Below are 65277 nucleotides of genomic sequence, written 5' to 3'. Positions count from 1 at the left end.
TTTTGTTTGGGGATGCTACTTCCAGGAGCGCCAGAAGCTCCCTAGAAGTGTGGGGGGAGGGCACTGTGGCCCTGCCCCCACACTCCCTGAGGCCCTGCCCACACTTGGCCTCTTCCCCCAAGGCCCTGCCCTTGCTCCACCTCTTCCCGCCCCACTCCACCTCTTCCCCCGAGGCCCCACCCACTGCTTGTTCCTCTCTGCCTCCTCCGACCCATCACTTGCCCTTAAGGGGAGGGGAGGGGCGGAGCGGGGCCATGGTCTGGGTGCCTGTGGCCACCCCTCTTCTAGGGAGCTTCCAGCACTCCTGCTCCCAAGGGCGCAAAGGCAGAGGGCCAGCGCACCTCCAAAGGGAGGTGACCTGCATCTGACATTTGCCCCCTGCATAGCCAACCTTTTTTATTTTGAGGAGGTTTAGCCTCCTCAAGCCTTTTAGATGCTCCTATCATAGAATCATAGACTTTAAGTTCAGAAAGGACCATTATGATCATCTAGTCTGACCTCCTGCACAATGCAGGCTACAGAATCTCACCCTCCCACTCCTGTATCAAACCTGTGTCTGAGCCATTGAAGTCCTCAAATCATGGTTTAAAGACTTCAAGGTGCAGAGAACCTTCCAGCAAGTGTCCCGTGCCCCACGCTGCAGAGGAAGGCGAAAAAAGCCCAGGGCTTCTGCCAATCTGCCCTGGAGGAAAATTCCGTCCTGACCCCAAATATGGCGATCAGCTAAACCCTGAGCATGTGGGCAAGACTCACCAGCCAGCACCCAGGAAAGAATTCTCTGTAGTACCTCAGATCCCACCCCATCTAGCATCCCATCACAGGCCATTTGGCATATTTACCGCTAATAGTCAAAGACGAATTAATTGCCAAAATTAGGCTATCCCATCATACCATCCCCTCCATAAACTTATCAAGCTTAGTCTTGAAGCCAGATATGTCTTTTGCCCCCAATCCCCTTGGAAGGCTGTTCCAGAACTTCATTCCTCTGATGGTTAGAAACCTTTGTCTAATTTCAAGTCTAAACTTCCTGATAGCCAGGTTATATCCATTTGTTCTTGTGTCCACATTGGTACTGAGCTTAAATAATTCCTCTGCCTCCCTGATATTTATTCCTCTGATATATTTATAGAGAGCAATTATATCGCCCCTCAGCCTTCTTTTGGTTAGGCTAAACAAGCCAATCTCTTTCAGTCTCCTTTCATAAGACAGGTTTTCCATTCCTCAGATCATCCTAGTAGCCCTTCTCTGAACCTGTTCCAGTTTGAATTCATCCTTCTTAAACATGGGAGACCAGAACTGCACACAATATTCCAAATGAGGTCTCACCAGTGCCTTGTATAACGGTACTAACACCTCCTTATCTCTACTGGAAATACCTTGCCTGATGCATCCCAAGACCGCATTTAGCATTTTTCACAGCCACATCACATTGGCAGCTCATAGTCATCCTGTGATCAACCAATACTCCAAGGTCCTTCTCTTCCTCTGTTACTTCCAACTGATGCGTCCCCAATTTATAACTAAAATTCTTGTTATTACTCCCTAAATGCATGAGCTTGCACTTTTCACTATTAAATTTCATCCTATTACTATTACTCCAGTTTACAAAGTCATCCAGATCTTCCTGTATGGTATCCCAGTCCTTCTCTGTGTTAGCAATACCTCCTAGCTTTCCGTCATCCGCAAACTTTATTAGCATATTCCCACTTTTTGTGCCAAGGTCAGTAATAAAAAGATTAAATAAGATTGGTCCCAAAACCAATCCCTGACGAACTCCACTAGTAACCTCCTTCCAGCCTGACAAGTCACCTTTCAGTACAACCCGTTGTAGTCTCCCCTTTAACCAGTTCCTTATCCACCTTTCAATTTTCATATTGATCTCCATCTTTTCCAATTTAGCTAATAATTCCCCATGTGGAACTGTGTCAAATGCTATGCCTCCTCCCATGGTGATCAACAACAGAGGGAGACTATGCAGCCTCACGAAATCCCTGCCCCACCCTGGGAAAAGGTCAAAACAGACCTGTTCACTTTTAATGAAAGGAACTACATGGTCACAGTAGGTCACTGCTCCAACTTTCTATGAGGTGGATTATCTGGACGACATTCAGGCAAGAACTGTGATCAGTTTATATGAGGTAGTTACAGACTCAGGACAGAAGTGGTGATGAAACTGAAGACAACTGTGGAGTAGCGGCAGACATTTGGCACACGCAGACAGATAGGCCCAGGGCCAGGACCTGGAGAACATAGAAAGAGCCTCTGCCATCAGCTGATCTGATTTACGACAGTCAGAAACTAGGTATATGAGCAACACGGGACCAACAGGACAGCACCCAACAGGAAGAGCAGACCAGCAACAGTGTGGAAGTAAGTGTCCTACAAACAGCAATAACACAAATGACAAGTGAGAGGCTGGTTTGAAGACTTGAAGGACTATGAGGCTTAGCAGGTTACAATGGAATGGTGAAGGTCACATACCTAGAGTGTGCTATGTACTAGTAACCGCTGGTCCTAGCAAGTCAGCAAATTCTTGCACATTGCACAAAGACAAAACAATATCAACAATTATTAAAAGGAAAGATATAGCAACCTGTAACAAAGTTGGAGACCGGTTGCAGGAGGGAGCAGAAAGTCATTCTTTGCACATGGCTAGAAAGCTATGTCTTTGCAGCATCTCTGTAAATAGTTCTCTTAAAAAAAAACAAACCCAGTTTAGTTTTGCAATCATGAAGTCCTTTCATGTTGTTACTCAGCCCACAGTACATAATACAGAAGAAACCAAGAGATGGAGAATTCACTGCATTCTTAATAGCGTGGTCAAATGGTTAATTACCCTCACTGGTAAAACACAAAATGTGCTTCATTTCCCGTTTGAATTTGTCTGGCTTCAGCTTCCAGACATTTGTTCTTATTTTATCTTTCTCTGTTAGATTAAAGAGCCCATTAGTACCCTGTTTTTTCTCCCTGTGGCAAGGTGTACCAACCCCCCACTGGGCCACCGGGATTGGACCAATCAGTGTGGACCCAAGAGACCATACCCCCTGAACCCAGCTGCACACGCTCCAGGTAGAAGGGACGGATAAAAGAAGACAACTCAGCTCAGTCTGGGCTGGCTGAGGAGGAGGAAGGACATGTGCTGCGGGCTCCTATAGAGGTGCCTGCAACTCTCCAAGCAGTGGGTCACCGAGCTGCTGCCAGCCGGGGAGATGTCCGAGATGCACCTTGTGGTAAGAAGTGATCGTTGGAATGTAGTAGAAGCTGACATTTAAACCCTTAACAGGGAATTTTCCTGCTTTGTAGGGCCCTGGGTCAGAACCTGGTGGAGAAGGATGGGCCTGGGTTCCCCTACCCCCCACCACTTTGCCACTAGGTGTGGCCACTGTTTGTTTGCTCTGCCCCACCCGGGGGATACAGACAGACTGATTGTTCTGCCCTGTGGGGGCTGAGGACTGATGGTTTGCTTGACCGGGCTGGGGTCCTGAGCCCTACTTCTTGCAATTACCTGATCCCACAGGGACTCCCAACGACTGTGTGCTGGGGTGTACCAACCCCGCACTGGGCCAATGGGGGCAGCCCCACTTCACACGCAGGTTTCCCCAGGACACTCCCCACAGAGGTAGTTATACACTATATACACTATAATCAAATCATCTCCTGATATCCTTTTTGATAAACGAAACAGATTGAGCTTAGATTTAAGTCTTCCCCTCTAAGACATTTTCTCCAGTCCTTGAATCATTTCTGTGGCTCTCTTCTGCACCTTCTCCAATTTTTCAACATGCTTTTAAAATATAGACTCCAGGACTGTATGCTTTATTTCAGTATTGGTCTCACCCATAATGCCAGGTACAGAGGTAAAAATCATCTCCCTACCCCTTCTCCTTCCCCTATGAGACACCCTAAACCAGAGGCCCCTTTTCAAAATGTGGTTCCTGTACACTAAGCCTGGGGTTTTCAGAGTAGTCTCAGTGCCTAGATCGCATAGCATTAGTGGGAGCTGGGTGCTGAGTGCACTTGGGCCCCCTCTGAAAATACCACCTTCCACTTGGAGCTCTGACTTAACCAGTTTAACTCTGCCCCAGCATCCAACACTGCCGTGCTGCCAACTTTCAGCATGTCTGGTGTTTCCTATAAATCCCCAGCTCCTGGAGTCATGGGATTATAGGACAATCTCAGCTTCCAAAACAAACTCTGTTTCTTACTCTTGGGGTGGGGAGAAAAGCTAGCAAACAAGGCCCTCTAAAGGCTCCAACCCCAAAAGACCCCACATGGATTACTGTGTAAAATCTCATGATTTTGAAGCCAGTCTCTGTATGTTGGGGCCTGATCCTAGTGTGGGGCTGGTGACATAACACTGAGCTCTCTCCACACTGACTGTGACTATGAGTTGAGATGCCCTTCCTGTGGGATGGGAAAGGCCTGATGTCGCTCGTATAGATACTGAGCTACTCATACTGCAGTGTTCGACCCCTACTCTGGTTAACGAAGCCGATCCCTGCCAACATTATATCTCAGTGACACCTACGCTAATGGCATGCCCCAGACTGCCAAGTGCCCCGCATCGCACATGGTGCTCTGCCCCCATCTTGTCATGCCTGCTTCATTCTCACCTACCCACTGTGAGCAAGCACCCCCCTGCACTGACTGTCCCAGGCAGTGCTAAAGGGCTACAATAGTAATGAAAGCCTTAATGATCATTCTTCCATCGGGCAGGTAACGGTGGTTGAGGGTTTGCGCAAAGCCAACCCTGGAGACTCCCACTGTAACAACCACCCTATCAGCCCATTATCAAACACACAGCAAAGGGGAAGAAACAGTGATAGCACTGGGAGGGAACGCACTCCCTGTGGCTCCCATTGGAACAATCCCCTTAGCCCTTTCCCATTGGCTGGAGAGGCTTTTCTAGGGGAAGCACCTGCCAGGCAATCTGTTTGGCTGGTATTACCTGTCCATTTGGGAACAGGAGCAGAGATGGGCTGGAGCGGCTGTGGTGGTTGTTGCTGGAGTCTGACCTTGGTCCATTTAAGACAGAATGAAACAAACTGGCCCAGGAGAAGTGAGAGAATTGTGTGTGTGTGACTGACTCTCGCTGGTAGGTCACTGCTGGAAATCCCAGACCCAGCTCATGCTCTGAGCAGCCACAGCCAGGCCTGGCAGACGTGTGCCAGCGTGGGGCTATTTAAGGCCCTGCTTTAGCTGCCTCTCTGCTCACAGTTTCCCAGCCCTGCTGCAAGGGGTCTTGGCAGCTGAGCTGGACACTTATTAGATAGAGACAGAGAGCGAGAGACAGGGCACTACAGAACTACATCTCCCAACACCAAGTCCCCAGCTACCCACTTCCAGCAAGACCTGGCACCCATTCCACAACAACCACATTCTAGCCCCTCAGCCCCCCCCAACTCCTTCCCACCCCCAATACCCATCTACCCGCTTCCTGCCAGACCTGGAACCTATCCTCTAGCAGCCTCCTTCCAGCCCCTGGGCTCCCCAGCACCTGTCCCCCAGCTACTCACTGGCATGCTGCAGTGGACCCTGGGCAGAGCCCCCAAGCAGGGAGGGAGCCCGTTGTAACCCGTTCTCACACACTATACGGGCCCCTGCTTGGCGATTTTATTACAAGTGAAAAAGAGCCACAGATGGGAATTTATTGATGAATAAATCTCTATTTCTGTAATAATGCAATGGCTGCGGTGCACAGAAACTGCTCCAGAGGGATGTGCTCCCCACAGCAATGAGACTTGCCTTTATCAGGGTCGGGGTGTGGTAGCTGGGCGGGAGGGGAATTGGCTTCCATTGCTGAATCAGTGCCTGGGGGAGAACTGGTGCCTGGAGGGGATCAACACGTGGGCGGGGGGAAGTGGCACCAATTGGGGAATCAGCAGCCAGGGTAGATCTGTACCCAGGGGGAGTGGTGTCTGCTGGGGAATCAGTGCCCAGTGGGAACTGGCACCTGTGTGGGATTTGGCAGGAACTGGAGCTCAGTGCTTTGGAACAGATCTTGCCATGGCTGTTATTTTGACAGCCCCTTTCAATGTATTCCTGTCCTGCTGGAGGCACGCTGTAGGGCCTTAGATACTGATCATCCTATAGACAGGCCCCACAGGGGATGGCCTCCACTCCCCCAAAGGAGGTTCTCTAGGACCCCACAGCCTGCTCCTCACCATGCCAGTTCTCCACTCTCCAGGGACAGTCGACGTAGTGCAGGGCCCCGCTGACAGGGCTACGCTGGGCAGGATCCAGGACCAACAGGCTCCGCAGCATGCGAGTGGCTTCAGCCGTCAGGCGCCTCCAATGGCGTGGTAGGTCCTCATCCAGGCCTGACTCCTGCCACAGCATGAAGTCCTCAAAGAAGGGGTCAGCTGGCAGGCTTTGCTCCCAGGGGAAGTAGCCAGTCAGCAGGCAGAAGAGCATCACACCAAAGGCCCAGGCATCCAGGCTGGCGTCGATGGGCAGGCCCTGGGCACTGGTGGTGTTGCTTAGCTCTGGAGCAGTGTAGGGGATCACCCCAGCCACCAGCTTGAGCCGGGTGCCCTTGGGCCGAGTGAGCCCGAAGTCGGTCAGCTTGATGCGCCGGCACTCAGGGTCGAAGAGCAGCACGTTCTCGGGCTTGACGTCTCGATACACCAGCCCCCGGCTGTGGATGAACTCCAGGGCACTCACCAGCTGCTTGGCACACTGCTTGGCAGCTGGCTCGGGGATCCCATCCTGGGCAGTGACAAAGAGAGGAGATGTTGCAACCCACAGCACCATGGCAGCCCCACCAGCCGAACGTGCACCAGCTAGCTTTGCATTCAGGGGAGACTCTGGCACTTCGAATGTTGGAGATGGAGGTTCTCTGGGTACAGTCATTCCCCCCAACCTGGGGCTGGAGAGGAGATGGTGCCCCTAGTGGGGGAATGCCCATTCCCTGAGCAGGGCCCATTCCCTGCCCCCCTCAGCCAGCCAGTCCCACAAGCTGGGGCTGGATCAGAGCTGGTGCCCCCTAATGGGGAAAGCCCCATCCCGACACCCCCGAAGCCAGCTAGTTTCCCACAGATTGGCCAGATGGGTGCTAGTGCCACCTACAGGAGAAGGCCCCATGTCTCATTCCCTTTCCTGGCACTCACCCGTGGTTTGATGATGGAGATGAGGTCTCTGTGCAGCGCTGGCTCGTAGAGAAAGCCGTAGTGCTGGCTGGACTCAATGGCAATGCCAAACATGCCGATAATGGCAGGGTGGGTGGCGAGGGAGAGCGCCACGCAGTACTCATACAGGAAGGTGTGCAGCTTGGTGTGAGCTTTGGGCAGCAGCTTGAGAGCCATGGGAGTCCCTGAGGATGCGGGAGAGAGGTTAGGCTCCCCTTGAAAAGCTGCTCACACCATGGCCAGACAGGCAGGGCATTGGCAGGGGCGGCTCCAGGCCCCAGCACGCCAAGTGCGTGCTTGGGGCGGCAAGCCGCGGGGGGCGCTCTGCCGGCGCCACAAGGGCGGCAGGCAGGCTGCCCTCGGCGGTTTGCCTGCGGAGGGTCCGCTGGTCCCGCAGCTTCGGCGGACCTCCTGCAGGCACGAAGCCGCGGGACCAGCGGACCGTCCGCAGGCATGCCTGCGGGAGGTCCGCCGAAGCCACGGGACCAGTGGACCGTCTGCAGGCACGCCTGCGGGAGGTCCGCCGAAGCCACGGGACCAGCGGACCGTCCGCAGGCAAGCCACGGAAGGCAGCCTGCCTGCCGTGCTTGGGGCAGCAAAATTCCTAGAGCCGCCCCTGGGCATTGGGCAGCCATGGGGCATGGAACCATGGAACTCACTGCCACAGGGGGAGCTCCAGCCAGATCCTGAGGGCAGGTGTTCACTGTAGGAGCTGGTTAAGAGGAATGGCCATTCTGAGAGTGAGCCCAGCCAGCTGCACGCTGGGTGGGTAGGGTCTGACCTGGGGCAGCAGGGGGTGGGTGATACCAGACTAGATGGACCCATTTGGTCTGATCTGGAGCAGTGAGAGGGAGGGATTCCAGGTTAGATGGGACCATTGGCCTGACCCAGGGCAGTAGGAGAAAGGAGCTGAGGGTCAGAGAGAGCAGAGGTGGGGTGGGGTGCAGGTCCAAGGTGAGGGCAGCTCCTTACCTCTCTGCCTGTGTGTCACCAGCACCACATGGCCATACTTGCCCCTGCCCAGCTCCCGGATGACCTGGTAGTGCTCAGCCACCTCGGTGCGCACCAGGCTCTGGGCCGTGATTTCCAGCATCTCATCCAGCACGGCCAATGCTGCTGCTCCTGGGCACTGGGCCATCACTGAGTCCTGCAGAGACACCACAGGCTGAGCCACGGCAGCTCCCACTGGCCAGAGAGAGCCAGACCTGGCACCTTATACACCACTCCATCCCTAGGTGCTCTACTGGAGCCTGGGGCCTGCAGGGAGTGGTGCCTAGCCCGGCACCCAGGTGATGGTGCCCCGGCTGCTCAGCAGCCTTCTGCACTGCAGGCACAAAGTGACAGGCGAGGGGAGAACTGGCTTGGTGACCTGATCCCCCTTTGTTTGTCCTGGGCGAGGGGCTGGTTAGCACTGGGTGGAATGGGCACTGTCCAGAGGGAACCCAGCTGAGACTCCTGTTCATCTCATACAGGCCAAGGAGATGTTGCCTCCGGTGGGAGGAGGGACTGCTGCCAGGAACAGCCCTCCCAAGCCTCCCCAACCCAGCTCTGTGAGTGGAGGGCAGGATCAGCACCGTGTGAGGCTGTGCCATCACCGCTGCACATGGCAAGAAGCTTAAATGTGCCAGCCTCATTCTCCATCCCAGGTGTGGGGTCCCTCTGGCTCAGAATAAGGCTTGGAGCTGAGTTAGAGCCTTTCCAGTAGCCCTTCTAGCTGCTTCTGGAGAGACCAGACCCCACCTAATGGGGGAGTGGACAGATTATCCCATGGACAGGGCGCTCACTGTGTTCGGAACTCACCAAACCCCCACCAGAGCAGCGGTGTGTAGATGTGGCTAGGCCTTGCATGCTGTGTATAGTTATTTGGGGAAAATCCCCCAAACCCTGCCCATGTGGATCCTTCCTATTGCAGATGCTGTGTAAGAGCCAAAAGCACAGCAGCCTTACACAGTGCCTCTCGTGCTGCCAGCCCGTGAGCTGCAGGGATCCTGCCAGAGGCAGAGTAGGTAAAGGGGTGAGGCCTGACTCCTCAGCACACCTGAGAGATCTGTAAAGCCTGGCACTGCACAGCCTCCGGCTGTGAGGAATGGCCACCTGCCCTGACATGGCTCCTGAGGCGTCCACACTTGGATCTAGTGACTGCTCCCTTTCTGCTCAGGACACACTCAGGGGTGCCTGGGACTAGTGCTGGGGGAAGAAGTGATTTTTTTTTGGTTCATTGACAATTTCAAGCTCAAAAATCTAAACATTTAAATTTGTGCAGTTTTTTTTTTTCAAAACAAAACTCTGTGAAACTGACGAAGTCTCAAAATGTTTCAATGTTGCTGAATCTGCATTTTTTGCTGAAAATTTTTTTGTTCTCCTGGGGACTCTAGCTGGGCAGGGCAGCACCAACCATTCCTTGGCAGCCAGCCCCATCTGTGCACTGAACAGAGCACCCTCCTGCCCAGCTGGGAAGGTTGTGGCACCACCCTGACCTGCAGCTCCACACTCGTCCCTCCCTGCCAGCTGTGCCATTCAGGGTCCCTGGTGCCTCCAGACTTGGAGCGGGCAGAGCCCTCTCAGAAGCACTGCACTTTCCTTCCGACTCTGACCCTGGGAACCTGGGCGTCTCAGACCCATTTTACAGGGAGTGGTGAGGATGGGGGGGAGCAATACCCAACTCATGAGACCCTCCCACTCCCAGAGACCAGGAATTGATCCCTTCTGATTGGGGGTGCCCTCACCTGGTACTGGTTAGCCCTGGCCAGGCCTTACTGGGGGGCCCTGGTGGTAACACTGGGCAGCGCAGGTTCCAGAGAGCCATAGAGTCTGTTCATGTCCAGTAGCCTTTTTTCAGTCATGGCAGCTAAGCTCTGGGTCTGCTCTACCCTAGGACCCCTACCGCGTCTATCTGTCCCATGCTGTCACCCTGAGCTTCACTGGTTTCTGCCAGCCTGATGCCAGCAGCCAGGGCAAACCACACTGGGTGGATGGAGTCATTCTGGATTTACAGTGGTGGGAATCAGGGCAGAGCCCAGCCCCTCGAGTCCATTGAACCCAAACTCTCAACTAATTATTTCTGACTTGTGTGATCTGAAGTTTGGATGTCATTGTCTAGTGGTTAGATGCCCTTCACCAATCTATCATCTAATCTATCCAGTGTCAAATGACATCAGAGGGTTAACTGATGCAACTCACTCTCTTGCCAAGTTTTCCAGAGAGCTGGGCACACAGCTGGTTCTGGGCACATTGGGTGTAGAGCTCTGTGCGACTCTACCCCCTTTCTTCCTCCCCCGCTCCAAGTCCTCTCTCAGGAACTGGTGCAGTGCCATGGGGCCCGAGTCTGCCCTATGCTGTTTGTGGCAATTGTCTCTAGGCTCTGCTTTCCTGCCAGGCCCCTGGCTCTGCTCCTGCTCCACCCTGGGATTTCAGTGCTTCTAAGCTGCTCACCATTTACGGTGCTCTGGGGGCAGGATCCAGTTCCTCTGCCCCCCACAACCCGGCCCAGTGCAGCCTCTGGTCTCTATAATGACCCCCCAGTCACAGCACCTCAGTGGGCAAAGATCCTGAGCCAGCAGCACAGACCATCATCTATAGCTCAAGCTAACAAGGTCCCAGCCTTAGGTAGCAGCATTAGTCCCCTGGCTGGACTGTGGTACACACTGGACTGGTAGATCAGAGCACCTTGCCCCAAGTGTCTAAGCCAGACACAAGAGATCAGAGCCCCACGGCCTGCTGGGACCTTTGCCCTGAAAAACTCTGACTCTATTGAGTGAGGGGCAGCATGCTGCTATACAGGCAGGTGCAGCGTTGGGAGAATGAGCAAGAATAACAAGTCTGTAGCCTTTTCTTTTGGGTTTACAGCGTTTAATCTAAATCAGAAGCCAAAGCTTGTGCCTCCTCCATGCTCCCCATACCCTCTGCTGTTGCTAAATTACACCAGAGCTCTGGAATCTAGTGATTTAGCCATGAAATTGCTAGAGCTGGGGAAAGCTCTAAGGGCCAGATTTGCACAAGAGCTCAGGGCCAGATGTGATGGGGCTCAGCATCCCCAGCTGGGGCTAGTTTCTCAGTGAGCACAGCTAAGAGCATCTCTGGAAACCTGCCCCCAGTCAGGGGTGCAAAAAAGTCACACCCTTCCTACCCCCGCCCCATTTACCCAGAATTGAGAGAAGCAGCCAGGACCCCCAGAACCCACCAAACCCTGTCGTATGGGCTGAGGCTCAGCATCGCTTGCTCTCAGGATCAGCTGCAGCCCTTGCCCAGGTGAGGAGTCCTCACTGACAGGTGTGAGCCCATTGGTGAGGATGGGCACAGGGGCTGGGTTCAGAGTGTAGGAATTAAATGATTATAATCATCTCAGGAAAATGGATCCACCAGGGAACATGGCACTGTCACTGGGGAGACTCAAGCCTGTGTGCACGGGAATGTCTTTACCAAAGGAAGTTCAGGTTACACACACACCTTAAGGGTTTGTGGGATTGGGCCCTTACTGCCTCAGAGACAGGGCCTGCAGCATCAGGCCTGTAGCTTGCCCAGCCTCTACCAGAGCAGTTCTCCTCCAGAGTTGCTGGGCCTGCCTCTGGCGGTTCTCCTGTCATCAGCTCTAGAGGGGCAGCACCACTCTTGCCTGGTGTCACAGGGTTAGGGTTTAGCCTAGTGCTCTTTGCCTTGGTGAGGGGTGAGTAGAACCAGAGCCAGGTTGCAGCTGGCGGCCTCCCAACATGGCTCTGTGCACTCTGATGTGGGTCTGTGCCAGGCGCTGAGCAGGTAACACTGTTACCCTCTGTGGCACCTGCCACGCCAGCAAGCACAAGCTGCAATTTGCAGAGCACATGGTGCAACAACTAGAGCTGAGGATGAGGACCCCAGAGCCCCTAGCCAGGGCTTATCTCCCCTCAGCTGAGCTGGAATTGGGGAAAGGCTGGATCTTTTATGAATCCATCCCTTCTCCCCATTCCCCCTCTGGGCTGTATCCCAACCCCCCTGGAGACACTGCTGCCAGTTGTCAGCACAGGAGACCCTCCTCTCCCTGAATATTCTCCAGTTTACAGCAGCACTTGCTGCATGGAGCCCTGAGCTGCTGGGATTGACAATGAGGACCTGACCCTACAGCAGGACCCTACCCATTTGCCTGCTGATCCTTACATGCAGGCCTTTTGTGCGGGGCAGGTGAAAGCTGATTGCTTGGGCAGCATAGTCTGAGCCCGCATCACCGCAGCCACCCCTCAGAGTCCAGCTAACCTTACCCACCCCCTGTGCTGAGGGGAGGAATTCTTCCCCAAACACCATCCTGGAGAAGCACTACGTCACCCATATCCCTGGTGCACCCACCTCCCACACAAGAGATGGCACTGCCCCTCTGCTTCTCCCTGCCCTGTGCATGCCTCTGTCTGCTTTCCCCATAGCCTGGCAGGTCACCTGCCCTTTCCTGCTCATACACTGCATCACTCTCTTTTCAGCTGATCACTAGCGATGCTATTATTATCGATAATACAGCTAATGCTTACATGGAAGGCTGTGTGATTAGAGCACCAGGGCTGGGAGTCAGGGCTCCTATTCCCAGCTTTGGGAGAGGAGTGTGATCTAGTGGGTTAGAACAGGGTGATAGGGAGTCACACTCCTGGGATCTAGCCCACCTCTCTTGCTTGGGCAGGTTAGGGGTTGAGGTAGTACATGAGGATGGGAGATGGTCTGGCTGTGTTGTCCTTGGAACTGTATTAAATGCAATAACTGCATATGCTGAATCACCTGATAGCTGCAATTCAGCTCCTTCCTGAACAAAAAATAGGCGCTGTAGGATGAACGATTATTATTGGTTACTGTTAGTTACTGTAGGTCCTGAGTACATCCCACACTCCATGCACCTACAGATCTGTCCACCTCTGACTTGTTTGGAGAGCAGTACCAGGTCTATGGTGGCACCAATGGCACCGTTGTGCTAGGCCCACATGCTGAAGGGACCCATTATGGTTGCCAGGCAAGAGCACCGGAAGCTCCCTAGAAGTGGGGGGACCACCCCTGCCCAGACTGTGGCCCCATCCCCCTGCTCCACCCCTTTCCCTGTGGCCCTGCCCATGCTCCACCCCCACTTCAGCCTGAGGCCCTGCCCCTGCTTGGCCTCTTCCCCCCAAGGCCCCGCCCACTGCTCTCTCCTCTCCGCCCCCCCGTTGCTCACCCTTACGGCAGGAAAAATGTGGGAGGGCTAAAAGTGAGGGGCCATGGCCCCCTGCCCCACCCCCATTCTAGTGCCCCTGTTATAATAATTGGAGCTATACCAATCTCCTAGAACTGGAAGGGACCAGCCCCCTGCCTTCACTAGCAGGACCAATTTTTGCCCCAGATCCCTAAGTGGCCCCCTCAAGGATTGAACTCATAACCCTGAGTTTAGCAGGCCAATGCTCAAACCACTGAGCTATCCCTGCCTCCCTCCCTGTTACCAAGTGTCTGGTTTTCACCAGGAAAGTCCAGTCAAAAAGCAGACCTGGCAATGTCTGGTCAGTACTGCTGACCAGACACTGAAAATCTGACTACAGGAGTAACTGCATCAGCCTCCCTGCCAGGAGGGCAGGAAGAGCAGTTGCTGTTGCCTGAAGTAGCTGCAGCTCAGCTGGAGAAAGAGAGAACTGGCTCCTGAAGACCCAGTTCCAGCAGAGAGAGGTAGGTACAGGTTCCACACCACCCAAGGGAGGATCCTGTCCACTCCCCTCCTGTTCCATTGTGCTTGCCTCCAGCCCCTGCCTTGCTCTAGGGACCGACCTCCCCTCCTGTCTTTTACAATCGTTCACCAGGGGGGTCCACACATGTTCGGCGCCGAGCCCATCTGGAGAGCACTAGCTGGTGCAGCAGTGGTTGGGAAGAAAAGGGAGGATATAAAATGCAAGCCAAGGTCACTCCAGGAAAATCCCCCATTCTTAGAAAATGCTCCTGAGAATCTGTGCATAGGAGAGAGGCTATGGGGATACAAAGTCTCAGCCAGTACCCTCACCCCACAGTTATCACCAGAGGAATCTACTCCTGGGTAGGTAACATTGTCCTTGTGCTTTTACTAGGCTGATTGGCACATGAGTGTCAAAAAAGGGACACTCCATGCATTCCAGGAGCCAGAGTTAGACAGAGCCATGTAATGATCTCACTGAGACAGAATTATGTAACCATACGTTCATAGAGCCATAGATTTTAAAGCCAGAAGGGTCCATGTAGTCTAACCTCCTATGTATCACAGGCCATAGAATTTCACACTTTCACACAGTTACCTGTGTATCAAGCTCTATAACTTGTCTGGCTAAAACATATCTTCCAGGGAGACAAGGTGAGTGAGGTAATATCTTTTATTGGACCAACTTCCGAGAGACAAGTTTTCAAGGCACAAAAAGATCTTCTTCAGGTCTGGGAAAGGTACTCTGTCTAGATCTACACTTAAAATGCTACAGCTACACAGCTGCAGCACTGCAGCCACACCACTGTAGTGCTTCAGTATAGACGCTACCTATGCCAATGGGAGGGGTTCGCCCAGCAACATAAGTAGTCCACCTCCCCAAGAGGTGGTAGCTAGGTCAAAGGATGAATTTTTCTGTCAGCCTAGTGTGGTCTACAACGAGAGTTAGGTTGGTTTAACTACACCGCCATGGGTTGTGGCTTTTCACCCCATGCAACATAGTTAAGACAACCTAATGTTATGGTGTAGACCAGGCCTCAGAGTGTTACAGCTATATACAAAGTGGAACAAATTGTTTAGCATAGGTAGTTAACACATATTCTAAGGGCCCATTCAAGATGAAGGGGCCCATTAAACACTCCTGCAGTCATATGACAAAAAAGGGGAGGGGCATAAATCCAGTGTTGTAATGAGCCATAAATCCAGTGTCTTTATTAAAACCATGATTTTTAGTGTCTAACAAAGTTATGAATTTAAGTTCCCAGGCTCATCTTGTGAAGGTGTTGTGCAGGTTTCCTTTAAGGACGAGGACCAAGAGTTCAGATATGGAGTGATCCTTTTGTGAAAAGTGTTCACCCACAGGTGATATGGTGTGTTTGCCTTTTATCATCCAGAAATGTGTACAGTCTTAATCTAAAGACTTCAAGAGATGGACAATCCACCACTTCCCTTTTTTTGTTCGGTTCAATAGTGAATCACCCTCACTGTTAAAAATTTGTGTCTTATTTCCAGTTTGAATTTGTCTGGCTTCAGCTTCCAGGAGCTGGTTCTTGTGATGTCTTTCTATGCTAGATTAACAAGTCCTTTAGTATCCTATATTTTTTCTCCATGGAGGTGTTTGTACACTGTAATCAACTCACTTCTTGGTCTTCCTTTTGATAAATTAAACAGATTGTGCTCTTTAAGTCTTTCACTCGAAGGGCTTGTCTACACTTAAAACAGTACAGCAGCACAACTGTGCCACTGCAGCTGCACAGCTGTAGACACTACCAAAGCTGACAGGAGAGGTTCCTCCATTAGCATATATAATCCACCTCCCTGAGAGGCAACAGCTAGGTTGAGAGAAGATTTCTTCCATTGACCTAGCACTGTCTATATAGGGACTTAGGTCAGCTTAACAATGCCACTCAGCGGTTTGGATTTTTCAGACCAACGTAGTTAAACCAATCTAATTTTCTAGTGTAGAGGAGGCCTAAGGCATCTTCTCCAATCCACAGATCATCTTTTGTGGCTCTTTTACCCTCTCCAGTTTTTCAACATGCTAATTAAAATGTTGAAACCAGAACTGGATGCAGTATTCCTGTATTGGTCTCACCAATGCCAGATACAGATCACCTCCCTATTCCTATACCCTACTGCCTTATTTATACATCCAAGAATTTCATTAGCCCTTTCTCCCACAGCATTGCATTGGGAGCTCATGCTAAGTTACTTGTCCATTATGATCCCCTACATTATTTTAAGAGTCACTGCTTTTCAGGATACACTCCCCAATTCTGTAGGCATGGCCTGCATTCCTTGGTCCTAGGGGTATAACTTTGCATTTGGCTGCATTAAAATGGAGCTGAGTGAATAATTGATTTGGGGGTTCAGGAGCCAAACTATAAAAATCTAAAAAATAATTATCTGTTCAGTTTGAACCAAAACTGAGGGGGTTTTGGTTTTTCCCCCATCAAAAAAAAAAAAAAAAAGGGGGGGGGTCAGTTTTGTTTAAACCAAACATTTCTTTTGACTCCAAATTTTTTCTTCCATTTTTTCATTTTGTTATGGATCATTTTTAGATGTGTATCACCCTTTTTGGTGTTTTGTTTTTTAAATAGCTAAATTTAAAACAAAACACTGTTTCAAAATGAATCAAAATGAAACATTTTCTTTTCTGGCCAAAACTACTCACCAACTTCAACCTAAATTCACAAATAGTTTTGATGCCCCCAAAATGCATTTTTTGTGGTGACTGTACCACTCACCAAAATTGTTTTTCCCAACTCTATATTTAAAAACATTTTGTTTGAATTGGCCCAATTTATCAAGTGATCCAAACTGCGCTGTATCGCTGCCCTGTGCTTGTCTTTATTTATCACTCTGCCAATCCTTGTATCACTCACAAATTTTATTAGCACTGATTTTATATTTACCTCCAGACATTGATAAGAATATTGAATAGTGTTGGGCCTAGTACTAATTTCTGTGGAACCCTTCTAGAAACACCCCCATTCCATGATGGTTCCCCACTGATAACTATTCATACAAATTCAACATGACATTGATACAAATTCAATATGGCACACATTAAATGGATTAAAAACTGGCTAACTGATATGTCTCAAAAAGTAATACTAAAGGGGGAGTCGTTATTGAGAGGATCATTTGCAGTGAGATCCTGTAAGGATTAGTTCTTGACCCTACGCTATTTAACATTTTTATCAGTGACCTGCAAGCAAACTTCAAAGTATTACTGATAAAGATTGCAGATGACACAAAGATTGGGGGAGTGGTAAATGGAAAGACAGGTCACTGATACAGAGCTATCTGAATCGCTTGGTAAGCTGGGTACAAGCAAACAGTAAGTGTTTTAATATGGCCAGATGTAAAGTCATACATCTAGGAACGAAGAATGTAGGCTATACTTACAGGATGGGGGACTCTATCCTGGGAAACAGTGACTCTGAAAACAACTTAGGGATCATGGTGGATAATCAACTAAACATGAGCTTCCAGTGCAACACTGTACCCTAAGGGCTAATTCAGTCCTTGGCTGTGTAAACAAGGGAATCTAGAGCAGAGTAGAGAGCTTATATTACTTCTGTGTTTGGCACAGGTCTGACCGCTACTGGGCTACCATTTCCAGTTCTGGTGTCCACAGTTCAAGAAGTATGTTGATATACTGGAGAGGGCTCAGAAAAGTTCGATGATAATAAAAGGATTAGAATACCTGCCTTACAGTGATATACTTAAAGAACTCAGTCTATTTAGTTTATCAAAGAGAAAGTTAGCGGTGACTTGATTATAGGCTGTAAGTACCTACATGGGGAACTATTTGATAATGAGTTCTTCAATTTAGCTGACAAAGGCATAAAACGATCCAATGACTGGAAGCTGAAGCTAGACAAATTCAGATTCAAAATAAGGTGTACTTTTTTTAACAATGAGGGTAGTTAACCACTGTAACAATTTAACAAGGGTCATGGTGGATTCTCCAACACTAGCAATTTTAAAATCAAGATTGAAAGATTTTTTCAAAGATATGCTCTAGTTCAAACAGGAACTAATTCAGGGAAGTTCTAGGGGGAATCAGACTAGATGATCACAGTGGTCTCTTCTGGCCTAATAATCTATCTTCGGCTTTTTAAAATCAGTCAGCGAACCAGTTCTTAATCTCCCTGGACAGAACCATGTAATAATCTCACTGGGACAAAGCTGCGTAACATTTTCACCCAGACCGAGCTGTATAACAATCTCACCGGACAAACCCATCTAACGATCTCTCCAGGATAGAGCTGTGAAACAATTTCACCAGGACAGAGCTGTTAAATTATCTCACCAGGCAGAACTGCATAATGATCTCACCGGATAAAGCCACGTAACAATCTCACCATTGATCAAATGGCACTGGTTGCCAGATGTCTGGAACTGCTGGGCTCCATGTTGCGCAGTGCATTATCCCTGCTTTCTGGCGCTGGTTTTGGGGATACCTAGTCATGCCTCTTTGTGTGCCTATCCTTTGTCTTTGACAGTGACTGGACTGCATGACCCCCACTCCCCCGCCTGCCCCAAGCCTCTCACCTTCTCCAGCAGCACAGTATTGACTGCTGCAGGCTGTCCTGCTTCTCCTGTTGCTGCTGCAGGGCTCAGCTCAGTCTGTGCTGCGCAGCTGGAGGGGCTGTCAGGCATTACGGGGCTAAGCGTGACGCTCCGCCCCCTCCCCATATTTCTGGCCCTGGGGGACTTGCTACTTCTGCTCTGAAGGTGACAGCAGAGGGGAGGTGTCTCATGTATTATCTCTCTGATAGGGCACATGGAAAGGAGGGTGATACAGGGCCCTCTGCCCTCACAGCGCTTGGAATGCGGCTACTGCTGCCCACGGAATCTTAATCCCATGAACCTCAGGGATGCTCCGGGTTGAGAGGGCATCTGCGGTTTGGGGCTCGATCAGTGGAATTGGGGACTGTGCCTTTAAGGGTTGAGCTTTCCTGGCAAGGCGCTGTGAAGCGCTTGTTGTGCACAGCTAGTTGCAAATTGGAACCTGACACAGAATAAAGCAGAGTTCTTACAGGCGCTGTTGTAGCGCGGTAGTATGACCATTTATTATAGAGACAGGAGGGATTCTTCCCTCGCTGTAGTAAATCCACCTCTCCGAGAGGCAGTAGCTAAGTCAATGGAAGAATTCTTTCTGTCACCAAAGTGGCGTCTACACCAGGGCTCAGGTTGGCTTAACTACATCACACAAGGCATGAAATTTTTCTGGGCCCTGAGTGATGTAGTTAAACTGACCTAACTGTGTAGTTAGACCAGGCCTGAGTAATCACTGGACACCACATCAGCTCCCTTCCATATCCTTCCTCGAATCCCCACCCGGCCCTGCCCCCTGCCCTCAGTGATGCTGCAGAGACAGTGATTTTCTGTACATGGTCATTGCTGTGGGACACTGCCCAAGGAAGGGACCTTCTGGAGCCACACCTCCTGTGGAAGAGCACAGCACCACTCTCCAGAACGGCACCATGGCTCCTGAGCAGCAAAAGACCCTTTGGTCACAGTTATCTGCCTTGGGGAGCCCCAGGGGCTGAAAGTGGCAGGGGCCTACGTAACCACAGTGGGCCCAGCCAATTCACACCAACAGTTGCGTCTGCTGGTGCCACAAGGAAGATGGAAACCCCCAATGGCAGTTGCAATGACCTGCCCAGGGGTATGCCCCATAGCTGCAGCCAGCTGGCTCCTGTGCAGAGGTTGTCTCCTTGGCCAGGGCTCAGCTGTTTTCTCCTCATCATGGACTTGTAGGAAGAGAGAGAATCTGCTCCCAGTGATGACACTGACCTGACCCAAATCACAGCACTTGACTCTGGGGCAGGGGTCTGTGTTTTGGAGCAGATGGTCAGTGCTGCTTGTGTGCTGTTCAGCTGGTGATTGTGAGGCCTGTGTATGTGTAGCTGTGTCTCTGGCATGGGGCGAGTGCTGTGGCTCTCGCATGGCATTTGAGTGCTCTGCTCCCTGTTCTGCATGACCAGAGCAGCACAGGTGACCTGCCCATGCACAGCTCTCACTGCCACTGCTCTGGGATCCCTGTGAAGGCAGCGCTGTCTGGGGCAGTCTGTCCCTCACCATGGAGAGCCAGGAGGCCTCTGCAAGCACAAGTGCCCAGGACTCTGGGGCTGCTCTGCTCCAGCACAGGGACTGAGCCCTTCTGTGTGCTGCCCAGAGGGAGGGATATTTCACCAAGGGCCTGGCACTGGGTGCCCTGCCTGATGGGAAGGCAGTGAGGAGAGACCCACCCGGCCTGTTACGGACCCACAATCCCTTGGGGAACCAGCCTCGTCCCATGCCTCAGAGCCAGGTCAGGAAAGCAGAGGGCAAGAGGAGCACAGTCCATCAGGATCAGGGCTTTGCCCCTGCACCTGGGCAAGAGTAGGACTCTGAGTGTTGTGGTTGAGTGACTGATGCAGCAAAGATCCTGTGGCAGCTGGGGCTGATGAGGGCAGCTCCCCCTCCACATCCCATGCCTGAAGGCTGCCTGGGCCCACCCATGTGATGGGGAAAGGCCTTCACCATGGAAACTGGGAAGCTCCTGTGCTGGTGGGACCTGAGCAACCACAGCAAAAGGATGGGGGTCCTGGGGCTGGCTGGCTGGGCATCTGAGAGCCACATGCTGGGTAGCTGGTAGGGAGGTGCCCTGACAGGGCTGCCTGATTCCATTGTACACAGGCCCTGTCAGCTCCCTAACAACCCAGTCATAATATACACATGGGGAAACCGAGGCACAGAAAGGGTAAGAACAATGCTTCTGATTGTGGATGCCTCCATTTTTAAGATGCAGATCAGAGGCCACTGTTGAACACTGGCCTTGGGGCTTGTTCAAAGTCACACAGTGATTAAGGGACAAAGCCAGCAATAGACCCCAAGAGTCCTGACCCCTCCTCTCCTTCCCCTCCCCCCCTTGGTGCTCTAACCACTAAACAACACTCCCTTCCCAGTGCTGGGGATAGAGCCCAGGAGTCCTGCCTCCCAGGCCTCCTGCTCTAACCACTAGAAACCACTTCCCTCCCAAAGCTGGGGATAGAATCCAGGCATCCTGACTCCTTCCCCTCCCTTCCTCCCACACCCTGTAAACCACACACCTCTTCCAGAGCTGCAGATAGAACCCAGGCATCCTGACTCTCAGTTTCATAACTGACTTTTTAACCCGCTTTCCCGTGTCCTGCTCTCTTCCCGGCACGAATGTGACTCTCGCCTTGTGTTTGGCTCAGGGACAAGGCAGATGCCATAGCCTCGGCTGGGTCTGTGTCCCACCAACAAGCAGCTTCCTCTGGCTTCAACCACCATGGCTGAAGGATCCCCTCCACTCGCAGGGACCCAGCCCACTGCTAATTCCTTCCTGGCAGCTGGCAATGGCTGTGGAGGGGAAGCAGCCCCACTCAGCCCAGGGTGGGGAGTGTCACTGTACTGCAGGGCAGAGCTGGATGCAGGGCATTCTGCACTGCAGAGCCTACTGCAGCCATGGCTTTGGGCTGTGTGCAAGCATAATGCACTGGGGCTGATGGCCAGAGGGCTCCCACCGGCAGAGGAACTCTCATGGCGAAGGCAATGCTCCAGCCCAATTCTGGTGCCACTCAGAGCAGGGGAGACCCCAGCTCAGCAGCTCCTGGAGATTGTGTTCCAGGGCAGGGGGCACACAACCCTCTGCACACAACTCCCTGCACCTGGAGGTACCTGCTCTAGAGTCACTCTTCACTTTCCATGGCTGTTTGGTCCTTGGCCTGGCTGCAAGGGATCCCATTACTGGCTCAGCTACCATAGTGATGCACAAAGAGATGATAGATGGATAGGTAGATTTGTATAGGACTCCAAGTTGCAGGGAAACAGCAAGGACTCTGGGACAGGAGCAGCCGGGATCCAGGCTAGGTGGGCTGGGCTGGTGGAGCAGCAATGCTGTCAGTGAAGAGCAGGGAGGGGATTTTCACTTGGTGCTTCAAGCCATGCCAGAGGGCACTTGTAGACAGGTCGGACTCACCCCCACGGCACCTCCTGCTGGTGACTCTGGGAATTAGCTCTGTCCAGTGCTGGAGCGCCCTCTGCAGGCCAGTGATCCGCCTGTCTTCAAGCCCCCCGTGTCCCTCCCTGGACCCGGTGCCCTTTTACATGGGGTGCTGCCCCCTAGCAGTAACCCCTTTCTCTTAGGGTCTCCCCTCCTCAGGGAACCCTCACCCTCTATCCCCACCTTGCCTCAGTATTGGCTACTGCCAGTCATTGTCTAGCCCCACACTCTGAGGCAGACTGCAGTATCAGCCTATTCATCACAGGCAAAGGGGTTTGGACCTGCTGCCTTAGCCTACCCCTGGGCTGCCCTCTGCAACCCCCAGTACCTGTTGGTCCACTGCTAGGCCGCAGCCTGGGGCTTTCTAGGCTGGAGTTCCCCAGCACTGCTCCACCCAAGGTACTTTGTCTCAGTCCCTGCAGCCAGGCCCTTCTTCCTCTTCAGGGAGCAGAAGACTCTCTGGGCTTCTGCCCTCAGCCTTTTATAGGGGCCAGCTGTGGCCTGATTGGGGTGTGGCCCAGGAGCAACCACTTCCCCAATCAGGCCAGCTTTTAGAGCAGCAGCTCTCAAGCCCTGCCAGGCTGCTTTTAAACCCCTTCAGGGCAGGAGCAAGGGTTCACCCTGCTACAGCACTCCACTCCAGTGTCCCTCAGGAGCTCCGTGAGGCCTCTGCACCTGCCCCCAGTGTCATTCACCCCCATTTCCCACATCTTCCTCTTTCCATGGAGCTGCCATTGCACTGTCAGTCAAACTGAGGGGCAGGGCAGTGTGCCAGTGTGTGGCAGCCGGGGCAAAGCTGCTGAATGATATGCATCTCGTATGACATTCATACATGCAGCGGGTTTGTCACGCATTCCCAGAGCTCAGAGGAAACATCATGTGCTGTATTTGGGGGCTGAGGCACTGACATGCAGGCTGGGAGTTCTAGCCCCTGTTCTTCTATTGACTGCAATCAGCCTTTGTGCGCTCCCACAACCTTTATCACCAACTAAGGTCTCACACGTCTACCTGTCCTGTCATGCACCATTTTCACCACTCAGGTAACTGGGAGATTGGACACAGTCAGTACAGGCAGAGCTGGAGATAGAGCCCAGGTTTCTGATATTACAAAGCCAAGCCTCAGCCACTGTGTCATGCTGCCTTTCAGAAGGAATGGTCCAAACTATGTACTTAACTACACTGTCTCTAACCACTAGACCACACTTTGCACCCAGAGCCATGAGCATAGCTCAGGAATCCTAACAGCCAACATTCCTCTGGTGTCTCAGGGCTGGTCCACACTAAGAATCGGGGTCGAACTAGGGTACGCAAATTCAGCTACGTGAATAGCGTAGCTGAATTCGAAGTACCCTAGTTCGAACTACTCACCCGTCCAGACGCCGCGGAATCGAAGTCCGCGGCTCCAAGGTCGACTCCGCCACCGCCTTTTGCAGTGGTGGAGTACCGGAGTTCGAACTATCACTTCCGGAGTTCGAACTATCGCGTCCAGATTAGACGCGATAGTTCGAACTCCGAGAAGTCGAACTCACCGCGTCGACCCGGCTCGTAAGTGTAGACTAGCCCTCACAGAGTTGTGTATCCTACTGGCAAAGTGTGTGCTGTGTCTTCCTCTATGGCTGGATAACACCAATTCACCAGCCATTGCTCCTATGCCTGAACTGGAGGTGGTCTATGCGGTAGATCTACAGATCCTGCACTCAAACCCTGCTGATAACTCATGGGCAGGGCAGGAATTATAGTATAGGGGGTTTGTTAGTGTCCTTATATTTAGGTTGCCTAAAATTTTCCATTATAAAAGATTTCATAAGAACATAAGAAAGGCCGTACCGGGTCAGACCAAAGGTCCATCTAGCCAAGTATCTGTCTACCGACAGTGGCCAATGCCAGAGGGAGTGAACCTAACAGGCAATGATCAAGTGATCTCTCTCCTGCCATCCATCTCCATCCTCTGACGAACAGAGGCTAGGGACACCATTCTTACCCATTCTGGCTAATAGCCATTTATGGACTTAGCCACCATGAATTTATCCAGTCCCCTTTTAAACATTGTTATAGTCCTAGCCTTCACAACCTCCTCAGGTAAGGAGTTCCACAAGTTGACTGTGCGCTGCGTGAAGAAGAACTTCCTTTTATTTGTTTTAAACCTGCTGCCTATTAATTTCATTTGGTGACCCCTAGTTCTTGTATTATGGGAATAAGTAAATAACTTTTCCTTATCCACTTTCTCAACATCACTCATGATTTTATATACCTCTATCATGTCCCCCCTTAGTCTTCTCTTTTCCAAGCTGAAGAGTCCTAGCCTCTTTAATCTTTCCTCATATGGGACCCTCTCCAAACCCCTAATCATTTTAGTTGCCCTTTTCTGAACCTTTTCTAGTGCTAGCATATCTTTTTTGAGGTGAGGAGACCACATCTGTACACAGTATTCGAGATGTGGGCGTACCATTCCTTTCTTTGAGGAGCTCTCACAGACTCTGTAGCAGATAGATTACCCGTTCCTGCCCTGAGGGGTTTAAAAAGCGGCCTGGCAGGGCTTGAAAGCTGCAGCTCTAAAAGCTGAGCTGATTGGGGAAGCGGCTGCAGCTGGGCCACACCCTAATCAGGCCACAACTGGCCTGTATACAAAGGCCAGGGATGCCAGGAGCAAACAGTCTTGCTCTGCTTGTAGAGGGAGAAGGACCTGGTTGCAGGGCATGAGACACAAAGTACCTGAGTGGAGCAGGGCTGGGGAAAGGCACAGGAGCTGGGGAGCTCCTGCCTGCAAAGCCCCAGGCTGTGGCCTAGCATTAGGCCAAGAGGTACTGGGGGTTGCAGGGGCCAGCCCAGGGGTAGGCAAAGGCAGCAGGTCCAAACCCCTTTGCTGATGATGAGTGGCTTCTACTGCAGTCTGCCCCAGTGAACAGGGCCTAGATGGAGACTGGGCAGTAGCCAATATTGAGGCAAAGTGGGGATAGTGGGGTGGGGGTTCTCCTGGGAGGGGAGACCCAGTTAAAGGGGCACTGGGGTTCAGGGAGGGACTTGGGGGCCAGTAGCTGGAAGGTGGATCACTGGCCTGCAGAGGGCTGGATTGAGCCCAGGATATCCAGCAGGAGGCACTGCAGGGGTGAGTCAGGCCTGTCTACAGTCTCATAGACTTTAAGGTCAGAAGGGACTATTATGATAATCTAGTCTGACCTCCTGCACAATGCAGGCCACAGAATCTCACTCACTCACTCCTGTAACAAACCCCTAACCTATGTCTGAGTTATTAAAGTCCTCAAATTGTGGTTTGGAGACCTCAAGCTGCAGAGAATCCTCAAGCAAGTGACCCATGTCCGTCCCCCACTGCTACTGCTGCCTTTTGGTGCTGCTGAGCTTTGATATTCTGCAGCAGAAAAGTCCTTGAGCCACAACATTGCCTCTTCTTTGTTCTGTGAAATTTTGTTGTGTTTGGCTAAGATATAACATGTTAACTATCACCATTTTCCATCTCTTGCTCAGGAAACATAGGCAGCAGCCAAACTCATCTTCTTTCTTATAGCATTCAAAAAGCATTCTAATACTTCTGGGGTTGCTAGGTGGATCCCTTTATGCCACCACTCTAAGTATGAATGAGGCAGTTGTCTATAATGTGCTGCATAGTCACAATCACAATCACAATTTAGTGATTCTTTAATTTTCCATTTGTGGAGGAGACATCGACACCTTTCATGGATTGGGGAGGAGATAACAACCTTCATGTAGTCTCCTGTTACATTTGAAGGAACAACAAATGTCATCAAATTGGTGACCAAATGTCATTTAAGGACCTCCTGGTCAGAAAAGCAACAGCAACCAAAATAATAACTGAACAAGAACATTCTCAAGAGCCAGACATGCAGCTACGCTGCAAAAACAGCAACAGATACTGCATCAAGAACAACCAGGAACTGCCACTATATGAGGGCAGATAGCTGAGCTGGAGGTACCCCCAAACAACCTTCCAGATCCAGCACCTGGTTCCCACTGCCCAGGATAATAACCTTCTTCAGCTACCAGCAAATGTACTCAGTTCTGTAGCTTAAGTGCAGCAGTCAATACTGAAGGCTCAGTGTTCAAATGCTGCTGCTGATGCATAATAAAGAAGTCATTATAGTTACATTTAATAGAATTTGTGTTTACCTTTGTATGAAAAAGGAACCTAGGAAGTTGCACACAAATAAACAACATTACAAGAACATTAAGGTTTCAAAGTCAAATACCCAAAGGCTAGGAAAAGATTTTCAGCTAGCTGGAGAACCTTAACTCTGCCCCTTAAAACAGAAAACTGCTTCTCTCTGGCAGGTGTGACATTAGCAACAGCTGGGACTTACCCAGCACATCTCCAATGGGCTACAGAGCCTTTCATCTGTTATTCCCCAGTGTGAACCTAGCCCTGTACAACAGCACTAACAGCTGTTCCCAGCTAATGGCCAATTAGTAGCCCCAGTGTGAAATTAGTTTGGTGGGTCTCATCTCCAGCTCCCTTTTCACAATTTCACCCCCATTCTCACTCTGCACAAACAAGCAAATTCAGCAGAGATATCAGGAACTGTCTGGGCTATTGAGAACAAGCTGCTCAGGTGATCCCCAGTGACAGCACCTCCACACCATACCAATGCTAGGGGCAGCTGGCAGAGCTGTACGTGCGGAAAGCTGTCCTGCATACAAACGGAGCTCTGTTTACCATGACTCTCATGCTGATGCCTTTTGCCAGCACTAAAACTATTTTTAAGATGAAGTTTATGGTAAAATCTAAGCTATTTACATATATGCAAATAGGCTATTAGACTTTGCATGGAATGACACCATTGGCAGTTCTGTACAGACTCTATGGTCCCATGATGCTCAGCTCTGCTGGGTAGGCTGCATTTGCTCCCCCCTTCCAGAGAGCACCAGCCTGCTTGGAGCCTGAAGCTAGGGCAGGGGAGATTCCCCTGGCTTCCCCCCATCTCTCTCCCTTCTCCTACTATTAATATACCTCTGACCTGCCAGCACCCCTGCCCAGTGCCAGCAGGAGGCCAAACTGTCCCAGACAGTGATGCAGGATGGGGGTGACCACTCTGTTCCCATGAAAGTGGGGCTGGGGTCGTGTGCTCACCCAGCTCCCAAGCATAGGTAGGGCTCTCAGTTGCTGCTGCCAGCTGCACAGGCCATTTGTGCTGTGAGGTCATTTTTCTCTATTCCATCGCTTTGGAATCTGCTGGCCCCCTTCCCGAAAGTGCGAGGCAGGGTCCTACCCCCACCACCAGCCAGAGTGACAGAGTGCAGTGCAAGCCAGCATCCTGCTCCCCAAGAACTCATCCCACCCATCTCCTATGGCCCAGACAGCACCTTACAGGATGCATTTTACTCTCTCTGTCCCAGTGGGCTCTCCTTGTGCCCCCCTCCCTGGGCTCAGGCATGGGCCGCACATGCAGAGCACTCAGTCCATGGTGTCCCTGGGGCTAAATGGCCATTGACAGGTCCAGATGTGGATGTAGAGTTGCAGAAGAGTAGCACCCCCCTGCATTGCCCCAGCCCTGGGCTATGGCTCAGGCTGCATGGGATGGGGGCCAGCAAGGGCCATAGGGCAGCTGCACTCTTCCAGAGTGGGGAGATGGTCTCAGCACAGATCCCCTCCCTGCCCTCTAGGTGCAGAGACTCCCTGTGGGCACCTTGCAGGGCAATTAACTGCACTGTGTCTAGTTGGGAATGGAACCCACCAGCCAAGCCTCACTGCAAAATGTGTTTGTGAACGACATGGGTTCCCAGCCACATCAGGCCCCCAACAGGAGTGGGATTTAGGGGTGACAGCAAGGTGGGTGGAGCTGAGAGCCTGAACTCTTGACTTCTCTCCCTGACTCTGTGCCTGAGCTGCAGAGTGACAATGTGCATCCCTTCCCATGTCAGTGACTCAATTTCTCCATGAGTGTCCTAGGCAATGACAAGCAAATGCTCCATATTGATGAGGTGAGCAGTTATTGATGGGAGTGAGGCGTGGATATCTGAGGGCTGTCCCGGGTGAGGGAGGCTGTCCCAGTATTGCCAGGCTCCACAGATCAAAACCCATGAGTCAGACCCCAACAAATCATGAGAATTTATCTGAATTATATTGTGTTTTTTGGTCTTTTGATTTTCAAACTACCCCACTCACTCTGTGTGTGTGTGTGTGTGAAATAATAAGTGTGGCCAATGCTCCCAAATGTATTGGGTCCGGTGGTTCTGTCCCCACTGCTGCAACTCACACCCTACATCTGCCCAGCAAGTAATTCTGCCTCCAACCTCCAAATCAATCCTGTCCCCCTAGTCCCTTCAGGTCAGGCCTCCAGCCCCCCTCTACCCCTTCCCTGCTGGCTGTTGCAGGAGGGGAGTAGATGGATCAACTTGTCCCCATTGCTCACAGGAGGGGAGAGGGGAGGAGGAGTGGAGCCATCCTGGGCTGCTGGGCTCTTTAGCCTCCTCCTCCCCTCAGCAACCCAAACCCATGTTTTTGGGAGGGGTGGGGGGAGGAGGAAGCTAAAGAGCCCAGCAGCCTGGGGCAGCTCTGCTCCTCCAGCCCCTTGTCCTGTGAGAGTCTCTTCGCACTGCTGAGGGGAGGGAGAGGGAGAGAGGAAGGGAGAGAGCTGTTCCTGCAGCAGCTCTGATTGGTTGCTGTACCCCAGGAGGTGGGAAAGTAGGGCAGGCAGCCAATCAGAGGGGGGTTTCCAATTATACAGGTCTCAAGTTCACTAGGGCTAGAAAAAGGCCACTCAGCCCAGCCCAGTGCTAGGGTTGCCAACTTTCTAATCGCACAAAACCGAACACCCTAGCCCCGCCTCTTCCCAAGGCCCCACCCCCTGCTCACTACATTCCCCCTCCCTCCGTGGCTCACTCTTCCCCACCCTCACTCACTTTCACTCAACTGGGGCAAGGGCTTTGGGCACAGGAGGGGATGAGGGCTCTAACTGGGGGTGCAGGCTCTGGGTTGAGGCCAGAAATGAGGGGTACAGGGTATGGGAGGGAGCTCCAGGCTGGCGGGTAGGTCTGAAGGATTCGGAGTGCAGGAGGGGTTTGTGGGTTGAGGCAGGAGGTTGGGGTGCAGGAGGGTGTACGGGCTCTGGGCTGGGGGTGTGGGCTCTGTGGTGGGGCTGGGGATGAGGAGTTCAGGGTGTGGGAGGGGGCTCTGAGCTGGGGTGCAGGGGAGTGAGGGCTCCAGATGGGGGTGCAGGTTCTGGGGTGGGGCCAGGGATGAGGGGTTTGGGGTGCAGGAGGGGGTTCCAGGGGAGCTCAGGGCTGGGGCAGGGGGTTGGGCTTACCTTGGGTGGCTCCTGGTCTGTGGCACAGCAAGGATAAGGCAGGCTCCCTGCCTGTCCTGGCACCGTGCTGTGCCCCAGAAGCAGCCACAACAGGTCCAGCTCCTAGGCAGAGGGGCCAGGAGGCTCTGCGCACTGCTCTCACCCACAGGCACTGCCCCCCCTGCAGCTCCCATTGTCTGCGGTTCCTGGCCAGTGCTTGGGGCAGGGGCAGGGGCAGCACGTGGAGCCCCATTGCCCCCCTGCCTAGGAGCCGGACCTGCTGGCTGCTTCCAGGGCACAGCGCAGTGCCAGGACAGGTAGGGACTACCCTGTCTTAGACCTGCAGCACCGCCAACTGGACTTTTAACAGCTCAGTCAGTGGTGCTGACCGGAGCCACCAGGGTCCCTTTTCAACCAGGCGTTCCCATTGGAAAACAGATGCCTGGCAACCCTATATAAGAGTGCAGCCTCCTTCCCAGGCAAGGCAAGGCAAGGGACTGGCCAGGCAGCAGGCCCTGGGTGTGGCAGTGAGCCCTTGAGCTGGCACTGCGATGGTGCAGGATTTGAGCCTCACTCTGCTGTGCCTGGTGAGTTGATACTTCCTGTGCACTGACATTTCTGCAAAGTAGCTTCCTTCCACCTTGAGCAGTGGCTTGGAGACAGCAGGACAGCACTGTGCCTGGAGTGGCCTGAGGTCCTGATATCTCTAGGGCTTTGTAGGCAAAAGGCTGATGTTTGAAAATATGCCCTCTGGCTTGCATCCAGTGTCTTTCACACAGCAGCAGAGACGTGTCCCATGTCGTTAGTCCCACTAAAGAGAGCCAGACCCACTACTGCCTTGGGTTTCACACCCAATGGTGCTCTTGAGGGCACTGTGGACAGCCCTAAATTCCTTGTGCTTTTGCTCTGCTCCCCTTGCCAGGACCACAGGCAGGATTTGGGGATTTGGAGCAGGCTTGAATTTCGGTATCCCACTTTGGTTGATTCATTTGGGAATGCTGGGGCAGAGAGGATCATGGGATTGACTAACTCCAGGCATGGGAACTTTCTGGGAACTTACCTGTGTAAGCAGAGTTAGGATGAGCTCTACCCTGACATCTGGTGGTGAGTTGTGGCAAGTGTGGAAAAGAACTTCAGGAGCTGATCTGGTTTGCATAGGCACACCCATCCTGCCTAGCATGAGCCCACAGCAGCCCAAAATGGTCACTTTGACAGCTGTGGGAGCCCCAGTTTCTCTGTTATTGGGGCAGGAGGAATAAAGCATTGTTACCCTGATTATGTGAATGAAGGACTATGAAACTGTTTTATGACAGAGGGTGTCAGCATCAACTAAGTAGCACTCGCTAGACTAGGGACATGGGTTCCAAAACCCAGTGATTAAAAAGAAACTGGGGATAGATGTTTGTATTTGATGGTATGGGTACCTTTTGAGGGTATAAAATACTAATTATATTTTTGTCTCTCTACTGTGAAATAGCAGAACTAATTTGGATTCTATTAGGGGGTTAATTACAGGCTGCTGTGCTGGATTTGTTTTGGGTTAATGGTGTACTTGCACTGGGGCTTCCCTGCTACAACCAGAAATCACTAAAGAGCTAAGATTGCTGTGTTGACTAGTAGAGGAGCCTGAAGAGCTCTTGCTAAGCAGCTGACAGAGCTGAGCAGCTTGCAGACTGGTTGGAGTGTCAGGTGGGATGGCAAGTGGAGTGGAGCAGTTTGTGGGATGGTGGGAGCAGCTCACAGGATGGCTGGTGGAGTGGCATGGCTTGTGGTGAAGGCTGCAGCAGAACCCCATGGAGAGGTGGGGTAGTCGGCCTTGGACCACATAAGGTGTCTCCTAACACTCTGTGTGCCCCTTTCTCCCCTCCACGCAGCTGGTGGGGGGTGGGGGTGTAGAACTCTGCAGATAAACTTTTGACCAGGGACAGAGACTTTTGGGTTTATGTTATGCAACCTGTTTGTGGTGTTTCCCCAATGTAATGCCGCATTGTTTTCCTCCTTTATTAAAAGGATTTTGCTACACTCAGACTCTGTGCTGAGAGGGGAAGTATTGCCTCCTAGAGGCACCCACGGGTGGTATGTAATTGTCTCAGGTCACTGGGCTGGTTTTGCACTGTGTTATTGAAACAGAACCCCTAGATACTGAACCTGGCCCTTGTTGCTGCCAACTCAGACAGGCAGAAGGGTTACACCTGTAAAAATGTCTGTATTGTAACTCCTGAGACACACAGTGTTGTTGTGAGTGTGTAGCCACCACTCCCTGCCCAGGACAGCCAGAGCTGAAGGGTGAGACCCCACCTTACAGCCCCATCTCACCCTCCCAGCGCAGTCCCTTGGTGCCTGCAGATCCTCAGCTTCAGCCCTGGTCAATGGGTTTTTTTGTGTGTGGAGGTTTCCCAGAGAACCTGACCCACCATCTAAATTGTCAATGACTGAGCAGCCTATTGGTTCCCTTTCCCTGACTAGCTTGTCCCCGCTTGTGTCCTAGGCCTGCTTTGGGAACAGCCTTCAAACCAGCCTTGCCCTTAGGGGCCAATCCCACCCATGTGGATAAGAAGGGCCCTCAGAGCACAAGAGCCTTTTACAGCTTGGTTCCCAGATAATCAGTAGGAAGCAAGGCCGGCTTTAGGCCTGTTCCACCAATTCCTCCAAATCGGGCCCTGCACCCAGTGAGAATCCCTTCCCTGGCTAGAGGCGCTTTTTAAATTTTTACTCACCTGGCGGCGCTCCGGGTCTTCAGCAGCACTTTGGCGGCGGGTCCTTTGCTTTCTCTGGGTCTTTGGCAGCAGGTCCTTCAGTGCTGCCGAAGACCTGGAGTGAGTGAAGGACCTGCCACCGAAGTGCCACCAAAGACTCGGAGCACTGCCTGGTGAGTACAAGCCCCACGTGTTTTTTTACATGTGTGGATTGTTTTGGTTTTTTTTAAGTTATCCCTGCTGGGGCCCCATCGAAACTGTTCGAATTGGGCCCCGCACTTCCTAAAGCCAGCCCTGGTAGGAAGCTAAGGGATATTTCTAGGAACATTTCTCACCCTGTGAAAGGGGGTTTTATAAACTCCTGGGAGAGCAAATCTGGTCCCAGCTCTGCCCTCCCTGGCCAGTGAGAGGAGAAAACAAGACCTTGAGCTGTGCTGTGAAGCACAGAGTCCAGAAAGTAATCCTCCAAAGCACTACCCTGTTGGGAGGGAGCAGTATGGTGGAGTCTGCAAACAGGTCCCTACCTCAGAGCCCCACCCACCCATGCTGGCGTAAACTGATGCATGAAATCCCTCCTGAGCTGATGAAAAGTCTTTCAGCTCCCTGGAGATGTGCCAAACTCACCTCCCCAAGTTCCAGCTACTGCCCCTGTCCAGGGCTTAGCTCTCTCCCAGCTCCCAACATGCCCAGAGATGCCCAAACTGCTACCAACCTCCACCCACCCCTGTGACAAGCCTCTGATGTACCTCAGCAGCCAAGGAACACACTGCCACTAGCCCATATAGAGCACTATCCAATCAGCCTGCCTTTGGATCACTCTCCCTGGGAACACTGCTTAGTGTTGGCTGCAATGACAACACAGTCTGGAGATCCTTGGCCCATTCATATGTTTCACTGCAGTTCTGGGAGAAATTACCACCAGAACAAAATACTACTCACATAGAAACTTTGCTGTGGGAGGGACTGATGAATACTGGGTGCACCTACATCAACTCCATTAACATATGTTTCCTGAGGACTCCATATCAGGTAGGAGATGCTCAGAGCATGAGGAGAGGGAATTGTACAGCTCAGTGATGGTGACCTGTAGTAGAATTTCTCTATATAAGAGCTAGGTATTACTAATTCCCAGCAATTACTGGGGCAACCTAATGCTAATGACTGAAATATGCCAGCTGACAGATAGGCAATAAAAAAAAGCACAACTGGTGCATCACGTACTGTGCTCTGACAAGTGTAGCCTCACTTTGACTATTCAGAATGACACTGCCAGTTTTTCTTTCACACACTTTAGTTTTATTTGCCTATAACATCAATGGTACAACACACGCAGACACAGCACTGCTTCCCACAGTGCGCCAGGCACTTTCCAAACACAACAGCAAATTCCTCTCTGCCCCAAAGAGCTAATCACCTGAAAGAGCCTTTGGAAACCTCACACACATCTTCATCACTAGCTTTTTCTTGCCAGTCTCTCTCCTTTGTGGGTTTTGGGAATACGTGCCTATAACAGCAGTGCATGTGCATGCGCGCGCACGCGCGAGCACACACACACACACACGCACACACCCCTGCTGTTTCCTAATCCTAGTTCTGCACAGTGCTAGTTGTGAGACTAACCAGTAGCTAAATTATCCTTCCTCAGCTTCTTTTGGGTGCCTGAGGTTATGATGGCCAGGTTAACACCTGGATGACCAAAAGGATCAAGCTCTAAGGCTTAGATCCTTACAGATTTAAGCACCTAATTCCCACTGATTTCAGTGGGAGTTAGGCCCAGATCCTCAAAGGTATTTAAGCATCAAACTGACCCCTTAGGCCTGTCTAAACTAGTGTGCGGCGGATGATCTCCTGCCAATGTAGCTTCCCTAGAAGCACAATGCTGGGAGTGCTAGTGAACAGTGGCCATTGCTGATTTAACCACCATGTTCTCTAACACTCGGTGTTAACAAAATGGCATTAACATGCCAGCAGCTGGTTTGCACTAGCACTCCACCACTGCTCCTTCTGGGTAAGCTGCACTGGGGATAGCGCCTGTGGGGAGATTCTCACAAATATGCTAGTGCAGTCAGGGCTTAGGGAGGAAAACTGAGACATAGCTGGAAAGGAGTTAGAGGGACAGAGCCCTGCAGTGGGTGGGTGAGGATATGCTGGCAGATTGGCCTGAGACAGGGGCAGAGCAGAATGTATCTGCACACAAGGCATTTTCTCTTCTTTGCAATGGCACACAGGACCAGCGCTGTAGCTGTTGCTGAGTACCAAGCTGGAGATGTTGTGGAGACACAGCAACTTTTAACCGTCAGCCCATTTTCTCTCCTGATTTATGATTTTAACTAGATTTGGATTGTTCTGAGGTCAGGTCCCTGCAACACATCACTGAAGGGAAGAGACAGTGTGCTGAGCTCTCAGCAGTGGCATTTGGGAGAAACACGGCCCATCAGCTGAGTCAAACTCCAGGAAGTGCCCGCCAGACGAGGCCATCGATCAGGGCCACAGGGAGCCAGGGGACCAGAAGTCGCAGTTCCCAGAACGAGTCTGTGTCCCAATAATTGCTGTAACTGAGGCTGTTTCTGGTCATAAGCCAGAAGGAGTCAGTGCTGCTCCAAGCAGGTTCTTAACCAAGGAGAAGGAATCAGATTTCTGGACACATCAGGTGCGCTGCATGCTACCATATCACATATACCCAAGAGTGTCATCAAGAATGAATGCAGCTGACCGCTCCTACTCCTCAGGATGTCTTCTCCTCTCCAAAGACTCCCCCTCCCACTCTTTAATGGTAGTGGGCATTACATGGATGAATTTCCTGTATCCCATTGCAGTGTTAACTGAAACAGCATTTGATACAAAGCCCCAAATGCAGCTCTGAGACTGAATGCCAGCCAGGGGAACTATATTTACCACAAACCTGAGTAGACAATCTATATTTTAAACCACAAAAAGTATGTAGCAAACAGAGTATGGCTGAACTAGCACAGGAATTACAGAGCTTTACAGGCAATAGTTCAATGCAACAATCAGGTTCTGTGATAATCAGCTAAGCAATTACTGGACAAAACAAAAACCACAGAAATTAAAGATTTGTGCTGCTAGTCAGAGTCAGAAAGCACACTGTGCCTTGATTTAGCTGCTCTGAACCTGGGCACTCTGTGCTGAGGGGAGTTTGAACACTGAGCCTCAGGCTTGCGCTTGTTGGTAAATTTAAGGGTCACATGTGTACAAAAGGGTCATTTTGTTCCCACTGTCTTGGTTCCTGACTGTCACCAAGTTATAGTTTGTTGTTGTTTTATTGTGTTTCTGGAGCAGTGCGGAGCTCCCAGCTCTAGAGTCTCTTCAGTGGGCAAGGCCTGCTGGGGTCTGCCGGTTTTTGACAGATCTTTGCTGGACAGGCTGTTTGAGAATGCCCAGGTGGCTCTGCACATGTGACACGTGAATGCAAGAGGAGATGTCCCGGAGAGAGGGTGACAGGTAGAGGATATGTCCATTTCTCTCCCTTTCCTTTGGTGATGATGTTTTTGTACTGTTTGTATTTTCCCCTTCCCTGCCCTGGCCCATGGGGAGAAGAATGAGTGCTCTCGTGCTCTGCCTGCTAGCAACCTCCCTTCCTTCTGGGAAATGGGCTCAAATTGGGTAAAGAAAAGTCATGGTGCTATTCCAAGTTCTGCCCACAAATAAAGCTCCGCCCATCTGAGATGCAAAAATGACATACCAAAATGAGATGCAACTCGCAGCAGATTGTGCAGATGTTCAGAATATGCTAGTGTGGCTTGCTAGGCTCCTGAGGCTTGGATACCTCTGGGTGGGGCTGGTTACCCCCTGGGATCCGTTGGGCTCCTGGGGCGTGGGTACTCCTCCTTGAGGCCTGGGTAACCTTGGGTGGGGCTGGATACTCTCAGGGGATCTTCCAAATTTACTGGACTTCTCTGAGGGTTCCACCTTGGCTGGGCTCGCCTGTCCCAAATTTACACCAGGATAACAATTTGCTACTCTCCTGCTGGTTGTATCCTGCTGATAGCAGAATCCTGGGGCTCACTCACATGCTGCTGGGTGTGACTTGCACCAACTAATTCATTTTTACACCCAAATCACACTACAGTTCCCAAATGGCTCCTACTTGTTGGGGCTCAGCTCTGGGAGGGTGGGGGTTGGCTCCTGAGTGGGGCTTAGATGTTTCCCAGCCACATCTGACCTGGCTCCCTTGAAGAGGGACTTAGACATGCCCTAGACTCTGCTGGGCTTCTCTCAGCTCTGGGACTTGATGCCCCCTTCAGGGGGCTTGGATGCCGGGCTGTGCTCTGTTGTGCTTCTCTGACCTGGCTTTCCCCATAGTTGGGCTCTTGCTCCTTGGGTTCCCCCATAGAGGGGCCTGGATATTCTCTGCAGCTCTGCTGAGCTTCACTGGGCTCCTCCAGCCTGGCTCCCCCAGGTTCTGCTGCTACTTGGGCAACACTCCTGCTCAGAAGAGGTTGGAGTCCCTCCTGCCCCTTCAGAACTCTGGGCTCCTCAGGTCTGGATCCCGCACCAGCTTTGGCTCCTAAGGGTCACATCACTCTGGGCTCCACCGAGCTCGCTTCCCACTGGTGGGGCTGGGCTCCTTGTGTTTGGCTACCCATCAGTGGTGGTGGGAAGCCCCGTTGTGCTCTGTAGATCTGGCTTCCCCCTTACTGGATCTCAGCTGCCTCTGGTGTTCTGGCCGGGAACGGGGCATGTCAGCTTCAACAGTTAGTGTAGTTCTCCAGCCATCTGGGTATGTCTACTCTGCAATTCAAAACCTGTGGCTGGCCTGTGCCAGCTGACTCAGACTAAGGGGCTCGGGCTAAGGGGCTATTTATTTGTGGTGTGGGCATTTGGGCTTGGGCTGAAGCCTAGGCTCTAGGACCCTGAGAGTTGGGGGTTCCCAGAGCTCCCAATTGTTCCTGCAGGTTAATGGCGATCTAGCCACATATTGCTGAGGTGACTGACAGCTCTAATGGCACCCAGCTACCTGGTGAAGGACCCATGCGCTCCATGGTTTGAGTTTTATCCGACAAAGAGAAGTTTATGGTCATAGTACCAGGAGGGTGGATTTGCAGCTGACACACAACAAATGTTCCCGGTAGAATGAGCCGGAATGGCAAATATAGCAGCGCATCATTCAGTCTAATTCAAGTCTTTGGTAATTACATTAAAATATCTTCAAGTTGTTATGTGACAAATTGCCTATTGCTGTATGATTATCCTGCTTATCTGGGCACCAGCTGTAACTGCAGCCTTTTCTGCATCCTGGCACAGATTAGATCCTGCTCCCATATTTCTGCAGCTACATTGTTGCATATGAAACAGTCATCTATTATTATACTAAACAATGAGAGAAATAGTTCTGATTGCATGAAGCACACGTGGAATGTGGGCCAGTTAAAAGCACATGCTAGGTTGAACCTCCCTGAGCTCCTCTGCCATTGTGTGTTTAGCAAATGCTGAAATACATCAGCTCGTCAGTTAACTTCCAGAACTTCCTGTTCTTCTCTTTCTTACAACAGCTGAGGCTGCTGCTGTTCATTCTTGACTCAGGGCTGTCTCTCCTGCTTTGAAAGAGGATGATGACCTTGAAATAGAACCTTTTGCCTATTATCTAAAGGGATGGACACCTGAGACTGTGAGGTGTACTGCCCTCTTTCCTGAAGCTGCTACTTTAGTGAGATGTCCAGGATAAACATGATCCTTATATCATGGTCTGTGGTAGCTGTGTTCTCTTCCTTCCATGGTTCCATTATGTTTTGTTGCAGTGGAAAATGGTGAGAGTGTTAATCTGCAAGGCTTTTTTTTATTACAGCGCTCAGACATTAGGGGCCATTTTTGGCCCCTAATTTTGGTCCCTAACATTAGATACCACAGGCCTGAGTTGCAAAGGTCCTGAGCATTCACAATACCTACTGGAGACAAGGGGAACTGCCTCTGAAAATCAGATTCTAGGTGCCTCCAGATGAGCACCCCAACCCAGGCATCCAAATACTGGCAAAGCAAAAGAACCAAAAGCTTCAGGATGCTCCTACACCCTGTCTCCCCTTATTAGGGGCAAGTAATGGGTCTGTTCCCTATGGTGAAAGAGCTGTCCCAGTCTCAATCCCTTTGGGTCATGCTGATCACTGTGCCACAGAAACCAGGACATGTGCAGCTCAGCTTCCTCGGGAGAAGAAGGAAGCGGGGGTGGAGGTGCAGTGGGGATTGTTTCCAGTGTTATTGAAATACAAGGGTCCTTTGTACTGTTCTCCTCTCCTGGAAGCTTACAAACAAGTCCTTACATGTTTAGCCAGACCCTTCCTGTCCATCTGTGGAACCGTATCTTTGCGTTGAGAGCAAGGGAGGCTCATTTCAGCCCAAAGGGAACTTTTCAGGGAAAGTTTCTATGGAGGGAAAATAAGATTTAGGACTGAGCCTGTCTTTTAGACAGAACTCTGGAGCTGCTGTCAGGGCTCTATAATAACCCTCTTGCTTAAGGCCAAGATTTTCAAAGGGGCCCGAGGGAGTTAGGTGACCAACTCCCACTGGAAGTCTAACTCCCTTGGGCCACACTGGAAGTCAGTGGGAACTGGGCAACTAGCTCCGTTAGTCCCTTAGAAAAGCCTAGTCTTGAGCAACAAGTCCCTGTTTAGCCACTCAGACCCGGGGACAGCAATGACTTTAAATGGGACTGTGATTCCCCCTATGTTTTCAGAAATGGCTGGGCTAATGGGAGCATTTACAAGAACAAGAGCAAGAACAAAAAGGTGCCAGTGGAGGAGAGTTTGAGGGAAAATCTCTGAATAGATAGGAGCAGCGGCAGAGCCTGAGCATGGCAAGATGTGACAGACTCTTATAATTGGAGTGAGGTTCTCATTACTGGGAAGAACTGCCTGGTTCCAGATTGCCTGGTTACACACACAAACTCAGCGCCATGGGTTATGGCTATGACAATGCCACTGCATTCCAGAAAGACAGAAAACTGGGCAGCTTTGTGTGATAGGCTGGTGTGATGGGATCCCCGGGGTGCAGCTCGGGATTATTATGCCCCCTTAACTCTCCAGCCTGGGCTGTGTCTCACCATGCTTTGCTATTGACAAGCAGCAAAACCCTCTGGGTGCTGTTATCACTCAGCACAACCGCAGTGTGGAGCCCCACACCCAGCTAGATTGCATGAATGCTTTCAGAGTCACTCATGAATCACACAGAGAAAGGCACCAGCCAAATTCCCCCAGCTCCCAGCCTTGTAGCTCAGGAATACCGTCTTGCATTGCTCAAGACAAGGAGTGCAAATTTATTAATTGGTTCACCACTTCATCAATGGAAAGTGGATATACACCAGCCTTTGTAAACCTGAGCAGGTAAACTCACTGGTAAAGATAAACAGCTAAAAAAATTATAGACTACAGAAGATAGATTTTAAGTGATTATAAGTGATAGGCAGAGAGTCAGAGTAGTTACAAAATAAAATAAAATATAAGCACGCAGTCTAAACTCTCAACCCTAGTAGACTGAGCAATATCTAGGTTAAGCGATATTTCTCACCCCCTATAATATACAGGTTTGTCCCTTAAACCTGTACCAGTCTTTTCTGTTGGAGTCTTCAGTCTTCTGAGTGTCCTTGTTGCTTTCAGCATAGATGGGAGCAGGAGAAAGGAGCCCCAGCCTGGGGCTCCTGTGTTCTGATTTATACCCTTAGTCCATGTGCTTGGAGAACACAACTCCAGTCATGTCTGTTGGGCACTCCAGGCAAGGTTGAGCAATTCCCCTGCTGTGCCTTATGCAGGTGAGTCATTGAATTGTAGCTCCCTTCCTTGGCAATGGCTGATGATGGTTTGTTTGACACCCCGCCTGAGCACTGGTTACTTTCCTTGCTGTTGTCCCTGGGGAGCTAATATCTGGCTGATTCCCCAGTTTACAGCCTGTTTTATTGACGACCCTACAACATAATCTCATAACTTCATGTAACCTTTCTGCCCCTCTGAGTTGGCAGCAACAAGGGCCGGGTTCAGTATCCAGGGGTTCCGTTTCAATAACGCAATGCAAAACCAGCTCGAGTCCCCACCCGGTGACCTGGGACAATTACATACCACCACCCCCGGGCACCTCTAGGAGGCAATACTTCCCCTCTCACAAGCACAGAGTCTGAGTGTAGCAAAATCCTTTTAATAAAGGAGGGAAACACTGTGGCATTACGTTGGGGAAACACTGCAAACAGGATTCATAACATAAACCATGAGCAAAAGACCCACCTCCAATTAAGTTTGGCAATGTCCTTTTCCCCTCATGGTCTTAAGTCCAAATCACCCCTAAGTCCAACAACCCAAAAGTCTCTGTCCCTGGTCAGTGCTGCCCCAGAGTTCAAAAGTTTATCTGCAGAGTTTTACCCCCCCAGCCTAGGTGGAATGGGGGGGGGGGGCACATGGGGTGTTAAGGGGCACCTTACGTGGGCCAGGGTCAACTGCCCTGCCTTTCCATGGAGTTCTGCTGCAGCCTTCACCATGAACAGCTCTACTCCACCAGCTGCTCCGTTCCTCCAGCCATACCCTGAGCTGCTCCAGCCATCCCCACAAACTGCTCCACTCTGCTCCACTCGCTGTTCCGTGGGCCACTCCAACCATCCCACAAGCTGCTCCACTCCACCAGCTAACCCATGAACCACTCCAGCTGTCCCCGCAAACTGCTTTGCTCCACTCCAACTGTCCTACAAACTGCTCTGCTTCACTCCAACTGTCCTGCAAACTGCTCTACTTTGCCAGCTGCCTAACAATATATCTTCAGGCTCCCCCACTAGTTAACACAGCACTCACTTCAGTAATTTAGTGGTTTCAGCTTGTAGTAGGGGAACCCCAGTGGTGGTGCACCATTGGCCCAAAGTGAATTCAGCTCAGCAGCCTCTAGCTAAACACCTAGCAGAATCAAAATTAACTCTGCTAATCAACAGCAGCAGACTAGGCCCTCAAAGGGGGACCCATCCCCTACTTCTCTTGATTCATTGGGTTTTGGAACCCATGTCCCTTGTCTAGCAAGTGCTACTTAGTTGATGCTGAGACCCTCTGTCATAAAGCAGTCTCATAGTCCTTCATTCACATAATCAGGGTAACAACACTTTATTCCTCCTGCCCCAATAACCGAGAAACTGGGGATCACACAGTTGTCAAAGTGACCATTTTGGGCTGCCATGGGCTCATGCTAGGCAGAGTGGGTGTGCCTATGCAAACAAGATCAGCCCCCTAAGTTCTTTTCCACACTCACCATAATTCACCACCAGATGTCAGGGTAGAGCTCATCCTGACTCCTCTTACATTCATATGCCATGATTATATACATATTTAGATAGAATAGTGACTTTCACCAGATCATAACCTTTCCCCGATACCTCACATGGCATACTTTATATGCAAGATCACAATTCTATATAAATGAGGAATATAGGGGTTGCAAGATGCTCCCACAAGGTATAGAATGTCACAGCCTGTGCAGTGGTCCCTCCATTTCAGGCTCGGAGGGAGGCCACTCTGACTTGCTGTGTCAGGCAACACAAGCTAATTAACAGTCCCTACATGCTAGGGCAGACACTAATCACAGTCTGGGCTCTGACCCTCTGGGCAGGCAGAGCAATAAACAGTCTTTAGCCTGTCTTCTGGCTAAGGCAGGCAGTAACTACAGCCTGGGCTCTAGCTTTCTAAGCGGGGCAGAGCAGTAAGTAATTAAGTAGTCTTTAGCTTAGCCTCCTAGCTAAGGCAGGCAGCCAACACAGCCTAGACGATAGTGCCTTTTGGCTGGGGCAAGCCACAATTCAGGTGCCAGCCTTCCGGCCTAGGTTGAGTAGGGTCCCACCTCAGGGGTGGGATTGGCAGCGGGGGGGAAGAGTGACCCGGGCCCACCCTACTCCACTGGGTCCCTGCCCACGGCCCTAAGAGTGGTGGGGGATCCCACCACTGGGTCAGCAGGAATCGTGCCACAACACTCTGACTCGTGTTGCAACTGCACAATCTGACTAACGTCTGGTTCCCCTGGGCTACTTCTTACCATAGTCTATTGGTGTGGCTCTGTAGTCTGTGGGCTCTCAGTGTCCTCGGGGTAACTGGCAGACAGCAATCCCAGCAGCTCTTCCCTACTCTTGGTCTCCTTCTGCAGGCAGGGCACCACATAGCTCAGGGTCTGGTCCAGAGTCCTCCTGTGGGCTAGAGAGGTCTGCCTCTGGGCCACACCTGCAGATTAATGTCTCTGGCTGCCACTGCTCAGGCCTCCCACAGCTCGGCAGGTTTGCTGTCTCCAGTCAGGACACCACCACCTCCTGCCCCAGGCTCAGGGTTGAGGGCAGCCAGCAGCAAATTGGCGACTTCTTCCTTCTGAATGTTACTGTAATTTTCAGTGACACTCGCTAGATTTGTCACTGGTTGCTTTGACACTAATTTCCTCACTAGGGAAACCAAAAGTCACTAAATCTAGCAACAAAATTGCTAAGTTGGCAACACTTCAGACAGCTTTGAGCAGAGTTTGTCTCTAATCTTTGGGCCATGGCTAAAGGTATCTGCCCCAACAGGTGCAGAGTAGGAGGATAAGTTATGGAGCGTCCAAGGCGGTGTAGAAGCTGCATGAGCAGAGCACCTAAATCCCCAGACTCTAAAATTCTAAGTGGTGACCTTTTCCAGCATGTTAGTGACAGCAAAATTTCATCATATCAGGACATTAGATTTCTCAGAAATACCCTAGTACAGAGAACTCTCCCAAGGGATTGAAATCTTGTACTAAATATTCCTTAATCCTTTGTTACAAGTGTTGTTATATTTTTATCTCTCTAAAATATTTTCTGTCTTTCTGGTTGCAATCACTTTGGCAAGAAGATTTTGGAGACTGGGATGTTACTGATAGAACAGAGGTATTGCACCTTTTATCAAAGAATAGTTGTGCTAACAGTGAATGTAGTGTGTTTATCTCTAAAATATTCTCTGTTTCACAGGCCATAACTCTTTTCCCACATACAAAACAGACTCTGAAATACTCTGCACATGAGAAGAGCTCTAAAAATCTACATTTAACAAACTAAGCCATTCAGAAGATCTCTAGCTGTACTTGTTCTGTTCCATTCCCCCATCATCCAAAGAATGGTGGGTTGGGAGGGGGGAGCAGAAAATAAAGATAGCTAAGGCTTCAGTTAATAGATGGCTAAAATGGTTATTTCCAAAATTTACAAAGGCAGAAACTTTCATTTCTCCTTGTATGGTCATTTATATTCATTCCAAGGCATGACAGTATCCTAGTCCGAAGAATAATATGCGATATGCAAAGAGATATGTAGGGCAGTTACCTGATCAGCTGCCCACACCTTGACTAAGTTTTACAAATTAAATGTGTAGGCTTCTTAGAAGTTTCTGTATTCTGCTCCCCCTAGCAACCATTTTAAAATAGAAAACCTGTCTCCTCTACATTGTGTGTAGTTATTAATCTTTTAATTCCTTTCCCTGGTTACACACTCCTATTAGAAATCCTGTTGCTATAGAGCTGCAGACTTCCCCAGCAAAGAAGAAATTTTATCTTAACAACCTGAAAATTGCCTTTCCTGCGGGAGAAAACTCCATAGCTCTATCCCACCAAGCATACATATTTCAGTTCTGAGGAAAGACTTGTGCTATCCCACCTTTGTCTCTTTGGTGCTCATTTGTCTGTCTGCCAGTAACTGGTACGGAATTTTAAAGTTGCTTTACAATAGAAAAACATTGGTATGAATTTCTTGTTGTGTTCAATAACCGGTTCATTAATGGTTAAAGGAATAATAGTTGTGCGAAGCAGCTTTGGAAGCATGTTGAACTGGCAGTGTCTTCAGGGGTGTGGCCATTCCCAGCTTGCCTAGACTGTCAGGTCTGGTTCTGCCTCCAAGGAGCTGCAAGATACAGTGGATATGACCATTGTCATGGATCTGCAGATTTTCCTGCTAGAAGAAAGGAAATTTTGGGGTAAATTAAGTTCTCTTATTCACCTCTCAAAAGACTCACAACTCCCTTTAGGGAGCATTGTGCGTGTGTATCAAGGGGTAGTGGATCAGAGAACCAGTGTTACAAATTAACAAGTGTATTAACTCATATAACTCTTAATACAAAGCCACAAGGGCAGATTTGAGAAAGTGCCAAGGGAACAACCTTTATTTACAATAAACATGAGCAAAACAATCTGTATTTTAAAGCACAAAAGTTCTGTACCAATGATAGCAAATAGAGTATTGCTGAATTTGAACATAAATTATTGAGCTTTATGGGGTGCAGTAATCGAAAGTAGATTCCAGGTGTGACCAACAGAAGAAAGTCTTATTTGGTAACACAGAAAACAACGGCTTTCCCTGCTGTCCAACAGCTTCTAGCCCACAGCCACATAGTGTCACTGGCCAAGTAGGTGCCCTGTTTGTTAATGATAAATCCAGGGCACAGTCAACTGCAGCTGCTAGTCAATATTTTCCTCTGTTGGAAAAAGCAATGGAATAAAACTGTGGATCAAAGTCTCTTCCATCTTGGACATTTATGCTACAAACAAATCCTCTTCAGGAGTCTCTGTGCTGTACTTTACTGTTGCTCCATGCGATTAAAAGCCAAGTGCATTTTGAGTGATTTGGCTGGAGAATGTATTTGGTGCTTGTGTAGAACATTTCTGGATGGTTTTCAGTGGCGGTTTGGGATAGTGGAATCTTTCTGACTGATGCATTATTGTGATTATCTCATAATTTCTTCAGTCTCAGTCTCTCTCGTGGCTTAGCAAAGTCCTCATTCACAAAAGACAGGGTAGAATGATCATTAGAGACGAAATCCCTCACCTGATAGGTGCGTTGGGCATTGTGGCATTAGTACATCAGACAGATGCTATCAGAGGTACCGTGGGAACATCAGTCACTAGCAATTCACAGTGTTCAGACTGGAATAATACAAGAGCTGAATTGGTCCCCCTCAGAGCTCCTTCTCAAGTTATTCCCCTTCCCTCTTGGAGGGTACTTGCTGATTCCTGGGCACCAGTTGGAAGGGAGGTGGAAACTTCAGTCCCTTACTCAGGAATTGAGCGGGCACCAGGATCATCACAATCTCCTGCTTTTAATGGGATAGTCCCATTTTTTCCTAAGATGTACTAGTGTTTAAGAAACTTCTTTCAGGAGCCATGAGGTGTCCTGGTTTTTCATTTCATCAGTCAAAATGTTGGGTTGTTCTTCAAGTACTGTCTGTGTGGCTCTCTAGGTCCGGTGTGTACACCCAACTGTGTATGTGAGTTTGGAAGTTGCTGTTCAGCATCATCCATTGGGACTACACATCTACCCTGCCTCTCACCCAACAACATACAACGGAATGCAGCCCTACCACCTCTTTGCTCCTTGTTACCCCTGAGACTGCAAGTCAGAACTCTGCAGGGTCTGCCCCAGTCAGCTAAGCAGTTTGTTCTGACAGAAAAGTGGGTTTTAAAAAATTCCTTTAAATCATGTTAGTCTAAAAAATCTTATCAGATGAATGAAATTCAGGATAATAACTTAAGCTTCCATCATTCCTTTCTAGAACCTCAGGAATGGTTCACCACTCTTGACCTTGAAGACACCTACTTTCATATTGCCATAAACCCAGCTCACAGCAAATACTTATGCTTCCTTCGTTCCTTCCCTTCAGCCTATCCTAAATGCCTATCCTAGGTGGCAGCCCATCAGAGATGTCTAGGGATCCACATCTACTCCGACCTGGACACCGAGTTGGTTCATTTGAGAAAAATCCCCTCAAACCATTTCTTCACCACAGTCATCAATCTGTTTCAGACCCTAGTATTTACAATAACTACACAAATTCAGCACTGATCCTGATGAAATCTCTGGCATTGGTAAGTGCATCCCAAAATTCCAAACAGGCAAAACTTATCTGCCTCAGAACAGGCTTCAAACTATCCTGCATCTCATCTTCTTTTCTCTGACCTACAGTGAATACACAAACCACAGCCAGATTATGTCTCAGACTTCCAAGTCACATGGTATCCAGCACCTACATGATGCCTCTACCAGACTTTCCCCATACCCTCTCCAAGGCTGGCTTCAGACAATTTATCAGCCCAGAAAACACCATATGAATCTTCTTCTCAGTGTCCCCTCAATCACACTGTGAAACCCAGAGGTAATTTGCAAAGGAGTCTCATTCCGCCCACTATGTCCTTCAACAACTCTGGTAACAGATGTCTTCTCTCTAGGACTCCTCATAGAATCATAGAATCATAGAATCTCAGGGTTGGAAGGGACCTCAGGAGGTCATCTAGTCCAACCCCCTGCTCAAAGCAGGACCAAACCCAACTAAATCATCCCAGCCAGGGCTCTGTCAAGCCTGACCTTAAAAACCTCTAAGGAAGGAGATTCCACTACCTCCCTAGGTAACCCATTCCAGTTCTTCACCACCCTACTAGTGAAAAAGTTTTTCCTAATATCCAACCTAAACCTCCCCCTCTGCAACTTGAGACCATTACTCCTTGTTCTGTCATCTTCTACCACTGAGAACAGTCTAGATCCATCCTCTTTGGAACCCCCTTTCAGGTAGTTGAAAGCAGCTATCAAATCCCCCCTCATTCTTCTCTTCTGCAGACTAAACAATCCCAGTTCCCTCAGCCTCTCCTCATAAGTCATGTGCTCCAGCCCCCTAATCATTTTTGTTGCCCTCCACTGGACTCTCTCCAATTTATCCACATCCTTCTTGTAGTGTGGGGCCCAAAACTGGACACAGTACTCCAAATGAGGCCTCACCAGTGCTGAGTAGAGGGGGATGATCACATCCCTTGATCTGCTGGAAATGCCCCTACTTATACAACCCAAAATGCCATTAGCCTTCTTGGCAACAAGGGCACACTGTTGACTCATATTCAGCTTTTTGTCCACCGTAACCCCTAGGTCCTTTTCTGCAGAACTGCTACCCAGCCATTCGGTCCCTAGTCTGTAGCAGTGCATGGGATTATTCCGTCCTAAGTGCAGGACTCTGCACTTGTCCTTGTTGAACCTCATCATATTTCTTTTGGCCCAATCCTCTAATTTGTCTAGGTCCCTCTGTATCCTATCCCTACCCTCCAGCGTATCAACAACTCCTCCCAGTTTAGTGTCATCTGCAAACTTGCTAAGGGTGCAGTCCACACCATCCTCCAGATCGTTAATGAAGATATTGAACAAAACCGGCCCCAGCACCGACCCTTGGGGCACTCCACTTGATACCGGCTGCCATCTAGACATGGAACCATTGATCACTACCCGTTGAGCCCGACCATCTAGCCAGTTTTCTATCCACCTTACCGTCCATTCATCCAGCCCAGACTTCTTTAACTTGCTGGCAAGAATACTGTGGGAGACTGTATCAAAAGCTTTGCTAAAATCCAGAAATAGTACATCCACTGCTTTCCCCTCATCCACAGAGCCGGTTATCTCGTCATAGAAGGCAAGTAGGTTAGTCAGGCATGACTTGCCCTTGGTGAATCCATGCTGACTGTTCCTGATCACTTTCCCCTCCTTTAAGTGGTTCAGGATTGATTCCTTGAGGACCTGTTCCATGATTTTTCCAGGGACTGAGGTGAGACTGACTGGCCTGTAGTTCCCTGGATCTTCCTTCTTCCCTTTTTTAAAGATGGGCACTACATTAGCTTTTTTCCAGTCATCCGGGACCTCCCCCGATCGCCATGATTTTTCAAAGATAATGGCCAATGGCTCTGCAATCTCATCGGCCAACTCCTTTAGCACCCTCGGATGCAGCGCATCCGGCCTCATGGACTTGTGCTCGTCCAGCTTTCCTAAATAGCCCCGAACTACTTCTTTCTCCACAGAGAGCTGGTCACCTCCTCCCCATACCGTGCTGCAGAGTGCAGCTGTCTGGGAGCTGACCTTGTCTGTGAAGACAGAGGCAAAAAAAAGCATTGAGTACACTAGCTTTCTCCACATCCTCTGTCACTAGGTTCCCTCCCTCATTCAGCAAGGGGCCCACACTTTCCTTGACTTTCTTCCTGTTGCTAACATACCTAAAGAAACCCTTCTTGTTACTCCTAACATCTCCGGCTAGCTGCAACTCCAAGTGTGATTTGGCCTTCCTGATTTCACACCTGCATGCCTGAACAATACTTTTATACTCCTCCCTGGTTATTTGTCCAATCTTCCACTTCTTGTAAGCTGTTCTTTTGTGTTTAAGACGAGCAAGGATTTCACTGTTAAGCCAAGCTGGTCGCCTGCCATATTTACTTCTCTTCCTACACATCGGGATGGTTTGTTCCTGCAACCTCAATAAGGTTTCTTTGAAATACAGCCAGCTTTCCTCGACTCCTTTCCCCGTCATGTTATTCTCCCAGGGGACCTTGCCCATCAGTTCCCTGAGGGAGTCGAAGTCTGCTTTTCTGAAGTCCAGGGTCTCTGTTCTACTGCTTTCCCTTTTTCCTTGTGTCAGGATCCTGAACTCGACCATCTCATGGTCACTGCCCCCCAGGTTCCCATCCACTATTGCTTCCTCTACTATTTCTTCCCTGTTTGTGAGCAGCAGGTCAAGAAGAGCTTTTCTCCTAGTTGGTTCCTCCAGCACTTGCACCAGGAAATTGTCCCCTACACTTTCCAGAAACTTCCTGGATTGCCTGTGCACTGCTGTATTGCTCTCCCAGCAGATATCGGGGTGATTAAAGTCACCCATGAGAACCAGGGCCTGTGATCTAGCAACTTCTGTTAGTTGCTGGAAGAAAGCCTCGTCCACCTCATCCCCCTGGTCCGGTGGTCTGTAGCAGACTCCCACCACGACATCACCCTTGTTGTTCATACTTCTAAATTTAATCCAGAGACACTCAGGTTTTTCTGCAGTTTCATACTGGAGCTCTGAGCAGTCATACTGCTCTCTTACGTACAACGCAACTCCCCCACCTTTTCTGCCCTGCCTATCCTTCCTGAACAGTTTATATCCATCCATGACAGTACTCCAATCATGTGAGTTATCCCACCAAGTCTCTGTTATTCCAATTACATCATAATTCCTTGACTGTGCCAGGACTTCTAGTTCTCCCTGCTTGTTCCCCAGGCTTCTTGCATTAGTGTATAGGCATTTAAGATAACCCGCTGATTGTCCCGCTTTCTTGGTCTGAGACAGGAGTCCTCCCCTCTTGTAATCTCCTGCTTGTGCTTCCTCCCGGTATCCCACATCCCCACTTACCTCGGGGCTTTGGTCTCCTTCCCCCGGTGAACCTAGTTTAAAGCCCTCCTCACTAGGTTAGCCAGCCTGCTTGCAAAGATGCTTTTCCCTCTCTTTGTGAGGTGGAGCCCGTCTCTGCCTAGCAATCCTTCTTCTTGGAAGACCATCCCATTGTCAAAGAATCCAAACCCTTCTCTCCGACACCATCTGCGTAGCCATTCGTTGATTTCCACGATTCGACGGTCTCTACCCTGGCCTTTTCCTGCCACAGGGAGGATAGATGAGAACACCACTTGCGCCTCAAACTCCTTTATCCTTCTTCCCAGAGCCACGTAGTCTGCAGTGATACGCTCAAGGTCATTCTTGGCAGTATCATTTGTGCCCACGTGGAGAAGCAGGAGTTTGCCTGGGATCCCTCTGAGCAGAGGTACGCTAAGTGCTGCAGTAGGGGGACTGCGCTGGTGAGTATCTGAGTGTCTGTTGGGGGGGCAGTTTGGCAGTTTGACTGTGTGCTTGATTGTTTGATTGCTTGTTTGACCAGTTTGATCTGGGAGTGCTTTGTTCCAGCTGGGCCTGACTGTTATAAAAAGGCAGTCAGCTGCGAACCAGCTGAGCAGCGAACAGCAGAGAGGCAAACAGAAGGAGTTTGCCTGGGATCCCTCTGAGCAGAGGTACGCTAAGTGCTGCAGTAGGGGGACTGCGCTGGTGAGTATCTGAGTGTCTGTTGGGGGGGCAGTTTGGCAGTTTGACTGTGTGCTTGATTGTTTGATTGCTTGTTTGACCAGTTTGATCTGGGAGTGCTTTGTTCCAGCTGGGCCTGACTGTTATAAAAAGGCAGTCAGCTGCGAACCAGCTGAGCAGCGAACAGCAGAGAGGCAAACAGAAGGAGTTTGCCTGGAGAGAGCTCTTAGAAGGAAGAGACCATGGATGCTGAGCAATCCGCCGTTGTGACCTGCACAGGATGCGCCATGTTCGTCTTCCTTCCACAGGATAGGAGCGACTTTGTCTGTACCAAGTGCAAGCTGATCTCCATCTTGGAAGAGAAGATTCAAGGTCTGGAGAAACGAATAACAACCCTGCATTCCATAAAAGAAAATGAGGATTTCCTGGATAGACGTCAGGATCAGCTGCAGCGGGCACAACTTTCTGAAGATTCAGAGCAGGCTACGCAGCGGGGACAGAAGGCCAGCGAGGATAAGTGGCAGCATGTGACTTCCAGAAGGGGAAAGAGTACCAGAAACATCCATGTACCAGAAACACAGATACAGGTGAGCAACCGTTTTCATGTTCTCTCCACAGGTATTAGTGCAGAGAGTGGAGTGGATGATGCACCTGAGGGAACAGAGCAGAAGGAGACTCCACTGATTGGAAGGCATGGGATGCACCTTCCTAGGGATGGGGGTTCCACGACCACCACTCCCAAGAGGAGGAGGAGGAGGGTGGTGGTGGTCGGGGACTCTCTCCTCAGGGGGACTGAGTCATCTATCTGCCGCCCTGACCGGGAGAACCGAGAGGTGTGCTGCTTGCCAGGGGCTAGGATTCACGATGTGACGGAGAGACTGCCGAGACTCATCAAGCCCTCGGATCGCTACCCCTTCCTGCTTCTCCTCAGACCTTCTCCCTTCCTAGTCTGGGGACTACTTACATTAATGAAGGAACTGACTGACAGCTGGGGCTGCATTCCCTTATATGCCTCTTGGTTGGGAGGGGTGAGGACAGCCTGTACACGTGCAGCCCCGATGGATACTGCTGATCAGAATCTTCTGAACTTATGCACTTGGTGCATGTGCGCATTAGCAGTGGGGATCCACTCGGATAATTACAATTAACCTCCTTATTTGTTAATGTCTGTTGTGTTTTTTAGTGTCAAGTATCAAGTAAAATTTGCTCTGTATTTACCAGGAACAAATAGTCCAGTGGACCAAGAGTTCAGTGATAAGCAATGTTCAGAGTGAAGAGGAAGGTTAACTGAGTGTTTGCACTATCAAATGGTTCTTTTGCTCAAAAATAAAGTTGATGACACATGATCAGTGTTTCACGTTAAACACATTAAGAGACTAACTTGCTGGAAGAAATCCCCCACTCTAAGAACCATGCCTCATTGTCACTGATGGGTCGGAAGCTAGAAGTAGCGACGTTGCTTATCACAAGTTTTTAAAACAGTGAACTTTTGTCCTTTTTATTTCTGTTTTGCAACCTTAACAAATGTTGCCAGAAGCATGTATGAGTTTTTAGTGGGAATGACAGGAAAATGTATGTGAAAGATGCTGGTAGTGGGGAGAATACAGAGACTTGGATTTGGAAGATGTTAGTTAACACATTAGCTAACAAATATTAACAGCCTCGTGTAGGCAAGACAATGTGCCTTTAACACATTAGTCTATGTCTTCACTACCAAAAAAGGAGGATTTATTTTACCGTGGGATAACTAATATGTCAGCTATCCTGCTGTCAAGTTTTAGTGGTGACATGGCTCTGTAGTTTTTGCCAAGAGATAGCTAGGCATGGTCAACCATGGAAGTAGATATAGTGTGGACCTCTTCTAGCTACCTCATGATAAAAACAACAGTGACTGTCTCCACTAGGATATGACAGTGGGACAGCTAATGTATGTTAGTTACCACACTGTAAAAAACCCTCCTTTTTTTGGCAGTGAGGGGACCCTAGGCTTTAACTTGGGCAGTTTAGCACATGCTAGAATACAGTTGTTTGAGGTATGTCTACACTACAGAGACTATGCCAGCATAACCTCAGCACCATAGCTCTGTCAGCATAACCACAGCACTGTAGCTATGCCAGCATAACTCCATAGTGGAGACACAGCCTACAGCAACATAAGTACAGAAACACCACCTCTCTGCAAGCTGGTAGCTAGGTTAACAGAAGTATCCTTCCAGCAACGTAGCTGCATCTACACTGTGGGTTAGGTCAACATAGCTACAGTGAGGGTGGTGGGTTTTTCACACCGCTGACTAATGGAGCCATATCAACTTAACTTTCAAGTGTAAACCAAACCTTCGTCTTGACTAGAGGTTTAGAAAGGTGTTATTTAGATCAGGCTAGATAACTTGCTCTAACATCACACTCTTAAATCCTAGTTTAGACAGGGCCATAGAGGGAGAGGAGAGAGAGAGAGACAGAGCGAGACTCTGAAAACTTGGGGAAGGAAGAAGAGAACATAACATAGGGAAAAGACAGAGGGGAGGAGAAGAAGAAAACCCACTATTACATGATATTGAAAAATCATGCAGAGGGAAAAACAGACTGACAAGAACAGAGGAAAACATAGTAAGACACATAGATAAAGAAAGGAAAAAATAAAGTCTATGAACTTTGCTTGGCTACCCCTCTTTATCTGTTTGAGTGCCTTAAAGGCAGTCTTTGAGCAAAATTGTGATAAATGAAGGAGAGGGGGGTAGCTCCCTTTTATGGACACCCAGCCAGCCAGTTAGCTAGAAAATCCCTGTTAGTGGCTGTTCTCTATTTGCTTTACCTGTAAAGGGTTAAAAAAGTCCAAAAGTAAAAGGAAGGGAGTGGGCACTAGACCAAAAGAGCCAATGGGAAGGTTAGAACTTTTTAAAATTGGGAAAAAACTTTCCCTTTGTCTGTCTGTTGTTGTTCTCTGGAGAGAGGGTATAGAGTAGAGACAGGGCTGGAGCTATGTTGTAAAAAGCTGTGAACCAGGTATGAAAAATCACCAGATCATATGTAGGAACTACTCAGTTTGAAACCCTAGATATGTAAGTAGATCAGGAAGTGTCTAGAAATATTTCTCTCTCTTATTTCTGTAAGGCTTGTGGACTTCTCTGTGCTAACCCCCAAATGCTTTTGTTTTGCTTGTAATGATTAAGCTGGACCTCAAGAAAACCATTCTTGAGGCTTAATTATTATATTTGCATTTTTTAAATCTAGCAATAGCCTAAGTTCCAGGTATATTTTTCTTTTTTTCTTTCCTTTTTTTTTTCTTTCTTTCTTTTTTTAAGAAAATTTACCTTTTTTAAGAACAGGATTGGGTTTTTGTGTCCTAAGAGGTTTGTGCACATGTTGTTTCATTAGCTGGTGGCAACAGCTGATTTCCTTTGTTTTCTTTCTCAGCTCTTCCCCAGAGTGGGTGTGAAAGGGTTTGAGGGCACCACACAGGGAGGAATTCCCAAGTGCGCCTTCCTGGGTTCAAAGGGTTTTTTTTTTTGGGTGGTGGCAGCATCTACCCATCCAAAGTCAGAGAAAAGCTGTAACCTTGGGAATTTAATACAAGCCTGGAGTGGCCAGTATTAATGTTTAGAATTCTTGTGGGCCGCCACCTTCTGCATTCAAAGTGCCAGAGTGGAAAATCAGCCTTGACAGAGGTATTTAAAGGGATCTGCATGGCTATTTGCACCACAACCCAAACCTCTTCCATTGCAAAGAGAAGCACCTCTAGTAGGTGCCTCCCAAGCAGCCAGGAGAGGCCTGAGAGACCTGTCCAGAAAACCAAGCCGACAGCAGGGAGCGTGCAGTATCTTACTGGTGAGCAGACTGGTGTCAAGATAAACCCTTTATTGAGAAGAGACACTATGTACAGAAATAAGGTAACAAAACTTCCTGAAGTTCTCTAGCTGCAGTCTGTGATTGCCAAGAGCTGGACTCCTTTATTTCTGCTTCTCAGCAGGAAGTGTGTCACAAGAAACCAAAGGCTGCATGCAGGAAGTGTGGCATGTCTAGTACAGAGAGTGCTCCGGAGCTAGGATGCACAGGGAGTGCCCTATAAGAAAACATTCATGTGTTCTGGTGGGAAGCACATGCTGTCCTGGCCCAGTTTGGAAGCTTACTAATCAAGAATAAATCTGTAAAAAATCACAACCTGTTCCCTGATAACTGACAGAAAAAAGCAGGGCTACTTTAGTGGACATATTATTTACAATAACTAATCTGATCATTCTTCTGGTTACCCTACCTCATTGAGCATGGGCAAGGGGAAACATAATGCAGTGAAACGGCAACACTTTTAAAGCCGATATCTGGAACCGATTTTGAAATAATTTCCTGAAAGATGGTTATGGCACTATAGTAAGATGCATGAGATCTGAGTTCAGTTTCTAGTTGTGTCTTAGTTTTCCTTAACAGGGGTGTTAATTAATGTATGTGAAGCTCTATGACTGATGTGGGCCTTAATGAGTACCTAGACAGAATGGGTATCAGGAACTTGGTCTACAATTAGATTCTCTGAATTAAAATTGACAATGCAAACCTACTCCATCATGTATATGTGATGCTAGCAGGTATAATCTGGGTACCAGGGAGGCAGAAAGATTCTATGTGTGAGACTACAGGCATTCAATAATGTTGCTTTAACAGAATATAAACAAAAAAAACCTACACAAAAAGAAAGTTAAACCTACAAAGTCAAGCACTCAACAATTAGGAAATGGCAGTTTAATTTGCATATGAAACATTAATTGGCCTCCTTTGTGCATATGAACATTATGATCATATGTTATTTTTTCTACAGGTTTCCTGCCTTCTTGACTTTTGACTTCTATCAAATCTATCTACATGGCATATAGGAATTGTTCCATCCCTACCACTAAGGAGGAATGTTACAGCCATTTAACACAACTAGTAATACAATACAACAGGATATTCTCCTTTAAAAGATAAACAAAGTAAGTAAAATATAGCTTCTCCTACTGAAATTATAGCGGGAATTTGTGTAGGCAAAATAGAATGCTCCATGCTGGAATTGGACATAATACTTAGGCCTTGTCTTCACTGGAAAATGTTTTTTTCCTACCACATGGTAACTAACACATGGCAAAATTTGTTTGGATAAGGCAGTTGTAGTTTTCAGACATGTTAGCAAACTAAGGTAAATACATGGTTAAATCAACTGTGACACACCTGTACCTCAAAATGACACTCTGTAACCCCCATATTCATCATTCATATGTGGTTGTAATATTTCAAACAAAGCAAGCCATGTAAGATTTCATATGAAAGGTCATGATCAGCTGAAACCCAATGTTCTGTCCAAATATGTATATCATTAGTGTGTATAAAGTTTGAGATTTTGCTGTATGGTTGTTACTGAAATATGCTGTATGTTTGCTAGTGACATACAAAGGACCCCGCCCAGAAGGGTGCTCCACAAACATTAATCAGCACAAGAGTTGTAATCAAAGGATTTACAATTCAATGACAGTTGCCCAAGTCCACACAGTGGGCGTTTACTCAATCACTGTGACTCAGCAAAGCTCACTAGGACATGTTGCAGCATGTTTTTGCTTTTCTCCTCCCCGCATCTATGCCGGAAACAACTGGGTTGCCAAAAAGACAAAGATCATCTGAGGAGACTGGTCCAGGCTTAAGGGGAATCCTGTGTATTAAGAACTGTAACATCCAGCTGGATGAGAAAAATGCTGATCTAAATACTGCCAAATGAAATAAGGCTTAAGATTTAGATTGTTCATTTATCTTTTATTTTCTTTGGTAACTATCTCTGATCTTCCAGCCTACCACTTATAACCACTTAAAAAATATCTTGCTGTAGTTAATAGATCTGTTTTATACTTTACCTAAACCAGTGTGTTTTGGATGCAGCGCTTGGGAAATCTCAACTCAGTTACAAAGGCTTATTCATGCCCTCTCCATATTGGGGGCGGAGGCAGCCTGGGTAATAAACTTACATTGGTCAGGCTTCTGACTAGGGCCAGACGGTACAGCTCTGGGGTCCTACACTGGAGAGCTGGGGGGAACTATTGTTAGTTCATGAGTGGCTGGAAGACAGTTGGGTGTGTCCCTTTGTGAGTGCAGTACCTAACAGAGGTTTGCAGCTTGTCACAGCATCACAGTGTGAGAGGGAGCCCAGGTTGGTGGGACAGAGGGCTCAGCAGTACCCCAACTCCAGGCTGCATCCTGGGGACACCATCACATCAACACCTTTTCTCATAGTTTCTCTAGATCTTGCAACAAGTTCATGGGACAAGCAACTTGATTAAACATCTTATCAGAAAGACAATAGCCTCAGCAGCACAGTGGCCCTAACACCATGCTGGCATTGGAGAATTAGTAACTGTTTGCTTCACCAGGAGTGGTACTAACTGCTGAGTCACTGGTGCCACTTTCCTGGGACGTCTTCCATCTAAATAATGTCCAAGTATAACCCTGGCTAGCGTAGAGCTGACGACACCACAGCTCAAGGTACTGTAGGATGGCTGTAGGGGAAATATTTTCTTAGTGCATTTACATAACTATCATTAGCTTTTATTACAATTACTCATAAATATCAAGGGATATATGAACCCCTTAGATAGAGGTATATCTCAAAGCACATTGTTACAATCTTAAGATATGTAGGTCAGATTTCAAAACTTTTTTCTAGATTTAAGGTGTTATACACTTGAAAATATTTTGGTATCAACTTATTAAAGGACATTAAAAAATACAAATAAAAATTGTTGGAAAGTGTTACTGCCGAAAAGTAAATAATCAACTATTTATCTTTTTTTAATCTTCTACTTAAATTTAAAATGATTTTTATTTTTTCCAAAAATAGAATTATAATGTGCTCTAAAGTCTGCCTAACAAATTATTGGATTGTGTTTTACAGATCTAGCAGTATACTTTTGTTAAAGGTATTTATTTAGCCAGTTGAGCATGTCCTTTCTTGCTTCTTCAATGTAAGGTTTATCTTGAGGGTTCATATCTTCTCTCTTGCGATGTACAAAACCATGAGTTTGTCCAGGGTAAATTTTAACTCTGTAATCAACTTTACAGTGTTGTTTTAGTTTCTGCTCCAGTAAGGTGACCTGTAACAGAACATCCTTCCATTAGTGACATTGATTTAACCTATTATTTTTACCAGTTCTCAGCTTGCCCATTATTTAGTTTCCTGAAAGATGTGATGTATCCTCATCTCAGCGCCTTCTTTAGTAATATCACACTTGGGCCAGACTAGATTTGTTACCCCAATTGTATTTTTATGGGCTCTTTTCTTCTAGTAAGAGGAGAAACCATAGTTGAACTATGACTGTACAAAATTACACAAAATGTATAGGTAAGTGGAATAGCATCTTCAAAGGTCTCTGCAAAGATAAAAACACTTGTTTCGTGATGTGGGGCTTACTACCATGGAGTAGCCCAGTTGGTAGCAAGCACTACAGCAAGCTGTGGAGACTGGACCGAGAAATGGGACAAAACTGGAATCGCTCTGAATTTGTGTTTGGGCAGATGGAAGTTGCACAGATTCAAAGCTTGTGAGTCTAACCTGCTCCTATGATTTTTAATGGAAAAAATAATTAGAAGTGGATGCAAGTCTGCAGCATGTCTTCCTTTTGGCTCCTGCAGAGACTACTCAGCAGCCTCCTACTATGATTCTATACACTTTAAAAAAAACAAAATCTATATTTTGATCTGGAAAATATTGAGCACTGTGCCTATATGAGTGTTCTGGTTCAGATGGATCTGAAATGTTACAAGAAAAGCTTGCAGTATTTTAGTGTTGTTGATCCAGAGCCTGAGTCAAGCTTAAGCCTTGGACTTTAGCCTACATGGAATCCAGATCTATATCTAGTTTAAGGTGACCAGATGTCTCGATTTTATAAGGACAGTCCCGATTTTGGGGTCTTTTTCTTATATAGGCTCCTATTACCCCTCACCCCCATCCCGATTTTTCACACTTGCTGTCTGGCCATCCTAGTCTAGTTACTAACAATGCCTTCAGATGATAAACACAGATAGAACAGGGTGGGGCTGGCAGCAGTGGGTAGGAGGACCTGGGCCCACCCTACTCTACTGGGTCCCAGCCCAGAGCCCTAACAGTGGTGGAGGGTTCTGCCACTGGGTCAGTGGGATCCAACTGAAACATGCTTACTCATGCTCCCGTGACAAAAATGGACTAAAGTCTAGTTTCTCTGGGCTACTTCCTACCCCAGTCCAGGTGCAAGGCTCTGTAGTCCAAGGGTATTCCATCATCTCGGGATACAGGGCTGACAGCAGTCCTGGCAACTCCTATCATGGGTTGGTCTCCTCTGGAAGGGTGCAGCACAGTGTTGATTCAGTTCTGGAGTTCTGAAGCTGGTTGGAAACATCTGCCTCCTTCCATGGCTCCAGCCGAACTGAGCTGCTGGGCCCTCCTTCTACACTTCCTTCCACTCCCCTCTGCTTCAGGTACCAGGGGGTTGGCCCAGCTTTGCCTGCCAATGGGAGTGTAGTGGTCCCTGGATCTCAAGCTCGGCGGGAGGCCACTCTGCCTCGCTACAGGGTTCATAATCAGCCCCTCTGTTTTCTTTTCGCACATCTCTCAGCTTTGTCAATGAAACTACACTAGTTAGTTTTCCCTTCCTGGGAAATGTCTCCCCTGAAGGGAGGGGGCTCCAGCAGGAGGGAATGACTCGGAGGGGAATAGGGAATAAAAACGAAGAAGGGTACAGAGAGCTGGCTGCCCTGATGGAGGATGGATTTCCCTGAGGTAAACAGAGAACCTAGAGACCAGATCCTCAAGTGATATAAATCACTACAGCCTCATCAGAGCTATGCTGACTTATGCCACAGGAGGATCTGACCCCAGCTGTTTGCAGGCCTTTTTGCCCTTTGATTTGAGTTCATAAACTGTTTGAAAGCCTAGTGAAGAGGAGTGGTTCTCTTGGCCTTTGTGGGATGGAAAGCCTAGGAATGAGCTAGCAGGAAGAAGAGGGAAAGCCTAGGAATGAGCTGTCCTTCTGCACCTGTTGACCCCTGTTGCCCCAATTCAGGGTGTTGACCTAATGTTGACTGTTTGCAGTGTCATTTTGATTAAGGAGGGTTTCATCTCCTGAGCCTGTTGATGCCTTCCTTTTGATTCCATCTATGGCTACTTGCCTCTCTCCTACCATGACTCCCTTATTTTATAAAATCTATATTTAGAGATGGGAAACATTGACAGTATGCCTTTAAATAATTTGTGAGAACAATAACAGGTATTTTATATCCTTTTTAAGAGGCAAGAAAGATACTAATTAATTTTCTAATTTCTCTTAACAAAATGTTATCGTATGAAATAAATGTTTAAAAAGCAATGAGGATATAAATGTGTTTGAAGGTGAACTTACTTGTTCAAGAGGGATGTAATCATCATTTTCACCAAAAATGAAGAATGTGGGGTGGAGCAAACTGTATCTATCCTCAAAGTACTTAATTACTCCTAGAAAAATTAAATACATTTAAAATGTTTATAGTGAGCAATTTAAAATGGTTAACACTAAATCAAAACATGAAAGTTACAGATGGAGATATGGGATCTGAACTTCCTCTCTTCCAACTCTGGGGAAGTGAGGCTCCAGATCCAGTGTCTTGGCCCAGCTCTATAACTGGTCTACCTGGACCTGCACTGGCAAAAAAAATTACACGTTTTCCCCATCAGTGCAGTTCCACTAGTAACAACAATGGACAAGCCTGTGTTGTAGACAAGCATTTTTACCACCGTGTTGTCTAACCTTGGTTTGGATGGCTATCCTGCAACTTCCATCATTAATACCCCTGCTGGAGCTGCACTGGTGGGGAATTACTCACCTGGCTTTTGCCAGGGTAGACATACACTGCAACACTGAACCCAAAGATCTGTGGGAACATCTGATTCAGGTCCTGTTCAAAATCCATACTTAACAGCTTGGGTCAATCTTTTGTGAAAATTGTATGTATTACATTGAGCCTTGAGTGTGTGCCTGGCATTTTGCCCCACTGAAAAAGCCTTCAGATCTAGTTTTGACACAGACCAGATGGTTGAGACACAATTGTGCTGAATGTGATGTGCCTTTATCATCAGTTAGAAATGGTATAAGAATCAGCATGTTGTAGCAGACTATACAAAGTTGATTTCACATTTTTTTCTGTTATGAAAGCTTCATAGATCTAGGGCTACAAAGATACATATAAGCATTCATAATTATATATGCAGGTCTGATTTCAATTTAAATATATTCAGAAATATTAATGCAAATTACTTGGCAATCTATATTGTATTTGTATTTTACTATTTATTTACATTTCAAGAACAATAAAAAAAACACAGAAAAAGCTCTGCATGCTCTGACAATTAATTCGACATACATTCACAAGTGATGACCACAGAGCAACAAAAATAATCATATGGAAATAATTAATTAACGTGGCTGACCAGGAAATCAAAGCAGCAAAATGACCTTTTAAGGCCCCCAGGAAGTTCTCCCAACTTTCCCCATAATCCACAGCACATAAATTAAATTGCCATGGATTATATACAGTAATAGTTAAACTAGATGCTATATTGTGAGTCAGCTCAAGTTTACATGCATTTTAAACTTACCATATATGGCCACCCCAGTTTTTAATTCAGGATTTTTCAGCATCAAGTGATGTACAGCCATTCCACCCCAGCAAAATCCAATGACACCGATCTTCTTTGCATTGCATTGCTCCTTTAGATACTTCAAGACAACATCAGCTTCCCTAACACATGTAAAGAAAGGTGAATTAAGGAATCTAATAGCACTCCCTGGAAAACTGAAAAGAAAATACAATTGGTTTATAAAATAGTCATTTCTAATTTTGTTTAGGTTTTTAGTATGTTCTTGGAACACAACAACTCCAGAATTTAAACTGCAGTTTTGAAACATGAGTTGGCAACTATATGAAATACATGAATATTTAATGGTTAGTTCATCCTAGAGAATAAAACAGCATAATGCATGAATAACATATGGAATGTGTAATGAGGTGCAATCAGAACAATCTTTTACTTTACATGTATTAGTGGTTAGAATTTTAATTGATTCTATAAATACAAAGGACCAGATTTCTTATCTTATCAATTAACATTAATAAAATTTAAGTGAAGCCCCTTTAAGAAAATACCATTTATGATCAAATTATTTAAAATGATAGCTTGAACTGTTTCAAGGGAAGTAAACATTGCATGAAGTCAATAAATTTTTAAAATGCTGAATGAAATTCAGCAGTGAATTAATAGGTGTAAATGGTGAAGTGCAGTTAGGTGTAAATGGTAAAAAAACAAGTTTAAGTGACTAGTAGAGTGGGAGAGTAGTGTAACTTACACTGATCTGGGACTTCATGGGTGTGAAATACAAATGTAAGTTACATCAACTTGGTAGTCTTTCGTGGCCTTGGGAAGCATGAGGGTAGTGTGACCTAAGTTAAAGTAGGAGAAGCCTGCTTTATCTTGCCTCCTTTTGATAGGGTTCCCCGCCTCCTTACCTTCGATGGCTTCATCTCCACTCCTGACGTATAAATTATAGTTGTTTTGCACACCTGCTAAATGTCACTACTTTGCCATTGACTCCACCAATTACATAATTACTAATCTGACCCACAGATTTCCATGGGATTTGTGTTTTCTTACTCCAAACTGCATCTGGTCCATCATGTTTTAGGACTTGAACCTGGAGCCCTTACTAGGGCAAATCTCCTATCAATGAAAGCCATGTATACATGCAGTCTACTAAATATGCATCTTACCTGTCTACCTTGCTGGCATCTCGAGTTTTCAGCCAGTCATTAAAGGTGGACCAGTCATCAGAAGGTTCCCAAGGTTTTTGTCCCACAAAGAAGTCTGGGCAGATGGCTCTATATGAAAAAGTAAAACAATTTTAGGTCCATGGAATAGCAATAAGGAATAATTATGGGACAGTCTGTGTATTTTAATGAAAAAAGCACAGGAGTACTTGTGGCACCTTAGAGACTAACAAATTTATTTCAGCATAAGCTTTCGTGGGCTACAGCTCACTTCTTCGGATGCAGAGAATGGAACACACAGACAGGAGATATTTATACATACAGAGAACATGAAAAGGTGGAAGTATGCATGTATGTATAAATATCTCCTGCCTGTGTGTTCCATTCTATACATCCGAAGAAGTGAGCTGTAGCCCACGAAAGCTTATGCTGAAATAAACTTGTTAGTCTCTAAGGTGCCACAAGTACTCCTGTTCTTTTTGCGGATACAGACTAACACGGCTGCTACTCTGAAACCTGTATTTTAATGTGCATTCATTCTATTTATTCCATGATGATCACACACAATTATTATACAAATCTATTCCCATTACTTGTCTACATCTAATAAAATGATTTGAGAGAACTTCCAGAGCATGGCAGTTTACTTTGACCTATTAGACTTTTTAAATTAAGGAATCTGATGAGCTATCAACTGTTATTAAAATATCCTAAGAACTGATGATCAGTTTTGCAGATATTCTATAATTCACAAGAATATACATTTGAGCTTTAAGTAATGTTAACCTAATAGTGTGGGAATGACTATATGTTTTTACTATATTTCTGAATACAGTACTCTTATAGGGCTTGAGTCAGCACTTCATACTTAGGCAAAATTCCATTTTTCTTCACTAGGACTTTTGCCATTATGAATAATGCTAATTAGGACCAACAAGTACAAGACTGTTTAAAAGACACTACAGATATTTTAAATAATATCTCAGAAACTTGAAAAATCAGATGTTTGTTTTTGCTTTCCTTCTTTATGCATCTACACACTGGCTAATTATTGTAAGTAGGGCTGTCAGGTGATTAAAAAAAATAATTGTGTCAAGTATCAGAGGGGTAGCCATGTTAGTCTGGCTCTGTAAAAGCAGCAAAGAGTCCTGTGGCACCTTATAGACTAACAGACGTATTGGAGCATGAGCTTTCGTGGGTGAATACCCACTTCGTCGGATGCATGCTTTTAAAAAATTAATTGCGATTAATCGCACTGTTAATAATATAATACCATTTATTTAAATAGTTTTGGATATTTTCTACATTTTCAAATATATTGATTTTAATTACAACACAGAATACAAAGTGTATAGTGCTCACTTTATATTTATTATATATATTTGCACTGTAAAAAACAAAAGAAATAGTATTTTTCAATTCACCTAATACAGGTACTATCATGAAAGTTGAACTTACAAGTGTAGAATTATGTTCAAAAAATAACTGCATTCATAAATAAAACAATGTAAAACTTTAGAGCCTACAAGTTTACTCAGTCCTACTTCTTGTTCAGTCAATCGCTCAGACAAACAAGTTTGTTTACATTTGCAGGCGAAAATACTGCCTGCTTCTTGTTCACAATGTCACCTGAAAGTGAGAACACGCATTCGCATGGCACTGTTGTAGCCGGTATTACAAGATACTTATGTGCCAGATGCACTAAAGAGTCATATATCTCTTCATGCTTCAATCACCGTTCCAGAGGACATGCATCCATGCTGATAACGGGTTCTGCTCGATAACCATCCAAAGCAGTGTGGACTGACGCCTGTTCATTTTCATCATCTGAGTCAGATGCCATCAGCAGAAAAGTTGATTTTCTTTTTTGGTGGTCGGGTTCTGTAGTTTCCATATCTGAGTGGTGCTCTTTTAAGACTTCTGAAAGTATGCTCTACACCTTGTCCCTCTCAGATTTTGGAAGGCACTTCAGACTCTAAAACCTTTGGTCGAGTGACGTAGCTATCTTTAGAAATCTCACATTGGTACCTTTTTTGTGTTTTGTCAAATCTGCAATGAAAGTGTTCTTAAAACAAACAACGTGTGCTGGGTCATCATCTGAGACTGCTATAACATGAAATATATTTCAGAATGCAGGTAAAACCAAGTAGAAGACATACAATTCTCCCCCCAAGGAGTTTAGTCACAAATGTATTATTTTTTTAACGAGAGTCATCAGCATGGAAGTATGTCCTCTGGAACGGTGGCCGAAGCATAAAGGGGCATATGAATGTTTAGCATATCTGGCATGTAAATACCTTGCAATGTCAGCTTCAAAAGTGCCATGTGAATGCCTGTTCTCACTGTCAGGTGACATTGTAAATAAGAAGCTGGCAGCATTATCTCCAGTAAATGTACACAAACTTGTTTGTCTTAACGACTGGCTGAACAAGAAGTAGGACTGAGTGGACTTGTAGGCTCTAAAGTTTTACCTTGTTTTGTTTTTGAATGCAGTTATTTAACAAAAAAAATCTAATTTGTAAGTTGCATTTACATGATAAAGAGCAGTGGTTGGCAACCTGCAGCCCACGGGCCACATGCAGCCTGTCAGGGTAATCCGCTGGCAGGCCGCCAGACAGTTTGTTTACATTTGCATGGCCGCCCACAGTTTCCAGTGGCTGCGGTTCACCCTTCCCAGCCAATGGGAGCTGTGGGAAGTGGCGGCCAGCACGTCCCAGCAGCATGCACTGCTTCCCGTAGCTCCCATTGGCCAGGAATGGTGAACCGCGGCCACTGGGAGCTGCGGGTGGCTGTGCAAATGTAAACTAACTGTCTGGCAGCCTGCCAGGGGATTATCCTGGCAGGCCGCAGGTTGCCAGCCGCTGATAAAGAGATTGCACTACAGTACTGGTATGAGGTGAACTGAAAAATACTATTTCTTTTGTTTGCCATTTTTACAGTGCAAATATTTGCAGTAAAAATAATAATATAAAGTGAGTACTGTCAACTTTATATACTGTGTTGTAATTGAAGTCAATATATTTGAAAATGTAGAAAAACATCAACTGTAATACATTTCAATTGGTATTCTACCGTTTAATAGTGCAATTAAAACTATGATTAATCGTGATTAATTTATTTAATCATGATTAATTTTTTTGAGTTAATCGCATGAGTTAACTGCAATTAATTGACAGCCCCAATTGTAAGGTTACTCATTAGTGATCAGCTACTTGCACTGTTTTAAAATTATGACATATGTCTTTAGAAAAAACACATACTAGCAAAGTCTTTGAAATTCTTCATACATGTGTACTCTTAAAAAAAAGCTGAGAACATTTTTGGCCTAGCAACTTTGACAATGTCTCTTTAGGCAGAAAACATTAATATTGCTTACATATATCCATTAGCTGCAAGCATATCAGCCATGTATCTGGTATTTGGGAGTTGCCATCCAAATATATCTTGAACCACAATCACAGCTTTTTCCGTGCTGGCAGATGGTTTGCAAACATACGCCTTGATGTGTTCAACTTGCACTTCGTGCCCAAGGCCCCCATACTCAAACCTGTCTCCAATGTCACATGGGCAAGGTCTCGCTTCATTGGCCATCTGGGATACAAACATGGAAAGGACTAAAAATATTAAACTATTAATATTTAAGTACACATGCAGAAAATGTCTGAATACACTGTGGTGATGGCACCGTAAAATATGGAATCTATTAATAATGTTAAGCATATCATTGATTTTAAGCATGAACTTTTAATACTTGTCAAACAGCAGAGTTTTTGCTGTATTTCACAGAGAGCTTTAATTTGGTTACTTAGCATATATGCCTGTGGGGGGCAGGAAACCAGCTTTTTTATTTGTGTTTGCACAGCACCTAGGTTAATGGAGTCCTGGTCCATGACTAGGGTTCCTAGGTGCTTGTTAATAATAAAACAATGAAAAAAATTAAGAGTAATATC

The 65277-nt window shown here is 48.0% G+C and overlaps 2 protein-coding genes across 3 annotated transcripts in view; both read right to left on the bottom strand.

Annotated features, from left to right (window-relative positions):
- Positions 1 to 5666: 5666 nt before the first annotated feature.
- LOC123362753 (serine/threonine-protein kinase SBK2-like) lies at positions 5667 to 43605 on the bottom strand. The gene is made up of 4 exons (XM_045003212.1): positions 41751 to 43605; positions 8100 to 8274; positions 7110 to 7312; positions 5667 to 6708 (listed from the first exon to the last, which is right to left on the bottom strand). The coding sequence occupies exons 1-4, from the start codon at positions 41751 to 41753 to the stop codon at positions 6139 to 6141; spliced, it is 951 nt and encodes a 316-aa protein (XP_044859147.1). The 5' UTR covers positions 41754 to 43605; the 3' UTR covers positions 5667 to 6138.
- Positions 43606 to 56082: 12477 nt separating this feature from the next.
- The window catches only part of LOC123364578 (carboxymethylenebutenolidase homolog), a 12711-nt gene continuing 3516 nt past the window's right edge, over positions 56083 to 65277 (bottom strand). For both annotated transcript variants that reach the window (XM_045006812.1, XM_045006810.1), the window contains 5 exons: positions 64704 to 64918; positions 61331 to 61438; positions 60162 to 60304; positions 58930 to 59021; positions 56083 to 56649 (listed from right to left, as the gene is read on the bottom strand). In XM_045006812.1, coding sequence (XP_044862747.1) covers positions 56470 to 56649; positions 58930 to 59021; positions 60162 to 60304; positions 61331 to 61438; positions 64704 to 64918 — 738 coding nt within the window. In that variant the 3' untranslated portion in view covers positions 56083 to 56469. The remainder of the gene's footprint in view (positions 56650 to 58929; positions 59022 to 60161; positions 60305 to 61330; positions 61439 to 64703; positions 64919 to 65277) is intronic.

This window comes from Mauremys mutica, chromosome 2, assembly GCF_020497125.1.
Source record: "Mauremys mutica isolate MM-2020 ecotype Southern chromosome 2, ASM2049712v1, whole genome shotgun sequence".
Classification (NCBI taxonomy): Eukaryota; Metazoa; Chordata; order Testudines; family Geoemydidae; genus Mauremys; species Mauremys mutica.
The sequence above is the reverse complement of the archived record's forward strand: the minus strand, read 5'-3'. Positions and strand labels throughout refer to the sequence as shown.

Excerpts from the sequence above, each read along its gene's own strand:
- LOC123362753 (XM_045003212.1), bottom strand. Across the intron at positions 7,313-8,099 it reads GGTGACACACAGGCAGAGAG|GGACTCCCATGGCTCTCAAG; the intron begins GTAAGGAGCTGC and ends CCGCATCCTCAG. Across the intron at positions 6,709-7,109 it reads TCTCCATCATCAAACCACGG|GATGGGATCCCCGAGCCAGC; the intron begins GTGAGTGCCAGG and ends GTCACTGCCCAG.